Raw genomic sequence first — 72,089 nt, 5'->3', positions numbered from 1 at the left:
CATTCGCATTTATAATATTACTAAGATTAATAAGGTTTCATCGGCTTTTTTTAAAGAAGATATGGGTTTACTTATATTGAGTTTACTTTGTTAGTAGTTTTGACTATTAAAAGGAAATAAAACAGACTGATTAAATAATTTTTATCGATAAAATACGTATCTCTATAAATTCCAGAATAGTGTAATTTGAACACAAGCAGCGCGAACTTTCGCCGTAAAATAAGTTAACCATGCCCAGGGAGATCACTTCAACTTGCTCAAGGAATTTATTATTATGAGGAAAAATTGCGAAAACGTGCCTCAAGTCTAGCACCTAATAAAAAACTTCTAATATTTTTTTGTAAAAAATCGAATTAAAATCTTTTTCGAAAGGCCTCTGAAAAATGATAACCAGCCAGTTTCATTATACATTAAAAAGTTTGTATACAATTTTAGTTATTGTCTTTTAAATTGATTCTCGCTGAATCTTTATTTAATATTGCACCAATAAAGAACTATACAAATGCCTTGTACATCAACAAAGCTTACATATCCCTTTTACGTGTACTTGAAACTAAAATCGGTTAAATAAAAGTATACGAGTAACAGCGTTCGTACACGTTCGGGACTCTATCCAACAAAGAGATTCGTTTCGTTTTAAAACGATTGACAGCTCCATCCAAACCATCGAGTCTATAAAGAACTATGTGTGTCAGATTAAAAATATTTCAATAACGCTTTTTAATATTTTGTTTAAAATCGATACTTTTTATTAACGAACACGAATTGATAAGTATCAAAGATGGGCAACATTTTAAGGACATAATATTACCCACAGATTGGGATTTACAAAGAAGATAAGAATGGAATGGTAATGGATGGAAGGGGAAGGTTTTTAACGTTTATTATCTAAGTGGTGGACACTTATGTTTTATTTGATTCTATTTCTTACAGTGTAAAAATTTTAAATTTCAATATTTTTCACTAGCTCTAGCGTGAAAAGTAAAACAAAATTTTCACTCAAGTTTCGTAAGTGGTGGTACAAGCATTCAACGGTTCGACGGAACATGTAGCGACACAGCGCTGGAAATCACTTAGCGAATGACAAATAGTGTCGCCAGTGACATGCTTTTAAGGAATATTGCGAGAAAACCCTTTGAGTTTATTTGAGTGAATTATGAAAAATATTTTCCTTACGTAAACCTGAGTTATTTCGTATGAGATTTACGTAACCTTTTCAGAAATGTTTAATCAAATAAGTAGACCAAAATTTTTAATTTAAATGTTACTATCTATACTATTATAATAAAGCGTAAACACACAATTCTTTGTTGCCTAAGATGTCAGCAATTACAGCATCTTTTTGAATAATTCTTTTTTTAATAAAAAGCCCTACACTTACATCACGCTTTAGGCTATATATTTTCACGCCACTAAACTTAGGGGGTAAATATTTTGGATAAAAACCCTAATGTGGGAAAGAGACCAAAAGTTGCTGCTACCGCCAAGGAAACAAGATTCATTTCATGCGGATGAAGCCGCACGGGAACAGTTAGTGTATGTATAAAAATTGATTTATTAATACCACTCGTAAAAACAAATAAGTCATTCTTTGTTATTCTCTGTGTCAAAATTAAATTCTGTTTATCGCAAGCTTTTACTCTTATTCTATGATTGATCAGAGCTGCAAATAAACATCTGCCATCAGAGTTGAAGATGCGGTGCATCTGATGCATTTTGAGATAGGAATATCTTAGTACCAAATATACGTAGTTATTAGTATGAAAAATCAATACAGCACAACTGTCGTATTCCGCAGACGGGAGCGACTATCGGCCTCATTGTCATTGAATTTCAACAAGCGGATTATACTGAAATTTGCATCGGCGTAGACAATCCTATTTCCATGTCAAAACGTTTGCATTAACTAGGGGACAAGAATATAGAACAAGGTAAAAACCCGGGGTTATTTTAAATAGCAATGTTGGATTGAAACCTACAACATTGATATCGATGTAAATATGTAATTTGAAGTATTAAGAATCGAAGATAACTAATATAGCGATATACCTGGCAAGGTAAATATTTAAACCATAAAATAACTTGTCTCATCATCATCCTCTTGCCCTTATCCCTTACGGAGGGTCGGCACAGTATGTGCTTCTCTTCCATACATCTCTATGATCCGTCAAATCTGAATACACTCCCTTCATAAGCATATCTTCAATAGGAGAGTGAACAGCTACCTATAATGCTAGCGCGTACCATCTTTCGACTGCATCGTCACCTCTTTCAGGTGGGATCGTGCTCAAGCGCTAACTTAACAAATAATAAAAAAAAAATATCCTGTTTCACACAATCCATCGTTACTTTCTTCGGTCTTCCTCTACCTTTGTAGCCTAATAAAATAACTTGTCTATAAGTAAATAATGCAGTTTATTTAGCTTATGATTTAAACGTTAGTAACATGAATAATTTCTTTAAGCTGTTGCTAAAAATTCACCAATTCCTTTTGATATTTCTTGAATACCGTCTAATACGGTTTTACCACCAAGAACTCCTTCATTTAATCCGTTCAGGACTTTTTGCTTTCCACCTAGAAAGATTAACAGCACGTAAATCAAAAAATCATGTAAATTTAACACTCGTCTCGAAAATTTTATGTGAAATTTAGGATTTTAAAAATAGTTAGTAGTAGTTAAAAGATAAAAGAATTGTAGTTAATATAAATATTTTTTTTTTAAATATCTGCAGCTATTCCAACTAAGCTTGTCCTAGGAAATAACAGTAGTCGAATGGCGGGATTAGAACCTTCGAACACGTGATAGAAAATCCACACCCTTAGCCGTTATGCTTGGCTCTTGGCCATTTTATATACGTACTAAGAAAGTGTCCCAGCAGTTCTAATGGTGAAGCCATTCTCACTGTCGGTTCTTCTAATATATTATAATCATAATCTAGAATATCTAGATTTTCTTCAGGATAACCATTTCGATCTGATCTGGATTTTATACGATAATTAGAAATTTCTTTAGAGTAACTAGAGGAATCATCTCCGGTGTCGATATTAGACTGTGATTGTTTCATTCTGTACCCAGGCCAAGGATAATTGGGACTACTATAATCTTCCATTTCATAAGATATATCTGCCTTATTATCGGGTACGTCATTTGGATATGAATGTGTTTCTTGTGCTGTTGTAAATGTCTGAAAATATTTAGTTACTGAATTTTATAAGAAATATTAATAAGTTAATTTAAATTGTCGTGATAGTTGCAATGCTTTATCAGCATAAATAAAAACAAAGAGAAATAAATGAGGTTTTAATCTGTTTCATATTCGAAATTTAAAATTGAGTTTGATGAATAAAAAGTATTTTTTTTTAATTAAGAATTAATGTCATTTAGGCTTAGAATATTCTGGAATAAATAACTATTTATTTTTTACTCACCACTAAAAGTATAAATAAAACAATCATATTTAATAGTGCACTGATTTGTGTCTTGTTCGTTAATGACACAAAAGAATGTGTTCACAGTAATTATTTTTAATAATTACAACCTTCATCGCTAATTGATTTAACGAAGTTTACATTACAATAATTAATTTTTACGGTTCCAATACAAGTTTTGTTTCGGTCTGATTAGAGGATAATCTTTCAAGGTATAGACTTGTATAACATATTTTGCACGCGACTCCGTCTTCGCGGAATTAAAAAAAAAAACAAAATAATGTAGCCTAAGTGTTATATGTTCTACATCTGTGCTAATTTTCATCGAGATCCTTTTCTTTTCTTACAGAATTAACCAGGAGCAACGGCTCTCACCGGGCTTAACATTTTAGTTTGACAGGTATTGACATGTGTCTTTGTTCTTTTCGTAGAGAATGAGAGAGGTGACAATATATGCACTGTAGTCAAAACCCGCAATTAATTTAAAATAGGAAATAAAAACTAATCTTACTATTGATTGGTTTGAAGAACCTTCGCGATACTACATCGTCGCCATTTCCATGTGCGTTTGCTAGTTCAAGGTCGTCCAAATTACTAGATAATTCATCACATCACCAGCTCACTATACGTCCCAACCGAGGGGCTCGAAGCCTATCCTAATAAGGGGTAACTAGGCCATAGTCAACCACGCTGGCCCAGTGCGGGTTAGTTGACTTCACATATATCTTTGAATTTCTTCGCCGATATGTGCAGGTTGCATCACGATGTTTTCCTTCACCGTAAGAACGTCGGGTAAATTATGTACATATGAAAATTCGAAAAATCGAAAATCACATTGGTACATGGCGGGGATTCGAACCCAAGACCTGTAGATTACAAGACAAGTGTTTGAACCACTGAGCCACCGACGCTTATCTATCTAACGTTGTAAGAATTTCTAAAATCGGCCCAGTAATTTTTGAGTTCTTTTAAAATTTTCCTCTTTATAATACGAGTATTAGCAAAGATTAGGACAATGTGGTTTAAAAATTTAAAAAAGCAATAAATCCTTACCAAATGTCAGTAACAAAAAAAGTTAAAGTCTATATTTCAAATCTCTTTATGTACACATGTACATGCCGATTGTATACCTTTTCTTTCTTTAATAAACGGATTTCTTTAGTTCTTTCTTGTAATATAAGGATTAAGTTGTTATACAAGTGTTTAGACAATGTAAACGTACAGTATAGTGCTCAATTATTGTCGTAGCAGTGAGTTAGCAATCGATCATCACTAAGCATTAATTATTTTGACAGCTCACACTAGTTTATACATAGTTTTGATTGATAAACCGATGACTTTGCAAATGCCTGAATTAGATTACAAAGCAAGGGCAATACCAAGATTTAGATTTGAAATAGGGGTTTTGTAGTACAAAATTTAATGAAAACCCATAAATTTTACTATGCAGACTTATAATAATTGCAAGCATCTTGGTATTTCAAAGTAGTTTATATCTATTTTACATTTTTTTAATTCTATAGACTAGGACAGAAAGACAGCTACCTTCAATGCCCTTCTTGTTCTATACTATCTATACTAATATTATAAAGAGGAAAGATTTGTATTTTTGTATGTATTGAAATAACTCAAAAACTACTGGGCCGATTGCAAAAGTTCTTTCACCATTAAAAAACTCTTATTAGTCAGTAAAATAGGCTGTATTTTTATTTTATTTAATAATTTCACGCGGATGAAGACGCGAGTTGTTTCTTTAAAAACACTTCCAGAAATGTACATAGTATATTTTTTAATAGAATGACTTAGTTAAAGTTATTTAAGTACCGAATTTTCTAGCATAACAATATACAAAAACATTTCCAAATAGATCAAGTGAATTGAAAACGTGATATTGAAACGAAAAACATTGTTACGTAGCAAAAAACTTACAAGGAGTATGTAAAATCATTTTTTTACCGGCCCATATAACTTATGCATGAGGCTTCTTGTAGAAAGTTTCCATTACAACTTTTATTATAGTTTTATTAACTAGTTGGTGCGCTACCTTTGTGATTCTTAATAGATACCTGTAAAAAGTTTAATTTTTTCTTGACAATGTCATCATCATCATCATCATCATCATTATCATTGATAGTCTTCTGTTGAAAATAGACCTTCTCCTATGTATTACAATGTCTTCAGCTTTGCTAAATTCTTTTTACTTAATTGGCATTTAAAAATAAAAAAAACTATAACGGAAAGATATAAAGCAATTGGCACAGGAGCGTTGTACGTTTTTAATTTTATTCCAGATGAAAATTGTGTAAACAAATATAGAATATCGTAACATACGTAACAATGTAACCGTGCCGCAATAATGCGAATATATCTGTAATATTCACTTTTTGCTTGTCTATCTTATCCCTGGAGGGCCACTTTCAGTGACATATGCTTGGGACGGAATCTGAAATGGGACCCTTGAATACATTTGCTCATACGACATGATATGTTAGCTTTTTGTCGCCATATTGGCCAGTCAAGCGTTATTGCCACTTTGACCTATTGTCTTTGATAGCTAAAACAACTATATATATCAGAAAGTTGATACAATTATAATAGCGAAGTGACAAAGTGCTTAATTTCTTCGTTAAACGAACTTCGGCGGGGTTTTCGCGTGACTTTTTAACTTGGACAACTGCTTTGTAGGATACTCTGTCTTCAGCAGTATTTCCAAATAATAACGACTTAAGGGTCTCCAAGAAAAGACCGTACTCCTTCCTTAAACCAAGGCATTTGCGGTTTCTCTGGATGCAGACGTCTGGGCGTCGGATTTAATAGCATTAAGCGATCCGCTGCTAGTTTGTTTCCTTCTATTATAAACAAGTGAGCGTTGTTTATAGAATCCGGCAATTGTTTAAAAATTCGCAGTCTTTCATTGTTAGTTGAATGTTCATGAGTTTCCAGTGTTCTAAACCTCAAAAGTAGAATCTTGTAATCGATCGCTGTATCATGATTGTCAGCTAATCCATCTGAAATGTGATATCACCACATCCATTAGTGTTGCAATCAATCTAATATCGATAGCCGCTCTTGGTTTGTTATAGGAAAGAAACGATATCATCTATACTATTATAATAAAGCGTAAACACACACTTCTTTGTTGCGTAAGATGTCAGCAATTTACAGCATATTTTTGAATAATTCCTTTTTTAATGAAAAGCCCTACACTTACATCACGCTTTAGGCTATAAATTTTTACGCCATTAAACTTAGGGGGTAAATATTTTGGATAAAAAGCATAAAGTGGGAAAGAGACCATAAGTCACTGCCAACATCAAGGAAGCAAGATTGTCATGTCATGTCATTTTGACATTTGCTATTGATAATTTGACAAATGTGAACAATAAAATAAAAATTTCATAATTTAATGCGGATGACGCCGAACGGGAACAGCTAGTATGACATAAAAAACAGCCAAGTCTCGCTTAGCAGACAATGCCCGTACAAACATTCGTTAGATGTTTTGTAAAACTTAGTTGAATACACTAAGACCACGCACACACCTTTGACTAAAGTATCGCGTAACTGTTTAGTCACGCTTTGATCCCTATGAGCTTATATGGGGGTGCGCAAACTACTCAATTTTTAGTTGTGCAACTAAACAGTTGAATTGGCTGCGAAACAATCGACAATCGCACAACAATTGTGCGATAGTTTAGTTAAAGGTATGCGCACGATCTAAGGGTTGTAAAATTGATTTAATTATTGTTAATGATACTTAGATATTGTAATTAAAAAAAACCTTTAATCCTTATTTTGGTGCCTGTGAATGTTTTTTTCTTGCGGTTAACTTATAAAAGTTGTTTTAATAATCTAAACCTAATTCCACCGTATTTAAAACTACGTAATACTTTTCATAATACAAAAATACCTACATTCCTCACAGCGTACGAATACATTTAGTGCACTGAGATTACATAAAGAATGTAATATTCAGAAACCTCCATCTGTAGAGAAATTTCACAACATATTAAAGTTACTAGATGTCTTGAATATGCCTTATGCGGATAATTTTATTATGGCAGAAAAACTATTATTTAGCTTTGTTCTTATGTTTTTTTAAGATTTCAACGATGTTTATAGACTGCAGTTCTTATTCAAGACCTAGAATCTAGAATGATAAGGCATTGTTGCTTAATATATACGTTTTGTTTGGTTTGAATGTCCTGCAGATTGATTTAGTGTTCGTGATATCGCATATAATCAATTAATTTGAGTCGACGGTTGTTTCGACAGCTATCAGATAACGTAATGTGCTTGAATTTATTCAAAAGGTATGTAGGAAACTACTAGAAAATACCTAGAAAAAATTCAATAAGACCCCTTTTAAAGTCCATTAAAATATTAAATTATTTAAACTTTCGTGAGACATTTTATAATTAATTATTTAACGGCTTACTCAGATCATACTTTTTTCCGGTGACGGCACCGACTAGTGTCAGACCCTGCTGGGGTCCTTCTTCAGAGCGAGGGTTAAAGATGTTGTATCGCGGTCGTGTTGCGCCTCGCAGCTGCGAGAACCGGAAATAAGTATGACGTAAGTAAGCCGTTAAATAATTAATCCATTAAAATAGTCTTATGGTACAATCTACGAAATGATTTCATTGTATCTAATTTAACATTAGCAGGTATTCAAAAAAATTAAACCTGAAAATTAATAAATCTTCATATTCATATTAAAATAACGGACAAAAATAGTTCATATTAATAGTGTAGAAGCAATCATGTGGTATCCCAGTAAAATTCCGCGCTGCGGAAAAATATGTAATATTGCAACACGGGAATGCGTGTTATTTGAAAGTTATATTCTCATGCATTTATGTTATAATTTACTCGCATAGTTCCTACAGAATATTGCCAACTATTTAGCCATGACTTACGTTACAGATTTATGTATGAGCCCTTGAATGTTCCGAGCGGAAAGCTTCACATTATTTCATAGTTGAATTCATAAAGTATTACAACAATGAACAAAGTTTGAACGACAATAGATTATTGAAGACATAGGATGAACCAATGCTATATGATACAAGGGAAAACCCGACTGACAAAAAGAAAAACATTTTTCAAGCGTATATTTGTTTTGATATTACTAATATTATAAATGCAAAAGTTAAGATGATGAAGATGGATGGATGGATAGTTTGTTAGTGTTTATAGCCTAAACGGCTGAACGGATTTGGATGAAATTTGGCATAGCTGTAGAGGATAGTCTAAAAGAACACATAGGCTACTCATAATCGTTTTTATATTTCCAAGCGGGCAGAGTCTCGGGCAAAAGCTAGTATCTATATTATTATGAACATCCTGCAATTATGTAGTTTAGATAATTACAACATTCGGAGAATGAGGATATGCTAATTGTAATTAAATTTAGCATATCTTCATAGCAATTAGAAACGTGCAGATGTCAATTGTGTTATATTTGTTCAGATATCATTATTATACAATGCAATTAAAGTGAACGATCTTATGGATAATATCTACACTATTGAGGACTATATTTAGTTGAGTAAATATGAGAGTACTGTCTTCCACGAGACGAAAATATTATGGAGTAGACGCCATCATCTCTACGGAACATAGTTGAACAAAAGATGGAACGATGACCTAAAGTCGCAAAAGAAACTTTATAAATTGTTTCGATTTGAACTCGCTTGTTGATGATAGTGGCAGTTAATTCTATCTCTGTTATGGCCGGATTCCCAGCTGCATTTACCATTCTTTAGTGTTTTTGGTACGATAACTTCAAGAAATCCGTTTCTGAACTACGTAACTTGAATTTACTTCGTTGAAATTTAGGTAAACTTAACACTATTAATCACTTGGATAAAATAAATGGAAACTGCAGAAACTCAGCATTATTATTTCGAATTTTTACCACTGACCGTAACCGTCAGCATCAAAATGGCGACAATCAAATAGGCACATACCACATCTTATAACCCTTTGTAGAGGTCAATGAACTGAACGACGAGGGTGTCAGAAAACCAATCAGAAACACAATACAAGTCCATTAAATAAATGCACGTTAATTGTATAGCGTTTAAAGGATCTGCATCGTGTCCTGAAACCGAAATTGGTGAAACATGACTTTCGTAGATTGATTTAATTACATTCGGTGCGCGGCGAGCACTTAGAGCTTGTTAGGGACTGCTTGCACTTCAAGTTGGACGTGGGCCAAGCGTTAACAATGTAGGCACGTATGCTCACAATCATGGTACTAAATGATGTCGTTGACAACGAACAAAAAATGGAGAGATTAATAAAGATAAAAATGTTGCGATTTATTTAATTAAAATGCAGTTCGATTTATATTTTAACTAGCTTCCGCCTGCGACTCCGTCCGCGCGGAATTAAAAAAAAAACAAAGTGAGTAACCTATGTGTTCTTCCAGACTATCCTCTACATCTATGCCAAATTTCATTGAAATCCGTTAAGCCGTGTAGGCTACAAACTCTAACAAACATCCGTCCATCCATCTGAACTTTCATATTTATAATATTAGTATGATTGTCCCTCGTATCTTCATACTAACATAATAAAGCGCAAACACGCCCTACTTTGTGGCGTAAGATGTCAGCAATCACAGCATATATTTGAATAATGCTTTCTTTAATAAAAAGACCTACAATTACCACACGCTTTAGGCTATATGTTCTCACGTTATTCAACTAAATTCTCACTGATAGTTTTAACTGAATATTTCCACTGTCCAGTTAAAACTGTAATTTAGAACTGAACACCTAAGAAGTGTTCGGATTTTGTTTAATTGATTGAAATAAAATGTAAATGGAAACGTTTAAAATCTCACATTTATTGCAAAATAATGGGAAAATAGTAATTTTAACTAATGTTATATGTGTAAGTGTTGCTAGTTTACATTTCATTATTTAAAATGTCTACACTAGAGAAGTAACTTGAAGTACAGCTACAGCTTAATATTTCCACGCGTTATCAGCAATTTGTACAAATTTTAATGAAGCGGCGAAGTTTGTTTCACTGCAGAATAATTAAGTTGGTAACTTAGACGCGAACATTAAATTTTAATTTCAATATGTGTATGTTGCTTACGACTTTGTACATTTTAATTATTAAAGGAGAATTATATAGGATATCTTGATGTAATTTCTGCCTTTATTTTCTTTAATGGAAGAAAATCTAATTAAACAGACGAAATAAAAACATGTAAACGAGTATTTTAAAGTAGCCTTTTTAGTGTGTTTGAATTTTTAAGAATGTCTCAAGACAAAACAAACTGTCTTGTTTATTTTCTTACCGACAACCAAACATAAATTTGTACAAGTTAAAAGAAACGTCCTTATTAAAAATATCAATACAGCAGATATATAAAATAAATAGAAGTAATATGTTAAAATATATCTCGTGTCGTATACGTCAATGGTAAGTAAGTGGCTAATTGATGGATGGTCCGCGTAGCACGGATTGAGTGATCGCTCTTCCAACAGACAACTTAGTCCTACTTTTAAAAGCTCGACAGTATAGCCAATGTATACGATATGTATTTTAGGGTAAGGTTTTACAACAATCATTGTGTGAAAAATATAATTATAATTCCTCCGAAAAAAGGTTAATGTAATTAATTTTGAAAGAGATGGAAAGGTTTTCATTAACCTAACATCTTTATAATAACAATATCGCGGTTCTTTTCTTATAAAAACTGAGATAACAAATTTAATGCTGGCTACACATTTTCAGTTTTAACTATATTAAACTACTAGCCGTTCCCGTGCGATTTCATCAGTATAAAATTATTTTATTGTTTACATGTGTCAAATTGCCAAAGCAAATGTCAAAATGACATGACAGAACTTGGCAATCTTGCTTCCATGGTGTTGGCAGCAACTTATGGTCTCTTTCCCACATTAGGGTTTTTATCCAAAATATTTACCCCCTAAGTTTAATGGCGTAAAAATATATAGCCTAAAGCATAACGTAAGTGTAGGGCTTTTTATTAAAAAAGGATTATTCAAAAATATGCTGTAAATACTTTTACGCTTTATTATAATAGTATAGAAAAGTAAAACTGAAGGTGTGTGTCTAGAGTGCTTTATACACGTGTTAAAATTGTTTACGGTAAAAATTAGGGGAAAAAACAATGGAAAGGCGCATCTCTCCGGGACGCGAGATGAAGACAAATAGGGCGTCTCGCACGGTCACGTTGTCCTCGCTCTGTCGAACTGTTTTAATGAAGTGATAGATGCTACTTGAGACTTCTATCTTATCTATTTTACATTTTAAAGTAAATCTAATATAAGCATTTTTTTTTGTTCTTTAAAAATATGCAACGATTTTGTTAAAGTTTTTTTTTAATAGATAACGATGAATAGGATTATTGGTATTACATGGTAGAGTAACATTGTTAATTTTAAATCTAATGTGATGTACATAGACTGGGCGCGTTACTAGTTAATTATATATATAGTTAAATATGTTTTCTTGACGCAGCAATATTTGCTTTTATTATGAATCAACGACAATAAGTATTTTGTAAAAAACAAATGAACTAAAAACGTTAAAAATTAAACAATAAATAATTCGTTTTGAAGTCTAAATTGAAGGTATTTTTAAATGACTTCGAACTGTGAAAATTTTCCCAAATAAAAATGACCTTTCGCTTAATTAATAATATAAAAAAGATCTAATCAAATTAAGTTAATTCGCCAGAAAAACTTCTGTTACGCTCCGATTGCTTCAATTAATATTCATTCTGATTTTTAAGAGCTTTTAAAACCAACTGCTATTTTAATATTTAATTAAAAGTATGATTGGGAAGTTAAAAACTCACGGCCATTTTTTGATTGTGAGACATTAATTAACAAGACTTTATTTCAATATTAAAAATCATTTATTACATTTGCTTACGGTAAACTAGGTCTGACTTAGTTTTATGTTGCTCTACTAGCTTTCGCCCGCGACTCCGTTCGCGTGGAAAAAAAACAAAAATGAGTGGCCTATGTGTTCTTCCAGGCTATGCTCTACATATATGCCAAATTTTAGCAAAATCCATTCCGCCGTTTAGGCCACAAACTGTAACAAACATCCATCTAACTTTTCCATCATGCTAATATGATAAATGCGAAAGTTTGGATGCATGGATGGATGGATGGATGTTTGTAAGAGTTTGTAGCCTAAATAGCTGAAAGGATTTCTACAAAATTTGGTGAAGATGTAGAGGACATATGGTACATACTTTTGTTTTTTATTAATTCCACACGGACGGAGTCCCTGGCGAAAGCAAGTTTATAATATCAGTAAAATTGTCGGAACACCTTTACATAAAAATGTTAGTCATCCCTCTCTTGGAGCGTGTACTTTAACTAAACAATCGTACAACGGTTGTGCGATTGTCGATTGTTTCGCAGCCAATTCAACTGATTAGTTGCACAACTAAAAATATGTAATGGCGCACCACTATATAAGCTCATAGCAATTAAAGCAAGACTAAACAGTTGTGCGATAGTTTATTTGTGCGGATGCTCTTACTCGTTGGGAAAATAGAGACAACAATGTATTTGACGTGCAGCTCGACGTAAACTCACTGTTTGTTATAGCATTTTTTCCTAAACATAATGTCGACGTCTGCACAATTCGTACTCCTATCTGTCTTCATCCTTCATGCTCGTATGACGCACGCTTCTATTGTCCATCGATGATATACGACGCCCTCTGCTCAGAAAAATGCACCTGAATATTAAATAATATTGACAAATACCATATATTTTGTTCATCGTCTGTATCTTTTCTAAAAAAACTTTATTCTTATTACTTATTACGCCCTATAGTTCTATGAGAAATACATATTAATAAATTAAAAATACCTCAGACGTAGAGTTAGAAAATGCATGTAACGACGTTTTCAAATGGACACTCTATAATTTAAAATCGGCTTAAACTCTTTCAGCTACAATAGATCACATGTGTACTGAGTGCACCTGACGTCTACTCCCATCAGTGGTTCGGATAGAACTGAGCAAGTATACTAGAATGGAAGTAACTACCCACCCTAATATACGAAAATATCACGCTCCTATCAGTCTCAGACAGAATTAAAGACCTTATCCAGATTTTATGCGTCTTTTCAAAATAGCGTATTCTGTGGACCAAAAATTTGAAATATAATTTACAAACGAGAATGATATTCGCTCTGTTAACCCAAAACCCTAATTGAATGATTAATTAAACGGGCGCTTTGTGGTCATAACACACCAATGATTGATCAGCTATCGTTTTCACTTATTTTACTTTAATTATTTTACTTTGCATGGAATAGAATATGTTTATATTTTTTAGATATTAAAAATTTTGAATCACCAATAGCAATTATTTATCCATTTTAATCTATTTTATCTTTATCCAAAACAAACATCGCATCACCTATACTTCCATACTATTATAATAAAGCATAAACTCACACTTCTTTGTTGTCTAAGATGTCAGCTATGACAGCATGTTTTTGAATAATTTCTTTTCAATAAAAAGCCCTACACTTGCGTCACGCTTTTGGCTATATATGTATACAAATGCCATTAAACTTAGGGGGTATATATTTTGGGTAAAAACCCTAATGTGGGAAAAAGACCATAAGTTGCTACCAACATCAAGGAAGCAAGATTGCAATAGTAAGGTAATTGGTATTTTGACATTTGCAATTGACAATTGTAAACAATAAAATAAAATTTTCATAACTTTATGCGAACGAAGTCGCACGGGAACAGCTAGTTATTGTAATAAAAATGTTAGAAACATAAAAGAACTACTTTTTATTTTATAAATATTTCGGTATTAACGGTTCGCTGGGTTGTTTTTGTTGCGTTTCCACAGAACGCACTCGTATCAATTCATCGTTTAATTTACATTTGGCCGGATGGCGGGAAGCCTCGCTACGTAAAAACCTATCAAATACACGACTTTTGTTTTGAAAGACAATTAAAAAAAATGTATGAAGTTGTCAATGGATTCTAGGCATTATGGAAATGTGACTTTTTAAAATGATAAAAGACAATAAAACAAAAAACTTTCTATTATTATGAGTTCTGAAAATATTGTAATGCTAATTTTTATCGCTGGTTAACTTGACTGTAGGATCTTGTTACCAATTTTTATATTAAAAATAATATTTACTGTCTTGTATAAAGGGTGGATGATTTGATTAAATGAACTGCCGACAATAGAGGCTCAAGTCACAACTGTAATGATGCACTCAGAGAGCTGTTAACTAAATCGTGTTTCTCGTAGATTGCACTAATTATACTTGACATGACGGCCGAACGTGTAGGCTTGACTAGAGGGCTCGCAAAATTGATTCAAATACACAACTATATGGTAAAAGCCAAGTTTTTTCTTTTATAAAACTAAAAGTAAAATCGTCTTCTTTTGTAAACGAATTTAGCAAATATTTTCATTCAAAAATTAACGTTTAATATAATCGGAGAAAAAAAGCATAATTTATTTTATAAAATTGTTTTTACCGATTCAATTAATTTGAAATTCGGTAATTTTAAATCTTTCCAAATTGACAAAGATTAGAGGAAGTAACACTGACGTGTATAAATGGACAGGTTGTAAAGAGTAGAGGTAGTAACACTGATCTGCATAAATGGACAGGTTACCACAGAACTTGTGGTATTGTGTCGCGGTGGAAAGGTATTCGACTTAAAATATTGATAGGCTTTACTATCGAAAACGAATTAAAAGCGTAGTTTCTAAACAATCGCCTTTCTAATTACATATATCTATGGAACAACTGTTTATCATTTGTTAGTTTGTGTTATATTTTTTCACAATAATAGTTTCCACGTTTATTTTAATTACGTTATGTAACATTAAAGTTTGTAACAATTCAATTTATTCCCGTGTATTGTTGAACGAAACATTTTTAAAAACATAAATACTGGTCGCAGGACGTCGACTACATGTAAATTGAATAATGAATTGATGTTCGCGCGAGTGCATTCCGTGGAAATGGTACGATAGTGTCCGCTCAGCCGTTTATTTTGCACATTTTGTTATTGTTGTTCTCAAATTTTATTTGTTGTTACAGATTTGTTTGGCTGACTGCACGATGTTGAAGTTAATAGGTTCGTTTTTGATTTTACGATTACTTTTATCATTGCAGTTTTCGCTCGCAATTTCGTCCTCATGGAATTAATAAAAACTATAAGTAGTAGACTGTGTTATTGTAGACTTTGTTCTACATCTGTGCCAAATTTCATCGAGATCCGTTCAGCAGTTTAGGCTACAAACTCTAACAAATATCCATCCATCTAAACTTTCAGATTTACAATATTAGTAAAATCTTATTGTCTTGTAACCATAAATTGTGCATAAAATTTTAATATCGTAAACCATCTATTTTACCCATATTAATTACTAATTGTATATTTTCTTATTTATGCTGCTTTAATACATTGAAATCTATCTGTAAATAAAAAATAACACAGAATATAAATTAATTATTTTAAACCTGAAATAACTTGCTTTAAGGACAAAGGTAAATTACGTAATAATCAATTTTAATTTAAACAAAAGATTTCATTTAAAATTTTAATTCTTGTAAGCAATATGCGGCTGTGTAAATCCGATATCGGCTCTGCGGAGTGCACTGAGCTTGTATCAATCTGGTGTTCAATTTAAATTAGCCCACACGGATGGAAACTGCGGCGCGTTTTGTACATCAATATTTTAAATTTCAACGTTTTTATTGCTATGCCCGCGACTCCGTCCGCGTGGAATTTATTTAAAAAGTAGTCTATGTTTTCTTACAGTCTTTGCTTTACATGTATACCAAATTTCAATAAAATCTGCTCAGTCGTTTAGGACGTAAACACGAAATAAATGCGAAAGTTTAGATAGATTTAGTTAGAGTTTATAACCTAAACCGGTTAAGGGAACTGTATAAAATTTGGCATAAATGTAGAGAATAATCCGGAAATACACATGATATTAACCACTTATTAATACCAGGCGAACGAAGTCGCAGGTGACAGCTAGTAGGTAATATATTTATGTAGTTCCGAATGATATGGAAAAGTCGAATGTTAGTCGTTGAGTTAGTTACATGAAAAAGGCGGATCGAAAAGAACGATGACTCTATGAGATTCGAGCGATCGAAAGCCGCTGAAAATAAAATGACTTTTATATTTAGAGGTCTGTTTTCGAAACAATTTGAACATATCTGTTTGTAGGACGAGATTTAAAATTTTAAAAATTGACCAGTCTGAAATTGTTGTTGTATATAAAAAAAATACTATTATTTATACTTGTTGTTCATGTATTACGTTCTTGTTATATTTCAACATAATATTTTAACAGGTATTATGAGTTTATAGGCATTTTCCAGTTCAAAAATATAAAATTATGTTTGTTTTCTAAGTTTGTGTGTCGAGTAGAGAAGTGATTTCGTATATCATATTCCTTTTTACTTTAAATAACACTTAGTCTAGAAGCAATATAACTAAATCATATGAGAAAATTTATTCATAGGTCCTGTTTTGAATTCAGTCCCAAACGTATGTCACATTGAAAATAGATAGGAGATATAAATTCAATTTTATTGTTATATTTTACCATTCACAGACCGTCACTATTTCGCCTTGTATTATCGGTCTCTACCAATGTACATATTTGTCAAAGTTAAAATCGATATTATAGGGAATATTTGTAATACATATTTAATTGCGAATTTTGAATAAATCCGCATTGCTATCCTTTCTGTATCTCGGAAGCATTTATTTTAACATTAGCAGAAAAGAGGGTCTAACACGAATGTTTTCGAGACAGTTGCGAGAACGTATTCGTAACGTCGACTTTGTAAGAGATTTGTTAGTGCACTTTACGCCCGATATGGGGCGCTGCAAATCTAATACTGTTGATGACGTCACGAAAATGTTTTAATAATCCCGAAGTATTTAATAGTGATTTTTTCTTATATTATAAGTTTTTTAGTAGACAAAAATTGTAAGTCTCTAGTTAGATTTGTGTTCATTTTTATAGAAAAAAAATGAGGTTTCATTTAAATTATTAGTTTGAAGTGATAATTCAGAAAAATGTATCTACACAAAATTATATGAATTAAATATTAAAACTGAAGACCTAAAAGTCCCTTTGAAAAGTCGGACTTGAGACTTAAAGTTATAAAAGTTCATTAATTTAACGCTTGCTCGCCTACGGGGTGGGCAGTGACAGGAATTTGAATAACTTTGCATTTTAAGGCATTCTTTAGCAATGGTTAGCTTAGTTATGGGTTTCTTATAAAACGTAGATAAGAAATTTATTTATTAGCTAAATTAAGTAAAACTTGCACCATTTAGAAATGTTTAATTGTCACTTAAGAAGTCATTAAGTAAATTAGTAATTGTGAGTGCGAAGTTACTTATAATATCTGTAGTTACTTTTACATTTGTAATTTTTAAGGTTGACGCTCCCCAAGTTCAAAACATATTTAAATGTTTCAACGCTCACTTGAGGTTTGTCGCTGGCATGAGTTTAACTCGTTATTTTTAATGAAAATATGATTTGATGTTGCTAGCTGGTTTGATATTATTGAATAGCAATAACACCAAAATATGATGTTATTGCTATTAAATTTACGTAGGCGTTACAACATCTTACTGAGTTAAATATATTTTATAATTGAAACATGCGATTTATTCTCTGATTTAAAAGAGATTTTCAATACTACTTATATTATAATAAAAATCATGTATATTTATTAATGAAAATGGTTAATATATAAAGCTAAAACGTATCGATTCGTCCTTTTATAAAGGTGAAGTTTCAAATATTGCCAAAAGTAATTTAAAGTAACGACACGGTTTATCAAAAGCGAAGAAAGTTCAAAGCCCATATTAAAGAGCTAACTTTGTCAGAGCCCTAACTCATAAAAGTTCATTTATTTAACGGTAGCACGCGTTCCGAGTGGCCGATGGAAGAAATTATCTCTCAAGTCGTCGTATTTATCAAAAAGTAAGATTAATTAATGTACATCGATAAAAGAAACATTTTTTGTAATAAATGTAAAGTTATTTTTTCCCGTTTTGCGATATAAAATGTACACATACAAAACGAGATTATTGTTTTATGATGACAAATCTTTATCTTACTAATATTATAAATGCGAACGTTTAGAAGTACGGATGTTTATTAGAGTTTACGCTTAAACGGCTGAACGGATCTCGATAAAACTAGGCATAGATGTAAAGCATAGTCTGGACGAGCATGTAGGCGGATTCACGGGCGAGGAAATAAACATAATTTCACCAAGAATCTAATTTTAGTCAGAATATCATTATCAAACGTAATTAATTACCATGTATTAAAATATCTTTGTACAATACTAGCTGTTGCTTGTGACTTCGTCAACGTAGAATCGGAAAATATTAAAAAACATAGCCTACGTTATTCACTGGTAACGTAACTTTTTAGTAGTGAAAGAATGTTTGAGATTGGTCTAGTAGTTTTTAAGTTCTTTCAATGCATACAAAAATACAAATCTTTCCACTTTATAATATTAGTAAAGATGTAAGGTCATTGTACCTTCGTCATTGTAAAATATTTCGTTAAATTCGTTGTCAATTGTAATATTGATTTGCGATACCTAGACAGTTAGACGTAATGGAATTATTTACGTCTGACCCTTAACTTGGAGGACGAGGTTCCTAAGCCAAAGCGATTTACGACTGGACTCTAATTAACCTCAACCGAGGACTTCGTTACGACGGACTCCGATGGTGAAGGTTACAGATTAATCCGCAAAATACTAATTACAAGCTCTGTAATTCATTTTATAGCTTCATTTGTTTTAAAATATGACATCTGTTTGATCTTAAAATATTTAACAGTTTTAAAGCTTTACTCAGATAGTGATTTCAGTGTTGATTTCTCAACTTCTATCTATTCTATCTATCTATCTAAACATATAATCAAATTAGATCGTCTGTTTGTAATATCAAAAGGAAATTCCAGATTTCGGGAACATGATATATGTCCGTTGCTGATAATAAAAATCGCATTTAAAAATTTTGTCTGTCTTTCTGCAAGGCGCATTTTTTCCGGGTAATCTCCGAAACGGCTGGTCCGATTTATAGGATACATAGACATTATAGGCTACTTTTTTTTTAAATTCCGCGCTGTCAAAATGGCGTAACGGGTGGTTCAAATTTGCGCTATCGAAGTTTACAGGCGACAGCTCGTTCAGAATACATACTGAGGGTTTAATACTGTAAGGGTACACTTAGTGAACAATTAGTTATGGGTTTCCCACCCCACTATACATAGATTAGATTATCAGACATCTTTGTGAATACAAGAAAATATGGTCTGCGTAATTTAATTTGCAATAACAACTATCATTTCAATTTAATGGACTTCCTTTGTAGATCCGAAACGAGTAAACTGTTATTAACATTTTAATGTAACGAAACGAAAGTTATTGGCGCAAGTTGGAAACTTAAATTTATTTTCCCATTTGCGAGAAATGTTTAAGTTTAAATTCAAAGTAAAACATGCGAGTCCTCTAAGAGCATACATCATTAGTCGCAAACATATGCGTTTGTGAACAGAAAACTTCATTTAACTTTACATAACTTGACTTGCGTTGCGATCTAGACATACGTTATAATCATATGGACATTCCACATAAAAAAATAAAGATACAGTTATGTTATAGTAAAACATCGATGTTAAAAAATTAAAATTTTATGAAAACGAATTTATTTTCAAATAAATTTGTGCATCATAGCTTATAAAAATTTATATATCTGTTTCGCCACATAACAAACAAAAAGTAATTCTCCAAGACGGCTTGTATAAGGTAAAAATATTGGAGACATATTATGTTTTATTTAAGGCTTGGGTATGTCCACACTATTGTTGTGTTACCTTGAAAACTGCAGGATCTTCCAATCAAAACTTGAACATACAGCGCTGCAGCTAGCAAAATAAACAGTCCGCCATTAAACATGCTGCGAGCTCACCTGAACTTTTAATTTGCATAATAATCTAGCGTACGTGTATTACAGGCTCTTTATATTACCGGAATTATTCATATATACTAATAAGACTTCATTTAGTTCAATACAGAAAGTCATCACCAACCTGCCCTTGTCTCTACGTAGCGTCGGAGCAGTATGCAGGCAGAGTAGCTCTTCCATAAATGTCTATTAGCCGCAATATCTGCAACCACACCCTTCTTAAGAATATCTTCTTTCTCACAATCTATCCATACTTCGGTCTCCCACTATCTTTGTAGCAATCCACATACAATTTCACAGGATTTCCTAGTGAAGGAGCCAAAGCGATATTGATCCTGTAATCAATGATTTTCAATAAAGAATTTTATCTTATCTTTAAAAAAATACTTTGTTTTCAATTCAGAAAGTGCAATCAATAATTATGACATTTATAAGTTGAATAAATAAAAAAAAAAAACATTCATTTTCTCTCTTTAACAGTTGTACTAATAAATCGTTAGCGTAAAAGCCGACTTCCCTTAGATTCCGGCAAAAAATTGTCACCTCCTGTCCCTGAGTCAGCGGATTTAACTTCATTTTAATAAAATGAACGAGAGGGGAAAAAATTACGCTCCATTCGCCAAGTCTCTAGCTTTAACAAACGCATAATTGCAAGATCATTTGGATTGATGTTTTTGTGACGTAGTGATTTCGTCGGCAGATTTTAACTCGATTACGATTTTATCGAATCTGTCGATTGGAAACCTTCGTGTCAGATTTTCTGGACATGAAGATTGAAAATATTTTTAAACAATTCGAAATGTTGATTGCATTTCTTTGTACATTTGATTTATTTAGAAGTGAGTCTGCGACAATCTTACACGATACTGTAAACGTCGCTTAAAAAACTTTTTATGAATACAGTCTCATGCAAAGATTATAGGAAGTCTACGTCTACGTTTTTTTTTTATAAACTGCAACAGAGTCCAGTATGTTTTCTCTTAGAGGCTCATAGCCCTCCACAAGTTAAGGGTGATTAAGCCACTAACCATGGAACAGATTCAAAAATCGCAAATGCCAAAATGACATGACATGATAAACCTCAGCAATCTTGCTTTCTTGATATTGGCAGCAACTTATGGTCTCTTTCCCACATTAGGGTTTTTATCCAAAACATTTACCACCTAAGTTTAATGGCGTGAAAATATATAGGCTAAAGCGTGACGTAAGTAGGTCTTTTTATTAAATAAAGGATTATTCAAGAATATGCTGCAATAGTTGACATCTTAGGCAACAAAGAAATGTGTTTATGCTTTATTATAATAGTGTAGATTAGATTTAATACCGTATTCCTTCGCAACACTAAGGCATCACATTTCGTAACCTGATACGATACCTTTTATTATAGAACAAAACATTATTGTGTTGAGTTAAATAAGATTGAATTACAACATTCGAGTACATAGAATTAGTTTAATGTCAAATTATTTTATATCAAAATTGACGTGGGTACAGAACAAAACGCAGCTTGTGGTTTTAATTATGAAAGCTTTGAGCGCGATTGTGTTGAAGTTATCATAGAAGCTTAAAGTTAAATACATTTTAAGATATCAATTATATACTAGATCATTAGATTTATAATTTTGCATAAAATTACTCGCTAACTGGTGATTTTGTTTTTCAGCCAATTTCAAAATTATTATCATTTTATTAAAAAAAACTATCTGTTCCCCTGCGACTTCATCCGCATAAAAGTATGAAAGTTTTTTTTTATTGTTTACATGTCATCAATTGCATATGTCAAAATACCAATTACCTTACTATGGCAATTTTACTTTCTTGATGTTGGCAGCAAATTATGGTGTCTTTTCCATATTAGGGCTTTTATCCAAACTATTAACCACTTATGTTTAATGGCATGAAAATATATAGCCTAAAGCATGACGTAAGTGTAGGCCTTTTTATTAAAAAAAAGAGTTTTTCGAAAAACGCTGTGATTGCTGACATCTTAGGCAACAAAGAAGTGTGTGTTTACGCTTTATTATAATAGTATAGATATAGTAATAACAGCTTTGTCCGTGTATTCCCGCAGTGGAAACTCACCTTTCTTCCAATATTATAGCACTGATCTAAGGTATGTTTCATTACAAAACACGAACACACAAAGTTTTCATATTTCTATATTATATTTTCATACGTACTTCGTACAAATATGCCTAAAGTACATTTAAAATGAACGCTCCGGTAGATGGCATGCTAAATCTTATTTACCTCTAAATAAAAGGAAGTCGAGACAACCACGGAGGGTGTTTCTCCATTAACGTGTTTCCATTGTTTTTATATTTCCGGAATCTCACGGAAGGAAAATCATACTTCATACTAATATTATTAATTCGAGTTTGGATGGATGAACGTTTTGTTAATACATATCTACAAAAAGTCACAGTCTAGAACAATGCAGTTAACTTGCTAAGTATTTTTTTTTATTTCGCAGACCAAGTCGTGTGTTAAAGCTAGTAAATAAACTGCAAAATCAAAACAGCGTTTTAGTTATATTTTTCAAGACTTCTATGCACTGAATTATAAAGTGTCATTTAGGTAGGAAATTGACTTTTTACTTTTTTCTCTAGTATGATATTTCAAAGGAACATTAAATAAAATATGACTGAAATTATTTTATTCGTGAGCAATGCCTACAGACGTTCCCTCACTATTTGAGTCAACCGTCTCCCTAGAGGTGGAGATAGGCTACATTCGTGAAATTTCAATTGAATACACTTGACGCCTTTTTTTACGTGGAGGCCTGGCATAACAAATTTGATAAGGGAGGTATATGAAAGGCGAGAGATTTCAATGTATTTATTTGCGCCAAAATTAGTGTAGCACTTGTGAATTTTATTTCGCTTCTTTTTACGCACTCAAGCAATATTACATTTTCTAAAGCGTACTTTTGCTACATGAGTTTTATATAAAAGAGAATGTATGAATATTTTGAATGGTAGACTAATTGATAAAAAAAATAACTACTTAAGCATTTTTTTAAATCATTCTTTTAAACCAACGCTGGTTGATAATATGTGCTTACAAATATTATGAATACGAAAGTTTAGATGGATGGATGTTTGAGTTTGCCACCTAAACGATTAAACGGATTTTGATGTAATTTGGCATAGATATAGAGGATAGAACACAGAGGCTACTTTATTTAATTCCATGAGAACTGAGTCGCAGGCGAAAGCTAGTGTAATAATCATGATTTGACAAAGATTGTCGCGACTTCGTCCATGCGGAATTAACAATTATGAAAAACCTATGTTACTCAGCGATAACGTAGCTCTTTAATGGTGAAAGAATTTTTTAATTCGCCAAGTTGTTTTTAAGTTATTTAAATACATACAAAAATACAAATCTATCCTCTTTTTAATATTAGTAAAGATTAAAAGGGGTTATTCTCCTAAGGAATTCCCCAATCTGGTTGTGTACAGTAAGCCATACAATCGTGTCAACACAGCCGGCCAGTCCGGAACAATGAACGGCCGTGCAATAGCTTTAGTTAGATTTAGGTAATCTACAAGACACCTTTGTTTGGTGAGCGCGTTGCGTCGATTCACAGCGTATAATGGAGGCCATGCATCACGACGATAGCTTGTTCTAATCCGAAGGGTGCTTAGGTAAATTACATACCAATGCCACACATAGTATCGTGTTTGGGAGTAGGATAACTTATAAGAGATGTGACATATTTATCTTTTATCTATACAAATAATAAAATTGGAGTGTCTGTATGTAATATTAAAAGTAAAATTCTACATTTCGTAAAGACGATAGTTGCGTTGTTGATAACATTAAAAATGTTTTGTCTGTCCGTAAATAGCGATTGAAATGGCTGGACCGATTTTGATGGGACTTTGCAAGGTATTTGGTAGAAGGTAGATACATCATCTCCCCTGCCTTATCCTACTCCCGTAGGGTCGGCGCACTGATTTTTCGCCCTCCAAAGCACTCTATCATCCGTCATCTCAGTCATCACTCCCTTGAAGGTAGATACATGCGGGAGCGGAAATAAATGTGGATGAGCGGAGTAATGGACTTTACTAAATGTTGATCTATAATCTCTGCCTGCCTCTTTTAAGTAGAGTATAGTAGTTGTGTTGTTGGTTTACTAAATATTTTTATATCAACTATTGCGTATAAAAATTAACCCTTTTGATATTAACTGAGATAACTCGCTCTGCTACTAAAGGTGATTATTTTTACAGATGCTTAAATCATATTAATTACTGTAAAAGTAATTAACGCTTTCACGGCATTCGTTAAAAACTACACTCGGCTGTAGCAATGCCAGCAGTGGGGACCGCGTTATGCAAAAGAAACTATTGAAAAAATTTAATTTTTAATTTGTGTTACCTTTTTTTAAGAAAGTATTTTTTTCCTTCCTATCAAATACTTGGTATAGTCATCCCAGTAATGTAATCCTAAAGCATGTTGATAGACTGATTTAAAAATTATTCAATTATAATTAGAGTAGTAAAAGGCTCGAGTCTCCCGAGTCTTCGACTCATTCAAGGTTCGAGTCTTTTATAAAGGCTCGAGCCTTATTGTGAGGTTCGAGCTTCGACTCGAGCCCCGGAATTTTGATTGGCCCTTTGACACTCCTACGAAAAATGTATTCGAATTAAAGGCATATATTATTTAGGTAAAAACAATTTATATCAAAATAAAACTATTGTAAAAATATCAGTCGACAGTTTTGATAAATAATTTCCAAGCTTAGTATGTAATTAAAGTATGGATTCTAAATATTAGAATAATCGATTAAATAGCAAACAAGGATAACAATACTAAACTATGAATGTTAATGTACTCTGATATTAATTGACTAACTTTAAATAGCTCTTGCATAACACCATCCGGACAGGTCTACGGCGCCATCTTGTACTAATTGGTCCACGGCTCGAAGATGTTCAGACGATTTATGGCACGCCTCGCCACTTACACCTTACACATTGTGCGCTCAGTGATTTTTGCTCAGTTTAATAGTAATTATTTCCTCTTATATTTTACTGAAGAACCTCTTTCAATTTGTTGGGTATTTCTGCACTTTTATAGAGATTTTATCATAGTTGTGAAAGTATCAAATTGTTTTTTACTCAACTAAATACGAAAAATCACAATACTTGAGACTTTTTCACTTTAAGATAGTTATAGATTAATTATCATTATATTGCCTATGTCTTAGTGTAGATTAAGTTAAAAAAATAAAATTAGTGTCTCTCTTAGTCACTAATTAATGACTGTGAGGTCAATAGGATGATAAGATTTTATTGCTTTTTAGTGCAAGTAATATTCCTACCGCCATCTTGTGGTGATGAATGAAAATGAATGTACGTTAATATCGTTTGTAGACGTAATGAAAATCGTGTAAATGGAAATTAGAGTATCTAAATTTCCACAAGGAGATGCTTTTGACTACTGTTTTAATCTTTCTCAGCGGGAAATGCATCGTATGAAACGGCGTAGCAATATTGCTTTGAGCTCGGAATTTAAATCATTATATGACTAATATTATACAACCTCGTTGAAAACAAATTGAAAACTGTTCTTGAAACGGGAATTAAATGAACAAACTCTTTTGACAATATCACTTTGTTATAAAATTATCTTTTACGATAGTGAATTATTTAAGAATTTTGCATTTTATGTCAAATTTCAAGGCAATTTTGTTATTTTGTATTTAAGGTTATGATGTAATTTTCACATTTCAAAGTTCCGTGAATAGATGAAATGTATAGACGGGAAATTTTGTCTCATCGAATAGCATTGGCTAACCATCGGCACGCGAATACTGGCTGTCGAATGCCGTCGAGATAATCGAGGTGCTTCGGATGCCGGAGAGACCGCGTACCGAGAGTATCCGCCATGTTTTGATGATTAGAACCTAATCATAGTTATCGTTAAATTTAAAAATGTTTAAGAAAAACTATCGGGAAAAACTGGCAACTAAAATCACTAGATACAGATAATAAAATTGGAGTGTCTGTATGTATTTATTTTATTCATTTATTTTATGACTACCTAGTTAACTAGTGAGGTTAACCTAAATTTTAAAGGAGTAAAACTCAAGTTACCTAGTTCGGAACCTCATTTTAAGAATTTATCGAACCATTAGAACTATCGAAAGGTTAAAAGTAGGTCGGAAACCGGCCATAAAACCTGGTACACCGTATGACGTAATGACGGGGAGATGATAATGACGAGGGTGAGAGTTTGTGCAATTCTGAAAAAAATGTTTAGGTACTTATTACGTCATTTATTTCTAACGTTCATTTGCTTAACTTGTAGTAAATGTAATCACAATGACTACCCTACCGTCACGAATTTAGTCAAACCATTGAGCAATTTCGATAGGCTTTGATATCATTCGTACAACCTAATTGGACATCAGATAGCAATTTCAGATTTGATAGAGAATTAATCAACAATAACAAATGTAATCTGACGATTGTTGATATCTAAACGTATTTAATTTTCACTTAACTTAAAGTATTAATTACTTAACTCAATAAGTATTGTATGGTTCTGAATGTTGGGCCACTAAAGTTGCGGATGAAAGGTGATTGCATGTGGCTGAGATGCGTATGTAAAGATGGATGTGTGGTTTGACAAGAATGGATAAAGTTAAAAATGTATACATTAGAGGACGTTTGAAAGTAGCGCCAGTAGTGGAGAAATTGAGAAGCAAAAGGTTAGCGTGGTATGGACATGTTATGCGACGAGACGATGGGGACATAAACCAGAAAGTGTTAAGATTGAATGTGGATGGCTACAAAGGTAGAGGAAAACCGAAGAAAGTATGGATGGATTGTGTGAAAGAGGATGTGCTTAAGGATGTAAGCAAATTGTTAAACAATGTTAAGCAAATTTAAAGAATGAATTATAATCGATTTTACTATAGTTATTTTATTGATATAATTCAGAAATGTTCTATATAAAAGTAAAATGTTTTATTATATTAATTGGTTTTAATATTACTCTATTTTAAGTTACATTGCAAGTTACATACTTGTATAGATTCAAGTTTCACACTCTTTAGTTTTATATCGTTGGCTGCTTGCCTTTGGCACCTTTGCAAGTCGTGTGCGAGGAAATTAAACTTTTTAAACTGGCCCGAGAATTCCACTTGACCTCAATTGTAACTCTGTAAGTATTTTTCAAGTGAATGTTATTTTTTCCCTTTCTTCTTAATTGTGTCTTAATGAATGAATCTATTTTATTCTTTTAAAATATGCAATGTTAAATTTAAAATCACTAGGAATAAGGTTTCAAAAGTGATGTTTGTTTGCCAATTTTGGGATCTTCCTTAATTAATAAAGCGTTAATTTCTCCATTTAGAGCGGGCGCATCACTAACTAAACTATCGCACAACTGTTGTGGGTTTGTCGATTGTTTTGCAGCCAATTCAAGTGTTTGGTTGCACAACTAAAAATCGAGTAGTGATACCTCTATATCAGTTTATAGGAATCAAAGCGAGACTAAACAGTTGTGCGATATAATTACACTATTCAACAGTTTAGTTGCTTACGTGCGTGTAAGTAACACAAGTGAATACATTAGGACGGTATTAAACGGATTAACACAAATCTTCCTTTGGACAGATTAAGTCGGTGCAGGTGCTATCTGGTGTCTAATTATCTTAGTTGATGAATGGATATCTTGTATACATTTTCATTTGTATTACGTTGTTTTGTCGACAGTAATAAATGCGAAAGTAAAAAAAAATTAAATGTATGTTTGTTAGAGTTTGTAGTCTAAACTGCTGAATCTCGATTCAGACCATGTCGAGGATAGTCTGGAAGAACACATAGGCTGCTTACTGTTTTTTTTTGATACCACGCGAACGGAGACGCAGACGAAAACTAGTGTACAATAAAAATATTGGGTTGTTATTAATCTATTAATCTTTAACTATGATGTTTTTTTTACATCTCTTGTAAAATTTGTTAACTTTTTAACGATGTTTTTATTTTTTTTTATGCTACTCAAGAATTATTTGTTCGTTATAACTTTCGTAACCTATCTCGACCGCTTTCCCTCGTCTATCTTAAGTTAATAAAAACTATAAGTGCAAGGTTATATAAATATATAAAAAGACATAATGTATGAAATGTCTTCACCCGGCAGTCATCACGTACTTCTTGTCACGTGCACTGTGAGGGTATATTTTTATGGAATACGTAATTTTGTTTGACTTCATACGCGATGTCCATATTTGCCGAAGTCTCAACGTCCTACATGCAAAGAGCTCGCCGCGTTTCCATTGTACGAGACGATGTACACAGACTGCTCGAAGTTACAGCTGTTACCCTTATGTCTATTATTTATGGTAAATAATTTATCTAAAATAACACTGAAATTTATATTTAAAGTGAAGTATAAGTAATTTGAAGCATATAATAATTTGGAAAAATTCATCTCAAATATTGTCTATAATATAAATTTCTCCAAAAGTGTAATTTTATCCCAAGGATACCGCGTATTTACTACCTAGGTAGGAAGTAACTATGGGAACTTTATTACAATAACGTGCATAAAAATGTATATATTTGTAATATTATTTTGTTTTATATGCTATTAAATGATCGGCAATGGAAACACACGCTGCCTTTAACGAAACAGGTCTAAGCAAATAGACGGAGACATCGAATGATAGAAAAATTTTATATAAAACTTCTGATAGTGAAAGAAAGGTCACTCTTTGAATTTACACAAATATAAAATAACTAGTTTTCAAATATAAAAATGTAAAATATAAAAAATATAAAAAAAGCAAATGTAAGTAGCCTATGTGTTCTTCCACACTATCCTCTACATCTATTCCAAATTTCATCAGAATCCGTTAAGCCGTTTAGGCTACAAACTCTAACAAACATCCATCCGTCTAAACATTTGCATTTATAACATTAGTATGATTTAAATATATTTACTTGGAACATTTATTTGTACAGTATTTAAACTGTTAAAATTTGTATTTAAACTCATGTTTTTATTCTCTTATCTATCAACATCCTGAGCATTTTTATCTCAAATTTCTTAATTTGAATCCACAGAAATACCGCGAATTGTAAACACGCAAATTATGTCCACTCTCAATGTTTGTTGATCAACAAACGTTGTTTGTTTAATGTTGTTGTTCAATACAATATCTGTTGGGCATTCGTTGATATTTATTGTCTGACCAAACGTTGCACAAACCATAACTTACCGAACCTATAAAGTGAAGTGTGTAGTGAAAATGCTAAAGACAGAAACGTTTGCGAAACTGTTCTTTCTCCTCAGCTGTACTGGTCTTCTGATGTATGTTGTTCTCGCCTTTTACACATTCCATACAGCGTATACTTCGATATCTCAAGTACAAAAGTATCGTGAACGTATACAAAATAATTCAACCGCTGATGCGTTATTAGAGGACAGATTTACTAACGATTTAAAATACATTCTTCTATGGCCGATACCTAATGTAACGAACAAAATAATCGAAGACGGGCAAAGTGTGTTCATTAACTACAATTGCACATACATTAATTGTTACTTAGCAAGTAATAAGTACCTTTTGAACGGTGATTATAGAAATTTCGATGCAATTATACTAAATGCGAGTATTTTCACATCGTGGGATGTAAAAAATATACCAGATAGAAGATCAACGAGACAGAAATTTGTTTTTTATAGCGAACTACCCTCAGATTCCGCTCCGATGTGTAATATATGCGCTGAAAATTATTTCAACTGGACATGGACATATAAATTGAGTTCCGATATACTAAGACCTTTGATCGAAGTGCGTAATATGAATAACGAAATAGTAGCACCGAGAGAAAATGTGAAATGGATTAATAATGTAATGCCAAGTAAATTGAATACCTTCGAAATGGGACGTGTTAAAAAAGATGTGGTTTGTATTATTAATAATTGCCAGAAAAGAAACGAGACTATTGAATACGCGAAGAGATTAAAAGCAATCTTAGATCGGAAAGCACTTGTCCTTGATTTATTTGGATGTCAATTTCTGAAATGTTCTGAAGATTGTTTAAATGAAATTAAAAATAAATACCATTTTTATTTAGTTTATGAAGATAGTTTTGCGGTTGATTATGTTAGTGCTGAAGTTATTAAGGCGTATGATTCTGGTGCTATTCCTATTATGATTGGTGGCGCCGATTACCAAAAGTAAGTATAATAATTACTTATTAAAACTTTTGTATTTCAAAAATTTTTATTCACGCTTTTAAGATCAATAAATAATAGTATATTCTCAATATTAGCAATATCTTCAATATTAGTATTTTGTTAATGTTTTTAGTAAGATATTGATTTTTAGTAATTTTATTAAAAATTTTATCATATTGTTTTAAAATTCAGAAAAATAATATGCAAATGTCAACGCATCTGTAGTTCCTGTGGTGTTGCGGATGTCCATGGGCGTTCGTTGACCACTTCGGTGTTCTCGCTGCTCGTTTGCCCCGTTATTTATAAAAAAAAACTCAAATGCTTAAATGACAACGAAGGGATTTGCCATTGGATAACAATTACCGTACCCATGGAAATCTTGGTTCTTTACTCCTATTGGAAAAAGCTACAAAACTTTTGTTCCTTTCTCGCATGGGAATTATTTTCCAATGTATTCACCCTTTGAATTAAATAGCGTGTAAATATATAGTTTATAGAATGTGGTAATTGTATTTTGCTTTTAAAAAAAAAACATACTGTGATTGCTGAATCATGAACAGAGAAGAGTTTACGTTTTATTATATTAGTATACTCGTAGATATAGATTGAATACTTCATTCTTTTTCAGATTTCTGCCAGAAGGATCATATGTAAAAGCCCGAAATGTAACTGTACATAAATTAGCTGAAACGATTGAACAAATAGTCGAAAACCCATCCATTTACAACAGTTTCCATAACTGGAGGCAACATTATGTTATCAAACGTACAAGACAATTGGAAGGAATCTGTGATTTATGCAGCAATCTTAACAATAAGAGAATATTTAAGAGGAAGACTGCTGTTCGGAATTTCAGACATTGGTGGTATTATGGATCTAAATATGAAAATTGTAACATAGATCCTGATCCCTCCGTACATACACGAGCTGGTTTAAAAGAATCAGATCTTAAGTCTTATTATTATGGTTTAAAAAATAAGTATCGCTTAGAATCATTAGAGGATTAAAATGTTAATAAACTTGCTTTATAATAAAGGTTTATATACAAATGTTTTCATTCAAAGTATACTTTAACCTTTTTATTTTTACCCTTTTCTTTGTTCTAAAGGTTACATATTGTCTGGAGCTTAACATTTCAGTTTGCGAACAAATAATGACATTTCTTAAATATTCCAAAGACTGATAGTATTTTACAATTATAGAAAGAATATTCATAGTTGTATATAAAAGCAAAAGTATAAAAAAATATCTGATAACAAGATAATTTTATTAAGAAATTGTTTATCTAAGGAAATCACTAACTTCCTTAAGTTAGTGAAGTTTGAAAGTAGCGCCAGTGGTGGAGAAATTGAGAAGGAAAGGGTTAGCGTGGTATGGGCATGTTATGTTAGTGTTAATAATGAATGTGGATGGCTACAAAGGAAGCGGAAGACCAAAGAAAGTAAGGATGGATTGTGTGAAAGAGGATATGCTTAAGAAAGGAGTGGTTTCAGATAGAAATGTATGGAAGAGCAGCAGATACTGTTCCGACCAACCATAAGGGATAAGACTAAGTTGATGATGAAGGAAATCACTAACTTCATAAATTAATTAGAACAATTCCTAAGTAGGATAAAGGAAATTATTAATGGGAGAACTTTATGAGTGTAGAGGAATACAGTAATAGAGGTAGGCGAAGGAAGAGGCGGATGGATTGTGTGAAAGATAAATCAAAAGGTATTAATGACTGCGACGACAAATGGAATATGGAGGAAGAAAAGTAGATGTATCTACGTAAGTGGAAAAAGGATTGGGAGATGATGATATCATTACTTTATCTAGATTGTTAAGTCTCTACACGTAACAATATCAAATGGAATTTGCGAACCAATCGAAGTGTGCCAAACAAGTGACGTAATTGATTTGCATAGTGAAGGAGCGAATAAGTAGGGTCAGAAACAAAGAGCTGTTGAATATGCGAGCAGCAGGCGACGAACTCGGCGATATGCTAACCAGTTGGGGCGGGCCACTCGACTCGCCTTATACTCCTGCACGAAATTTACTACTCAAGCCTGGCATATTTCAAATATGTTTATGCGCTCTTGCCCTATTTACTTTTGTGTTACTGCATTGTTTGCATTTTAATCTATTGCAAATAAACTCTATGGAGTCACTATTGAATAAATAAACTTTCTACTTCTGCATTTTATATACCAATAGAGTTAAATCAATATATATCATATATATGAATCAAAAATAATTATTTAAGTTTCATTATTTTTCTTCATAACTCTTGACTAGACTCTTATTTGATATAGTAGATGCAATAGGTTTGGCATATTCTGTGCCGAACTATAGATTTTTAATTCATGTTCCTACTATACAGGATAAAGTAGGTAGCCCGACTCATTTTAATTCTCTCACTATAGAGGGTACTTTAAAATTTCTTCCCCAGTATGGTCGGGCGCGAGCGGGATAGTATGTTGCCAGAGTCCGCGCTTGAAGGTCATCGAAAGTGGTTTTCGGACATCATGAAAGACACATCGGGCGTGTCTGTTAGCGAAAAGGGTCTCTTGTTATTGCTGTTTCACGTTCGGACTGATAAGGATGCGGTCGATAAGTGTAAAGTAAGGTGTATTCAAGTGCATCAGTAGGGCTGGATTGCAGGCGCGTCTAGACTTTTGACAGGGACTCGATTGACGCCGACAGGTATCTGCAGAGGGTGAACACAGCATCGAGTTGGTAAATACCACTTCATCTTATTTACAATATTTTGCTCTCCGGTGCAAACGTAGTTTTAGAGGAAGGTTGTATACTACACAACTATTCTGTCGAAAATATTTGTTTACCTTTATTTCAGAATGAATTTTACGAAGGCATATCTTTGTTGAAGCGGAGGTATACCGTTGACTAAACTATCGCACAACTATTGTGCAATCTATTGATCCGCAACTAAAATCAACTAGTGTGGCGCACCTCCATATATCTAAGTTCATAGGATATATCCAAGCTCATAGGAATCAAAGCCAGGCTAAACTGTGGGCGACAGTTTAGTCTCAGGTGTGCGCACGCTTGCGGGTGGTCAGGTTTAGGACCCTGATGTCTCCTTAGTGCATCCCCGAGAAGTGGCTGGTAGTTATGGTAGGAGATCAACTATTAATTGCAAAGCGTCATTAGGGGCGGCGGTAGTGTTCCATTTGGAGATCCCGCGGTTCCTTATTATGGCAGTTGGAGGCCACCGTGGAGTTTAAGTCGGCGCAAATCCGACATAACCTCCCTTGTCCCTGCAGGGGTGGTATGCGTTAGGCCTTTCCCCACGTAAAAAAAAGGTGTGCGCACGCTAATACTTATTGTACAATCAACTCATTAATATATTTTAATACAGACTAGACAAGCATCTAGGTAACTAGGTATGTAATCTAGCTTGCCTGATGAATATTCTAAGAGGCGCGACGACACTTCCAGTGCCATTGAGAGCAAAGTGTGCCACTGAACTGGCGGTGATTTGAATTATGTTCCGTCAGCACCTAAACGACTTCGTTACATTTTACCACCATAGATATACAGTTAGGTTCTTGTTGTAATTATTTGATGATGTTAAAAAAATTATTAAAAAGGTAACTCAGATTTGACATATTTATCGCATGACTAATATTCTGATACCAATAAGTGATTAAATAATGTTTGTATTATTAAGAATAAATCGCTTAAGTAAATAAAAACTAGAATACAGTTTATTATTTTATAACACGTAGAATCATGATATTTGTTAGAGTTTGTAGCCTAAACGGCTGAACGAATTTCGATGAAATTTGGTATAAATGTAGAGGATAATTTTGAAGAACACATTTGTTTTTTCAATTTGACACTAACGGAGTCGCGGGCGAAAGCTAGTTTGTCATAAATATTTAGAAACACATTTAACAGACTGAAGATTTAAATAATATGCGTTTCTTTTTATTACCTATTTATTAATGGAACTAACATTGATATACAAGCATATAGCAATCGAATAGGCTTTCACAGCCATTAAACGTAAACTGTACACACAATCAGCCGTTGGAATTGTATTCAGATGCAGGCCGTGCGATATATCTAAGTCGATTGGTGTTAACGAAGCTCAAAGCACCTGATGCACCCGTACAATGTTCTTTAAAAACCCTTACCATTTGCTTAACTCGAACGAAGTGAGATATACAAAATTTCTTAGTCGATTCTTTTTTACGAATACAAGATTGCATTTGCGATATGTTTCCATTATCCCTAACTAATGAGTGCGTGTAACTATATAAAATTATAAATAAAAAATAAGAGATTATACCTTACAATTAAAAAAATAATAAAGCAAATCTTTAAAATACCAAGTATACATGTATGTTTTCGTAGTAGGGGTTCTACATAAATAGCATTTACTGTGACCAACACGCACCTGGTGCTGCAGTTTCGGGTGTTTAAACTTCGCAAACTATTTAAATTGCACCCATTTACTTGCGAAGGTAATATACACTTAATTAGTTTGTACTAAGAGACAGATTTAACTTAGAAATAACTAAGTTTATAGTTCCTTTTTATTTATTTAAACGATACAAAAATCATCAAATTGCCTTATCCCTACTGAGTGTCGGAACATTATGTGCTGATCTTCCATATATTTTTATTATCCGTCATATCTGATCCACTTCCTTCTTTACCTCCTCTTTCACAATCCATCCTTCATTCTTCGGTCTATCCCTACCTTTGTAGCCATTTAATCGATACGAAAACAAACATTGAAAATCGAGTTTAAAATGAATAATGGTGGGACCGCCGCTGACAGAGTTAAATAATGAATCAAATCCCCGACGTGCTATTCCATGATAGATTCACAAAGGTCAATAAACTTTGGTGAGAGGGCACAAAGCGGGTAATAAAATAAAACACCTTTATAAATAATAATATTATTATTCTATAGAAAATAATTTTATCATGACTAATTATTGTTGATTAATGTCTATTAAATTAAATAAATATTTATATGAGATGCCAAGTAACTAGTCATCAGATAAGAAAATACTAGTGCTAAACAAATAAACCTGGTTTCTAAACGTTTAAAAAAATATTATTAAATTGTTCATGATAATTTTATTTACCTTTAGTTGCTAGATTATTTGCAACTAAATATCGATTACAAATTATCAGATTACTAGTACTTTTAGAAATCAAGTGGTATTACCTACTATAAGTAGAATGGAAAAATTTGTATTTTTGTATGTAATAAGTAAACTCAAAAATTATTAGACTGGTTTCAATAATTCTTTTGCCAATCGGAAGCTACATTATCACTAAGAATCATAAGCTATATGTTTTATTAGTTACATATTTTTAATTCAGAATTCGGGTGTTATCGGTAATGTTTTCTGTATGGGAATATATGAGCAAGCTATTGCTATAAAAAATCAATGAAACACAAACTCAAATCCAAGTGTAACTTTCTATACAACGAAGATAGACGAGTCCCTATTCAATTGACAGGAAGATGAGATAAAAAGCATTCAATAAATCTGCTTCAAGATCCGTCGATCACAGATGTTATTCGGCGATCGACACCCCTTTATAGAAAGTCAAATATATCTTTAATAAATTACAATAGCAACTGTATTTAAATTAGAATGCGGTGACAAGTGATTAATTACATATATAGATATATACTTATATTATAAAGTGGAAACATTTGTAATTTCGTATGAGATGTATGTATGTATGTATTGAGATAAAAAACGGTCCGAGTTCACCATTATAAAGCTACGTTATCAGTTATCACACGGGCGAAGTCGCAAGCAACAGCTAGTCTTTGATGACAACTAATTAATTATTTGCAATCACAATTAGTGTAAAAGTAGGGTTGGGCAGGTTGTAGATGTAACAGATTGAATCATCGCATTGCGACGCCCGTGGTACACACACGACAATTTTTGCAGGACAAAAAAATGGTCAAAATTAAAAATATTCAAATACTTTATTCAATCAAAACTAATTTAAAAAACCTTAATTGTAACTCTAATCATAATTTATATTAAACATATCAAACATTTTCTTCTGATGACATTCAACAAAGTAAAAGGGATTCCACCACACTCTTAAACCTCCAATCTTATGTTTAGCTTTATTTGTATTCAGATACTCACATAAGTTACAAACACTATCTTTAGGTTTCACTTTATAAGAATAATATTGTTTCCAATCAAAGAAATATTCGTAAACTTCAGGATGTCGTATAAGGTAGTCTATAATAGCACCCAACTCTTTCAAAGTTTGATTTCTAATTTTGATGTAGGAACCGGGAGGTAGATAACTGAAACAAATTATTGAAAATTAATATATAGATAAAATGAAATGTCGAAAGATATTTTTAAATAGAAAGGTGGTATCGATACTTAAAAAGTGTTCTCTTGAAAAAATCACTTTTTTCGCTTACAGCAGTTTACGTAGGAATCATCGATGTATACATTGACCGAGGGCCAGACAATTGTGTAAGTTTTTGGTTTCAAAAATATTTTTAACAGCAAGATGTTTGATCCTTCTTTAAAGTAAATTGTACAAGTAACTTAAAAATACTGGAGTGATTTTAAAAATTCTTTTATTATCAGAAAGCTACATTAGCACTGAGTAAAAAAGGCTTTATTTATTACTAGACATTTTTAATAAAATATTTATATATGGACTGTACCTTTCGTATTCCTTTCCACCGTCGACAAGAGGTATAGAATAGTGCATCATGGCGAGCGCCATTCTCTCTGTGATATGTCCTGTTGCTACAGAATCTTCTAACACCAGGTTAAAATAATAATCTCTTTCAATTATTTTATAACAATTTAATGTATCATTGTTTGGACATTTAGTAGCACCGCAATGACCGAAAATATCAAGACTATGATTGTAAGCGGCCAGCTCTTCTACAAGGTCCATTATAAGTTGGTTATGCTTCTTTATTGATCTGCATTTATTTACAATCCAAGCGACTGCTTTCGTCTTCTTGCGGGTGATATTTCTATATTCCTTTGTATGTTTGATATTATCAAGCCAGTCCATTTTACTTTTCGGACCTATTAACGTTTTATTCGTATCATATATATCAAAAAATGCATTAGGTATATCAGAATCTAATCTATAAGTCCATGTCAAGTTAAAGAAATTATCATAAACAGGTAAACAGACGGGGAATAATTCAGCAGAATCCATAGAATTGAATATGTATAGCTGGTGATTAGATCTCGGTAGGTTTAGATATTTTTGTTTGACGTTGTCTATTTCTTTAACATTAAAAACTACGGCATCAAAGTTTTTAGGGTTGTGACGAAGTAAATTTTTATCGTAAGTTATATAACAATTAATATATTTGCACTTTTGATTGATAAATAAAGTCTGTCCTTCTGATAATTTATATCGATACTTTGAATAAATTTCGTTAACTAAATCTTTATCTTTCCTCCAGAAGAGAATGTATTTTAAGTCCGTTGGTAATCTCATCACGGGATCTCCGAAAACTTCTTCGCTTTCTTTAATCATCATGTTCAGAAAGAAACACATCGTTATCATGAATACTATAAAAGTAACGTAGACACAATTTTTTATAATTATAACATCGCAAAATTTAATTAATCGTTTGCTTTGACACATTTTTGATTTACTTCGAATGATCTTCATTAAGGCTTGATTCAATCACTTGGATCTTCAAACGTTCGTGCTAAACAGAGAAGTGATACTAAACTATTATGGAAAGCTGTACCCAGGACAGTACTTATGTGTTCCTTAGGAAGTTTACAAATATCTCATGTGGAATGTCTTTTGTTACTCGAGAGTCATACTATCACGTTATCTGTTTTACAAACAACTTCTCGATAATCATGAGATAATAACAAGCCGTTTAATCCCACATTTCTATCCTTTTGATACCTTCATATTCATAATTTTCAATCGGAAATAAGATTCGACATGTAAAGGCGTACTGTTACGCGGAGTAATGTAACATGTTACATGGTGAGCATTAATGCAGTTGGCACGTAGTGAAAACCATCGAGCAAGAAGCCTTTCGATGGAAATGTTACATTGAGTTACGTTATAGTGTGTCTAAATAATTTAGATTAGTTTGACAATTCATTTCAAATTTAGTAGGGATGGCTTGTGATTACACAGATAGTCAGGAATCTTATCGATTTTCGATTTTTATTCTTATAGCAGTTGGAATCCATAGATTTATAGTTATAACTTATGAAATAAAAGAAAAACACTGTTTTCTCAAATTAATAATGACCATAACAAATAATGAGAGTAAATAAATATTTTTTACTACTACAGCCTTACGAAATCGAATTGGATTTCGCTATTATTTCTGTCATCGCTAAATCTACATATAATCAATATTAGAATAGTCCTCTAAGTAAATAAGAAAATGATAATTTTAGTTCAGTTTGATAATTATTTAAACCGAATATCGATAGTTCAAAATTGTTCACTATGTGTGTATGTTTCATCACTATAATACCTGTCTATTAAGTATAGCATTTGCCTTCATACAAATTGAATTCGATACTTCATATGGGTCATTTATCAAACTAATCTATCTTATTTAGACAAACTATAGTCAGGCCGCGCCTTAGAACATAGTCTGCTGTTGAACTTTACATATCGCAAACTAATACAGTAAAAACTTTTTCGGTGGGCGTATACTGTTGTAATTTATGTGTTTAATTTCACGTAATAAAGTCTCGAATTTAACCGACTGTCGCGGAAAATGTATTTTCATATTCAAGTGTAAATTTATAGCTAAAATACTTTCTTTGAAATTGAATAATGGTACATATGCTACGTATTGCTGTTTTGTCTTACAAATATTTTATCCTGCTAGTAAGTAAAATTAATAGATAAAATATTTGACATTCATAAAATAATTTTAGACGAGAGCTCTTTACTATATTTTAATATGAATACTAAAGTTAATTCAAAAAGAAAGTTTACTGGCATTGAACATCTCAGATTACTTAGTCTAAGATTTTCTTTCAAAAGCCGATATTTCCCTCATCTACTTAATATAAATAGCAAGAGAAAATAGTAAGCGATGTTTAAAATACGTTTTAGAAAGGCATAAACAAAGCGGGATCATTATACGGAGTCTAAGTCCATTTGTATTGTGGAATAAGCGAAACATAAGGCGGTTAAGTCTTGCTTATTTTCTGTTGTTACGCCTCAAATTGTCGACACTTGAGCACAGATTAACTTCGTTACCGAGCAAAGAAGCGCATACCTGGAATAGGGGTGGACAAATAAATATCGATAATTCGTTTCTAAACAATCAAATTTCGATGATTATTGTAGCTACAAGAAAAAAAGCATGTATTAAAAATATTTTAGTATCATTCAAACCATAATGAAAACAAATGTTTTGAAAATGTTAGAAAATAAAATGTAAGAAGAATATTTTGTAGCAACTAAAATGTACATTTAAAAAAAAACAATTAAATATATGTAATTGATTAATTTTAATTATTTCATTTAATATTATTTCATGTAGTAAACAAACAGCACATTGTAAGTAAAATAAAAACAATGTTTTTGGAATATGATTAATCGCTTTAGGAACATATCGATATATCGACGCCCAACACTATTTTTCCAAGTGGTCGCGCGAGGAAGCTCGTGGAATAATGATTTCTTTGAATCCCCTCACTGTTTGAAGTACTCGCCATTACTGCCTCAGATACGTTTGTGTTCTGTACTTAATAGCGGCTCTCTATGTCAGTTCTAATTGTTTTCTTTACCTCCGTCTTGTTCTCTTGTCTAATCCAAATCTGACATCACTTGTGGGTCCGGACTGCTATTGTGGAAAAAAATTACGATGAAGTACAGGGATTTTATCTTAAGCGATTTTTTTAATTCTTTCTTCACAACGTTTTAGTAAATGATTGGTAATATACTCGTATGTTATGATCTTAGCTTTTCCCCTTCTGTTTTTTTTAAAGAAAATCTTGTGTTTTTTGACTTTCAAATAAAATACTAAAAACTTGAGTATCCACATTAATTTAGGTTAAATAATAAAACAAAATCTAATTGTACAATACTCTTAATTAAGGTAATGCCTCATCCAACAAATAAATGTTAAAACCGTAGCATAAAGTAAACGAAAAATAAGGCAGATTTTCTCGCAAAGCGTCAGTAAATTGCGGATGGACTCAATCAATTTGAGTTGGGTGTAAAAGAAAAATTGCACGCCGCAAACTGGATTGTCACAGCTTCAATTCCATTTGGTCGGCGCACGACCGCGGCCCGGACTAACACCCTGACTATAGTAAACGATTAAAGCGGATTTCAATTTTAATTTAACTTACAAAGAATAGTCTTACTAATATTTTACATGCAAAAGTTTAGATGAATGTTTGTTAGAGTTTGTAGTATAAACGTCTGAACGGATTTCTTATAAATGAAATTCTTGAAATTTGTTATAAATGTAAAGGTTAGTCTGGTAGAACACATAGGCTAATCACTTTTTTTTTAATACAACGCGGATGGAGTTGCGGGGGAAAGCTAGTATCCCATAACGTAATAAGTGTAGAAGAATACAATAAGTGTATTCAAGATTATCCACAAACAGAATTGACTTGAATTTACGTACTGGTAGCCTATTTTATAATTAACAATGTTTTTAGATAGGCATTATCTTAGAAAAAATTATTAATAGTTACATTAACAGATTATTACCAACAAACGGGATAAACCATACGGCCTTTTCAATTACTAAATGACATAAAATATGTTACAAAGCTTCTGTAAAAATGAAACAATAATCTAGTGAGATTTAGTTACAAGCAAAATGTTTCTAACTCCAAAATGTCTCCCTAAACTGGTGCAGAGTATTCACAAGTGTAAATCACTGTTAGCTGAGAGTCGTTGTTCCCACTGTTACGTCTGGGCTCAGTCGTTGCCAGTGATTTAACACCTAATTAGTGGAGTATGCGGCGAGACGACGCAATGAGCTAAGACTTGGGATCGCGGTTTCTTAATGCGACTGTATAGCTAGGGATACGATGGTAACCATAGGGTAGTTAAGGTTAGAGATAACGGTTTATTAAATTAATGTGATGGTTTAATCTTGAGATAACCTGGATTAAGCCTGACTGAACAGTTCAGCTGTCAGAACTGAACGTATGTGGGCTTGACAAGAATTATACCTGAGTAGTAGTATGTGGTTTGTAATGTAAATGTCTACCGTAATTTAATGCGGGGTTTTTTGTATCATGGAAAACATATATATTCATGTAAGTAACTTTGAACTTGTCCCTTTAAGATCTTCGTAATATTATGTTTTTATATCGTTGGACTACAACTATAATTCTTTTGTCTAGTTATTTCTGTATTACGTTGTAACTATTTAAAAATAATAGTACCAATTTTAGTGACGTACTCCACAGAATATAAAGTACCTTCACAGAATACACTTTATAGGCTTCGTTGTATATCAGGCTTCATATTGTAGAAGGTACGCGATCGCTACTTCGGTACAAAGTGAGTTGTTTGGGAGCAAGTGGTGCGCGCCGTGCATTACGCTGTCAATGAACACTAACTTAGTTCCTGACGGGGAATGTAGCGTTGGAAAATAAGATCGACTTTTTTTTAATATACTAACTATGAGTTTAGATTTCCGAAATATGTGTAAAAAATATTGTCTATTTCATTGTCTATGAGAAAATAAAACAATAAAAATGTGTTTGTACGTTTAGTCGATTATCAAATAATTTAAGGGAAATCATGTGCTTATTGCTCTGACTAAGAGTGGAATACAGCACTAGGGATTAATATTGTATAAATTTGTAACCCCGTTTTTCGCTTTCTTGTAAATGAAATACGTATTTGACCTATAATTTTTTACTCAAGAAATATCTATTTTGCTAACGCTACTTTATTACTTCCTCGCTGAAACGAGATTAAATTATAGACATTTTTAGAATTTCGTATCGGTCTTGATATTTTAAGATCACAGACGATTTGTTGTGGAACTTCTCTTCAAAATGATCACATTTTTTTTTCGAACTTTACTGAACTAATCGATGAAAGGAACAATTAAACAATTTAAATTTCAAAGTTGTTTAAATCAGAACATAATCTTTTTTGTACTTTCTTATTTTGTATATTTTGTATTAAAACGATTTATTGCTGCAGTCTGTACGAATTGTGACAAAGTGAATATTTGCGTTTATATTTCGCAAGGCTTTTATGTTTAGAAGAAAAATGTTTCAGTGTTCATAAGTAGCTGAAAGCTGAAACTTTCAAGAAAGACAACCGGCTGTTACGGAAACGGAAGTTGAACCGCAGACAACATGGCCGCCGGCCACTTCCTCCTGCGGAATTTCCTGTTACGGAGAGCTTTCAAAGGAACATTAGTAACATACTAAGATATATTCTAATGGTTTATATCTTTTATATTTATTTAATTACTCCTAAATTGTTTTTTACACTATTATGGTATCTATTTTCTTGTTAAAAATACTTTTACACTTTTAAAGCTAAATATACTTAAATGTATTTACGCTATGTATTATGCAAAATCGAGGTATCACCGTGACAAAGTTGCAGAGTTATGTGTGCTAGATAAGCAATAAAACAAGAAAGTGGGAAAGTTTTAAACACAGCCTACCCAGGAGGAAGTGACACCGGATGTGTCCGACGGTGGCGCAGTAGCGACCCCGGTTTCCGCCGGAGGTAGCACTTCCTTGCACGTGGAGATCTACGCCGTAGCATACGCCTACGCAATATGCTACTTATTTGTAGCAAGCGGAAGTTTCGTAGCATTTTATCTTTTATGTAAGATCGGATAGTAAAAATAAAAATGCATATTTCTATGATTAATGCTTTATTTATTATTTATTATAACATTGGCGTCTAATCTAAAATGTTAAATTCCTTAGGTACATTACAGTTACGTTAACAATGCTATATTTGAAAACTTTTATATTTTATGATAACATACGTAATCGCTATATAAATACTTAACTATATAAACATACGGTTATAACAACATCTAATATTACGTTTTACAATATGGAAAATACACGCCATGAAATTATATTTTTAAATGACGTTAAAATAACATTTTAAGCAAATAAAGTACTACATCATTGGTATATTTAATTCTCTAATCATAAGGTTTTTTTACATACACTTTATATTATATAGACATTTGTAATCCTATATGGAATTTAGATAAATATTAATTAAACATATTATATCAACTTTTTGACTAAATCGTAATGTGCTTTATTTTGGATAACAAAAGCTTTCTTTTTAAATAATATCAACGAGTTACATTTAATACACTTAGGTATGCGTTATGGAGATATAATTAAGTTTTATCCAAGCCAACAATTACATAGTATTATTGAATTAATCATAAAAGCTTGATTCACACAAACGCGTAAGGTAATATCATATCTTAAAATTGCATGTTTTACTATTATGATAAAATATCGCTCGCCGCCGCTTCGCTGTTGATATATTTGTGCCTTAACTAAACATTACTTCTTAGCAAAAAAGTATAGCAATATATAAGTATAGCTTTTGCAATTGCTTTGTTTAATTTAATATATCGGTATATAATAACACCGTGGACGTATTACGATATTCCGTTTAAATATTTTTAATGTTTATATACAAATTTACATCTATGCTTCTATTAGTACATGTATCATTTTAGCGAAGATTTTTTTTATATCAAATATGTTTGTATAAGCTTATAATTATTTTGCTTAAAAAGATTATATCAAGGGAGATATTGTCTACACAATTGACGGTTTATAAACACTATAAAGGAAAGCACATCTAAATATAAATCTAAAGTAACTCGCTACCTTTGGTTAGATTATACATTTTGTTACGATTAAAAATTAAAAAAAGTCTCAAGTAACTTAAAGCATATTTCTAAAAAAACAATGAATCCAAGAATTTAATTTAAAAAACCGATTCAATATAAATTTAAGACGTGAAATATAAATTTACAAATACCAATATAAAGAATAGATAATTAACTTATCAAAGTTACAAGTTTAAGTAAGTGATAACATAGACATATCATCGGCGCTTCGATATCGCATGCTGTGTTCACGAGGCCATTGTGTTGCTGAAAAAATACAGACTAGTTAACCATTAAACAAATCTATGACCATTCAATATGAAATGAAGATATCTCTTCAATTTTTAGTGTGTTCAAATGTTTTTATACGTGTATGTTCACCACAACGCTTACTAGTCATCACTTTTATCGATATTCTTATTTAATTTAGAAAACACTATAAACTAATATATAATGCTAATTTGTTTAATGTTTTCAATATAATGAAATACTAAACAAATACTACAACTAACATAACAATAAAACAAAGCGCACTTACACAAACATACATATGACAGCTGCTATATTTAAATTGTAAAGCCTTGCCAAAAATAATAGCAAATACCACATTAAAAAATTGTAAGAAACAGCTTACAGTTAAAAGTATCATATATAAATACTGAAAGCGATAGAAGAAGAAACTTGTGCAACAAACTATACCTATTTTTTGTGACATTTCTTTGTAATATTCTTTCGATTGCATGCAAGACTTTTTTTCGAACGTGCCTTGCGAGAAAAACGTGCTGAAATTACATTAAACTTAGTTTAGTATTATTACATGTATAATTTGAAACTTTCAATGGACTTTAAAGATAGAACTTTGTGTAGAGTTTTTTCACTAGAGATTCTTAAATGATACCAGAGGGTCTACGACAAAAATTTGCATGTCAGTTACGAGAACGTGTCAATAACGCCATCGATAAAATTCGTGTGATATATTGGTGCACTTTACCAATATAAATTTTGTCGAGGACGTTACGAACACATTCTGACGACAATTCGTAAATAAGCCCTCTGATGTTAGGCGCCTACAGTTTAAGAACAGCAAAGTTGGCGGAATAGCATTTGTAGTCAGATGTTCTCAGTCTTTTATTCAGGGGCCAGAAATATATGTCTAGTAGAAAACAGGAACATTAATAGTTTCTTAATAAATATAACGCTATTGTAAGAAACTGCTAAGGAATGCAAAAGTCATTTACATGCATGTTTCTAATTCAGTGCAAATAATTAAAATATAATTTTACCAGTGTAGTGCATATTTCGGTACATGTCAGGACAATTGCTCGATACCTGTTGAAATTAAAAATATTAACAGTTAAATCTGAACCTGAAAGATTTTATTACACATTTTTAGTTTGTCCATTAATATTTACACATGCAATAGCGTTTTAAAGTTATTTAAATAGTACTTCTAATGTATTTGTTTACTGATAAATATTAATACGGATTAATATGAAAATTATAAAGCGAAGTTTAAAAAAGTTGGTATGGTATATTTCATTGTAAATGTCCTGAAGCTTTTATTACATCATAATAAGATAACTAGCTGTGGTCCGCGACTATGTCTGTGCGGAATAAAAAGAAAATTAGTAGCTAGTGTGTTCACGCAGAGTACTCGTATATTCTATATCTTTTTCGAATTTCAGCGAGATCCGTTCTTCAATTCTAGAGATACATAGTAATAAATATCCATCCATCTAAACGTTCATTTATAATATGTGTTGTCTTTGTTACCATCACTGTATATATATAGTTTGTCGTTCAGTCGCTTAGTCTTTAGACCGCATAGCTCGGTTAGCATTAATTTAGCTAATGGAGGTGTTGTGTAAATAAATAATCTAACAGCTTGTCTATGCAAGCCTAGTGGACACTAAGATCCGGTAGCGATTTATCGTGCCTCGATGCAACTGCAACGACATCACGTTTAATCTTGTTTAAGCAGCCGTAACTTGGATGGGTTTTAAGATGAATTGAGTATTAAATGTGCCATCTTTACTAACGATGAAGAGGTAAGATTTGTATTTTTGTATGTATTGAAAGAACTCTAAAACTACTGGGCCTATTTCAAAAATTCTTTTACCATTAAAAAGCTACGTTATCGGCGAGTAACATAGGTTAAAAATTATCTAATTTCACGTGGACGAAGTCGCGAGCAAGAGCTATTTGATAAAATATATTTATGACTTTGGAGTCTCAAGTTTTTTTTTATAATTCAAGGTGACAAAATAAATTAAAAGCATGCGCGATAAATTCACGAATTGATGAAACATTTCCCCTTTTAGTATAGAGTTTTCAGTGTTGAAATGTTATGTAAGTATTTCCTTATTCTATCAGAGTGCACGAATTTTCGAAAATTTCATCTAAGAAGACTTTTACTACGTTGAAATTAAAAACATGTTAATATTTAAGCAAATTTCTAAAAGCCAGTGAACGTCGGCTGTGCAATATAAATATCTTGCTGCACCCAGTTTAATGTCCAACGCTTATCTTTAAAATGAACGGCTCAAAAACTAAAAGCGGTAAATTTATGAAAGTGCATCCTGTAAGTATAAACTTCAGTGCTTTCCGCTCTACCTAACGATATTTACTTGAAACTTTATAAACTTGTTTATCACTAATTAACGTATGCATTTATATTAGTATAGCTTTCGCCAGTGACTCCGTCCGCGTGGAATTAAAAGTAAGTAGACTTATGCTCTACGCAATTTGGACGTCAAACTCTAACAAACATCCATCCAAATTGTTTATTTAAAATATATTTATAAGCAAATTATGTAAAACAAAATATTAATTGCCACTCTATTACTCGTTTCTAAATCTCTTACGTTGCAAGTAGTACTCAAAGTAATGACGTCACATTCTGTGCTACATATTCAACGGCATGATTTTTTTGTTGGAAACAAAACTGTCCTTGGTCACAAACCCAATCAAAAAGAGACGATGTCAAAAGTAACACGCATTAGAAACTTATCACTTTTCTCTCTTGATTATATAGTTTTATTGTTATATTAATTTTTACTTACGGGTACTCCTTGTTTGTTGAAGTTAATGTTGGTCCTGACAGTGCGATGGTGTAGAGGCTGTACAGGACGCGCGTTGTTGCCTAGCGGAGCCTTTGGTGATATCTGGGAGCCTTGCATTAGACGACGGATGGCGTACATCTGTTGACAGTTTAGATTACTGAGGAAATTTTTAGTAAAGTTATAGAATTTTATTATATGGACTGTTTCCATTCACTAATATGTGACGAATTTATAGTTGTTAATAGTTACTTTAGCTTTTTAATGTTCATTTCTTTACTAAAACAACAGTAAGATGCAAGCAACTCTGTGTATGACAGTAGGTGTGGCAGTTGTTATTATTGTTATTTTACTAGTTGCCCGCGTCTTTGCTTGCATGTAATTAAAAAAAAATTACCTATATTACTCACAGATAAATTGCCTTTCTAACGGTGTTAGAAAGGCAATTTATCTTTTTATCTTATTTTATCTTTTTATCTAATTGTTTAGTTTTTGAAATACATACATAAATACAAATCTATCCTCTTTATAATAGTATAGATTAATATACGTTTCATTTGAGTAATACCATACATTAGTTAGAATTTCTCTTAGGATCAGCATTATGGAGTCAACTTACTTCTTGTTTAGAAATATAAATCGGTTTGTTGAATATTATCCAGACAGCCGTCTCCCAGCAGCCAGGGTGTGTGGTAGAGCCTTCATAAGTGAGGTACTGCTGAGTGTCAGGCAGTAGAGAACTGAGCGGCAAATGCTTGATAGGGAACGAGCTTCCTAAACAAATGAAGACACTCAAAACATACGATATAGTCAAACCAAAAAGATACAAAACCGTAATTTAATTATTTTCTTTGATAAATCTTACTAATATTATAAATGCGAATGTTTAAATGGATTGATGGATGTTTGTTAGAGTTTGTAGCCTAAACTACTAAACGGATCTCGATGAAATTTGACATAGATTTACAGGATAGTCTGGAAGAATATATATGCTACTTACTTTTGTTTTTTACAATTTCACGCGAACAGAGTAGCGGGCGAAAGCTAGTAGAATATATTATCTATGTAAGTATTTTTAGCGAACAGTTGATTTATATTAAAATTGTTGAATTTCGTCTTTTGAGACGTTATTTCTTGTTACGGTGCACTGATATTAATTTGTAAAGAACTTTTTATTTAAGAAAAATATCTGTTAAGGTTTTATGGAATATGTGAGTTTTAATTAATTACCATCCAACGTATATTTATTTTCACTTGATATGATAAAGCTAGAAATACGTAGATTCTCGGGAGTCCGGGACGTAGTTTTGGTCCAGTGCACTCTTTGATTTGATTTATTTACTGAAATATGCATTAATGCACATTGAATTTGCATTCTGCATTTCAAACAAGATATTCCTAAAGAAAATATGAGTGGTTCTAAAAGTACCGTTTACATATAAATAATTTATGTGAACAAAAACTATAAATTAGCTATGTTTTCTTACCTCTGAATCGTACATTACTGAAGGCGCTTGTAATCAATCTTAGGTCTTTGTTTATTGGCTCGCCGATCTGTAACACATTACAAATATTAAAGCTTTTATTTAATAAAAAAATTTTCAACACTTTGAAGAGAAGAAACGACCAGAATCAAATACATGTTTTGGCATAGATATAAAATAAAGTCTGGATTAACACTTTTAATCCCGAAAAACGTCAGGTTTCCGGCGATTACGTAGTTTCTTGTGTTTTCGTATTTTTTTAATACTGCGTATTTATTAATCGTGGAAAACGGCTATTAGACAATAAAAACTGAGGGATAAATAGATGCTAGGCTGCTTTAAACCTATTACAATTTTAATACTTACTTGAACCATAAGCGATATTCCAACTACTCCTTGCGACTTGTGTTGGGCTTCGGACATGTTATGATATAGCTCCTTGTTGAATCCATAAAGTTGAATCTAAAAGAAAAAAAAATGTTCTTCAAACTTTCGTGAGATTAACTAACTAACTAATTGATCTGAAATAAGTCTTCACGCCTATATAAGGTTTCTTATTAATAAATGACACTTTTTAAACCCTTTTGTTAAAATCTTTTATTGTCTTTATAACAGAAACGATAGTGTGTTTAAAATAAAGTATTTCGATTTGAAAACCTATAGTTAAGAATGATATAAAACAAAAGAAGAATAAGGTAAAAGGAGACGAGAATACAGTGTTATTTTAAGACAATTGCACTGTCATTTACTGGAATAACCCAATTAAGATAAATTAAGAAACCGCAAACGCCGCAACAATTGTTTGCTAATAATTAACTAATTGGATTGGTTTCGTATCACAAGGTACATCATTAAAGAAAGTTGTCAAAGAACAAGAAAGAAATATAATGTATTATTATTCAAAAATAAGAAATAGTATAATGTATTTGTATTTAAAATTAAGATATTTTAAACAAAACGAATTCAAATTATACAAAACATGCATAATACAAAGAGCCCTATTGAAATAATTGCTACAAACGTCGACTTCCAATGTTAACCATTGAACAATCGTATCCAAACAGAAGAGGTTAAAATAGCTAAAGTTGGAAAGTTTATTTCTCGAGGGACTAATAACGACTTTCCCGATAATGACAAGAACTTTGAGGTGTTAATTTGTAATGTAGGAGATTGTAAGAAACTTTGTGACTCTAATATAATATAATGTTTAAGAAATAACGAGAAGGTAAAAGTAATAAAGGATGAATTTTTATCAATAGAAATTTTACTTTTAACGTGTATTTAATGTTAAAAATCATAATTCTTAATACAATCGTATTGGGACGAAATATTCCGAAATTAATTATCAGCTTATTAACTAAGAATATAATTTTAATCTTCTAAATTAACATAGCTGCTGCTCGCGACTTCGTCGACGTGAACTTTAAGATATTGTTACTCAACGATAATGTAGCTTTTTAATAGTAAAAGAATTATTAAAATCGACCGAGTAGTTTTCGAGTCATTTCAATATGTATAAAATACAAGATACAAAAAGTATAGATAACATGGTAACAAACTAGAAAAGATATATTTTAAAGAGTAGATAAAGTAAATAAATTTCTATGTGAATAGTGTTGAATGCATAATTTTAAATACATTTAAAATGTAAGATGTTATCAGGCGAGTGCGGATTGCGAGCGAGGCGGCATAGTTAGCGAGATCGCCAGACTGTCTGCATTGTTCACATTGTTGTGGTCAGGTTTAATTAATTGTTTAATAATAATTTTGATGGAAATTCACTGGATCTATAATAAGATATTTATACTCACTAAGAAAAGTTAAAGCTTTATGCAAAGTTTACACTACGAAAGCTGTATTTCTTAACTGTCCCAAAGAAAGTATTTGCTAATAATTTTAGTTCATAAATGTATTACAAATTTTACAACAGCGATCAGTAAGGTTTCCCTGAAGAGGAAACTAAGTAATTTGTTGTGGTAATTAAAAATAAACTTTCATAGATCTTTTGTTAATAGTTAATTTATTTAAGTTAAGACTTTTTGTTGTAATTATTTTTAAATTTCATCTGGTTTTCAAAAATGTTTATTTATTTCAAAGTTATTTTGCATTTTATTTTGTTTGTAAAACGTGTTAAAAGATGCAACGCAATGTGTGATGAATTAAAAATGTAAAAAAAACTATTATATAAACGCACCTCTCCAGGAAACGTATGATGGTCTATCTGATGCTCTGATCCACGATGATCCTCAAGGCCGTAGTGGAAGTAGATCTCCTCGAACTGGTAGCGATAGGAAAGCGGGCCCCCACTTATGTTCACCTGGTGTTTGGAGTCCTTGTCGACACGGAACACTAAAGACTGGCCCGTGTTTTGGAGAACACCACTCACCTGCACAAGACCAACTAGATTACACTTTGTACAAAAGTCGTATAAATAAGAAACCTTACGCTTTATATATTATAGTCAAAAATGGTTTATTTGTAAAAAAAACGATTTTAAAGCCAACGTGGATTTGTTTGTATGGTGCGGTTTTGTTCCACAATATCTTATTAATCGATTCTTACTGATTTTAATTTATTTATGTATCGATGAAACAGTATGAAGTCTCTTAAATTCTGATCGTAAATATAGAATAATTAATTAGAAATCTATTCCTTGTATTGTGCGTGTTATCCTGTAATAGATTCAACAGATTTTTAACGTTGATCAAAATAGATTAAGGCGTGTAACATGGAATGAATCAGGGTGTGAAACGAGTGGTTTCCCCGCTGCGAGGCGATCCTATCAATCAATGGGCCCACCTTGATTACAACCTTGAAACTTACTGCGCTTTGAGTACAGATGACGGATTACCGCTACACACGCGAATGGAACAAGGGAAATTTTTATACATACAATTTTGATAATAGAAATTTTAAAAAGAAACCAATAATAAACATTTAATCAGCTCAAAAACACACTGCGAGGTACACATACGTTTGAACAAAAAATACAAACAAGAAAAAGTAAAGTTTAACTATTAATAATCATAAATAATGAAATGAAAAATTGCAGAGAAAAAACATGGACTTAATAAATAAATGATGTAAAAAAAGGTTGAAATTAAAAAAAAAACAGTGTAAGATATCGATCATAAAAATAGATATTAACGCCATCTATTATTACTAGTCAAAGTTTCCTAAATTGCCAGTGTTTATTGCCAAAACTCGATGTATTTTTGTAATTAGAATAATATCGTTTAATAAATTTACTTATACAGCCACAATATTAAATCTATCCTTATCTTACGAGGTCAAGTGGAATATTACACGGTCAATTTGGTAATGTAATTAGAATTGCAAAGGACAAAGCGTAGTGTAATGCGGCAAAAACTAAAGCACCCTCACTCCAGTCTAGAACGGGACCGGCAATGTATGTTGCAAAAAGTTTGCGATAGTCGCCGGTGATAGTCTATCGCTTCGCATACATTACCATGACATTACCGGACTGTAATTCAGTCTAAATGAATAATTACGCACGGACCCACTTGGAATATTCATTGGGCTGCGTGTTTGGTAAGGTGATACGTTGATTTTAAATAAAGGAACCGTACATTCAAGAAATCTAAACTATTACCTTATAGTAAATATTACTTCTTACTAATAAAATAAATGCGGAAGTTTAGATGGATGTATGGTAAAAGGTATTTCCAGAACGGCTTAATGGATCTGGATATAATTTTGGTAAAAATGTCTGGAAGAAAGTATAAGCTACTTACAAATGTTTTTATTTCGGCGCAGACGGAGTCCTGTGCAAAAGCTTGTCGTAGATTAATACTGTTAAATTTTTTGCACTTTTTCGATAATTTATTTGAAAAGATGGAATAAGAAAATATTGCTTTAAAGCTAAACTACGCGAACATTGCAAGGATTTTTCTGTCTTTTTAAATGTAACTTTTTTTAGTTTTAAAATCCATTAGATTCCAACAGAAAATTTCTTACGATTTAATCAAGTTTTAAATACCGTATATTTTGTTATTTAAAAAATCAAGTGCTTTTAAATACTTCAGTGAACATTTTAAAATTAAACTCAGGTCTTAGCTACTTACAAACATTTGCAAGGTGGTAATTAAAAATACTGTTATTGAAATCTTTCCCAACCATTTAAATAAAACTCGAGTCGCGTCTCTTTCAATGAGAGTAAACGCGTCTATCACGGCTAGCTTAGCATGTTTTAGCGCGGGATTACACGCCTGTAGCAATGTTAATTCGCACATTTTGCCGGCTTTACACAGATTTTCAAACCGACGCGTGTGAAAATTTAAATTTTAATTTGTTTCGTATCGCGTGTATCAACGGGAATGGGAATGATTCAAATATGAATAAACAATGTGATAGTATGCGAGATGATCTATAAATAAACTGTTTTGTAATTAGTTAGCAATAGTTTCTATTGCCGGAGGCCAGATGCAAATCATTCCCACTCATTTAAAATAAAAGAGTAAACAAGAAGGGAAGATAATCATTTATCACTTCATCCCTTATCCTACTCCTGTAGGGTCGGCACGACCATACGTCGTCTCAGTCATCACTCCCTTTTCAATAGTCTCTCCTTTCACACAAACAATCCATCTTTTTCTAGGTCTACCTCTACCGGTGTGCCCTTCCACATTCAAACTAACGTTCTCCTTGTAACATTCGATTCAGCCCTCCTCATAACATGCCTATAACCACTGCTAACCATGCTAGAAAAGATGGGGAGATAATGCATTATCGGAACTCGATTGAACGATCGGAAAGATGTCAGATGCGAAAGGCTGGGGCCGCATTCTGTTAATAGGTGAAGGTAGACAAAGGCTGATGATGATGATGAACGCCAAGCCAAGTTGAACAAAGGCTGATAGGGACCTACTATCAGTCATGGTATACCTTGTGCTTGTCGAATTGTATGTCCCTCAGCCAGGGGTCAAAGAGTAGCTTCTCTGGCTCGACATTGACGGGGCTTTGGCGGCGCCCCTTGTTGCACATGCTCCATTGCGGGTTAATCAGCCCCCAGAATCCTGGACCTGTGGTGGAAAACAGTCATTAACTTCACATATTTATAACTAGCTGCCGATTTCTAAGTCGTTTATCCCTGGGAATAGATTTAGCATGAAGAAACTACACTAAAATACTTCTTAAGTATTACATAAAGTTAAGGATAAGATACACACAAGAGTGTGTGTGTTATGCTTTATGAGTATACGACCTATGTGTAATCTCCCTTATTTAGATTAACAAGAACACAATGACGAATCAAAATTCATTACACATAACGTTACTCAAACATAAAGCGCCCTATTCATTGCCATTAAATAGTTCCGTAGAATTGAATAGAAATTCGGGACGCCGCAAAATTTGGTCATCGCAGTGCACTGGTTCGTGAGTAATGTTACATTATGATGTAATCACGTCCGGTGAGACGTAGCCTATGTCCCTTAACATTAAAATTTTATGTAAATTGTACACTATATTTGTATCGTAAGTTATCCTTACGTCATAGAGTAACAAATACAAGATGCCAAAGATTTTTTTATTTGTGATTTTTGATTATTTACCTACTGTTTTTATTTCAATTGACAATTTGTATCCTTTGTTATTAAAATACGGCTTAATCATTTAAGTTAGAAAATATTGCTGTTAATAAATTTATGTTATGTTATGTTATGTTTTCGTGTATTAAATAAATGCAATATAATTTTGCGTTAATAGTCTATACTAATATTATGAAGAGGAAAACTTTCTTTGTTTGTAATAAATAGGCTCAAAAACTACTGGGCCGATTTAAAAAATTCTTACACCGTTAGAATGGTAATTTATCTGTGAGTACCATAGACTACATTTTTTCATTTCTTTATCATCCTTATTAAATTTAACGCGGACGAATTCGCGGGAAAAGCTAGTGTTAAATATGACAGCTCAGAATAGTCTTAAAACAGTTTTCATGTAAAATCACAAAAACAAAAACAACATGTTTGTTTCAAAATAATTGTCAATTGTGTTTTATAAACTATACACTGCCGGCCAAAAGTTTGAGACCACTTCGAAAAAATTACAATATTAAATAAAACTCCATAAGTCAGTGCTCTACAGATTATTTATTTACCTCATTAAATAGGGAACTTTTTATGTAAATTGTCTCTTTGCCTATGATCTTCATTTTATTGTATTCATGTAAGAATATCTAACATGTTAAAGGGAAGTCGGAGAACCGAAAATAGATAGCTAAGTACGGTCGGATCGTAGACTACAATGTAATGACACAAGTGAGCGCGCACTATCATTAAGATTGTATCTACGATCATTACCCGGTATCATTACCCGGATATGTGGCGCACGCTCTACTTTCGAGTGACGGATAAAAACATATTATCGATATAATAAGATATCTTTTTGGAGGGCTTATTTTGAGAATAGTTGTTAAGTACATTTTTTTATATCCTAAGGTGGCAAACGAGCAAGCGGCTACCTGAATCCGCCAAAATGGCGAAGCGACCGCTGCCCATAGTTATTCGCAATAGCGAATGCGTTGCCTACCCTTGATCGACGGAGGAGGAGACGCATATAAAGAGGTTATTACCCCTTCCTACGCGTCTCCTGCACCGTCAAATCCACGTTCCCTTCCCATCCTTTTCGTATAAGAAAAAGGGTGGGAAGAAGAAGAGACTGAAGTTGGGCTACCGGTACCACACTCATCAGAAGAAACGCGGAATTGCTTCCACTTCACGCCTGTCTTCTGTGTGGTCTTATTTCACCGGACGAGTCAACCCATTCGTGCGAAGATGTTATATTTCTAACTTTAAATATTTACGAACATACCTGATATTCCATCATATGTCCACCATTCCTCCCAACTGCCTGTTATATCTGAAAATTAAGCCATAGTTAATTACATGATTATATTGTTATTTTAAATATTTTGTAGAAGTTTTCATATATAAAGGAGTTATTGGAAAACAGTAAAATGGAGTAGTAATTGACAAGAAGGGTACTGACGAAATGCGTATACACATGCTAATATAGTTCACGACATCGTACGACTCGAGTTAGTATCAGCCCCTTTAGACAAAGTAACATTTGATTATCGCCATCGCTGATCGAAAAGTCAAAAATCTATGGAACTGAAAATAACAATTGATAAATAACGCATTCATTACCATATATTTTGACACACTTTGTCGATTCTACAGGCGACATTGCTAATCGAAAGTAGCTTTGTCTGGAGGGGCAGGACACTTTTGTAACCCTCGACTGCTTAATTGAGTAATATGTCCGCCCCTCGTAAGTCAAATATCGTGACTACTTGCATGCTAATACCAGACAGGTTAGTTATTATGGATGCAACTGCCACATGCCAGTTGCTTGATAGCTAGTATGCCAGTAACTGTCATGTCAATTCACGTCCTTACATTGCTCGTGTCCTTAATTTACCCAGTGTAATGAATCCTAAAAAGTTAATAATAAGTACCTTTAACTGAGAGACATAGCAGAGTGAGGAACAGCAACGACCACTGGAGCATCGTGAATCAGTTCACTACGGGCCCCGCATCTGGTCTGTAGAGTAACAAATGTTTTAGAACAAACAAACTAATAAAAAAATAATATTACAGACTATATAATGCTTAATAGTTGTAAAAAATGTTCTCCTTTCCTTTCAAACCCCTTCAAAAATTTAAGTCTTCAGGTCACAAATAGTATTGTGACGAATTAGTTACAATATACTAACGTATTACATAGTAACATTACGATACAGCTAACATTATTATATGACCGTTAACTAAAACCCCTTGCATCCCCGTTGGCCCAGTAGGACTAACTTTTAAAATAATTAGTTTTTTTTTTATAAAACAACAGCGTAGTCAACATAAGCACTTTCCACATTAACTGGAAACGCAACTTTCAGATACACCCACATCCGGCGAGCAACGAGCTTTGTCTACCAACCGCTGTTCGCTTCCTGTTTGGCTCCGTATACTTTTAACGACTAGACTAAATACCATACAAATATCAACTCTAATACCTTAGAATAAGTACCATATTCGAATAGATCTGTTCGAAGCCAGTTTAGATTTATGCATTTCGCAAATGTATTTTTCACAATACTTCTTTTTCGTTGGGGAAAAGTTCATATTTAATGAACCATTCATTTTGTTGTTATTGTTTGCTTACGCTAAAACATTACATAAATCATGTTTTACAGGATTTTTAGGTTGTAATTAACGTAATATTTTAAGCAATCATTACTTATGCTATGAAGTGTATCTGTTTATTTCCCGCCGTCGGTAAAATTATCAAGGTCGTAAAATTTAAGTTTTTCAGTCAGTGTCTTCTATTGGAGTTTATAAGAGTTGGCAGCCCTGAATAACAAAAGCTCCCCATAGTTATCAATAACATTTGGCGTCGCCCCTCCGACGCCAGTCTGTCCGGCGCCACGGAGTCTGCGTCTTCCGAACTAAATTGTAGCCGTAAAGTCTACACATTTATGCTATTGAAATATAAAAGCTACTAGTAAACAGTTTTATGATTTTTGACTGTATAACTCGATGATAAATTCAATTAACATTTAAAAGGAAGTTAAACTAATATTTAATTTTTAGAACATAAGTAATTTACGTAAGAAACACGTAACCCCGTAGCCAGAGCTCGTAGCTGTTAGCTTGTAGGTCGTAGCTCGTAGGTCGTAGCTCGCAGCGGAATGATAGCTTTTTAGCTTTGAAACTCTGTTATTTCGATTTTAAAAAGAATGAAAGGGATGATTTTATGTTTTGAAAAATAGAAGAGAATATGAATTTCACACTAAGGGTCTCCCTAAGCGACCAATTAACGACGGTGCGGTAGTCAAAGTGAGAAATCACTTCGGGACTTCTAGTAAGCATTAAAAGACTGCTTGTAATAGGCATAAAACTCAATGATAATTAACAAAAGTAAAGCTCACAAGCGTACAATTGGGTCGACATTAGCGTTATCTTCAGCAGATTGCGGTCACTGGCTTAAGATAAGAATGTAATTTCCTCCTACGAGTTGTATCCTTTTTTAAGGATGCCGAAACAACCCTCTTATATAGCTAAATGTAGTATAAGATTTATGCAGACAAATGGAATATGGTAAACAAATTATTTTTGTTCTTGTTCAAACAGAAGGTTTGTAAACTGTACTTACATTTAGACTATTGGAGTGAAATTTATGTAGATTAGTTTTTTGATGTGCAAACCATAGATAATACTAGCTTTTCCCAGCGTGGAATTAAAAGAAAAACAAACATCATAAAGTAGCATACATGTTCTTCCAGAATATCATCTACGAGTACATCTATACAAAATTGAATCGACATGCGTTCCGCAGTATAGACAACAAACTATCATCCATCCATCGAAACTTTGGCATTTATAATATTAGTAAGAAGTAAGATTAAAGTAGTTATAGTAAATCATCAGACTAAACGTAATTATGTACTATTAGACTACATTTTTATGAATTAAGAAATTCTTTGTCAAGTTACCAAAACTATTCCTAGTACACAAAGTGAACACAGACATACCAAAACAGTTAAAACTAGCTCATTATTTACATTTCACTATAACACTGTGAATCAGTGAAGTGTAGCAATTACTTGGTGCTAGCTTTCAACGAAGACAAATATGAATTAGTCGTGTTAATCGCTGCGGGGCATGCGAATGGGAATTTATTCTTTAGGGTGGTCTGTTAAGCTTACAACGCAATAGAGCAAGCACCAGTTTTTATAAACAACAGCTTATCGTTGTAAAATCATAGCTTGGACGCTGTTTATATTATTACACTTTAAAACTGCATTAACATTTGAGTCCCTAAATCTTTTTTCTACTCAGTGTATAGGTATATAGTCTTTTGTTTTTAATCAAGATGGATGGATGTTTGTTAGAGTTTGTAGCCTAAACGGTTTAACGGATCTGTATGAAATTTAACATAGATGTAGAACATAGTCTGGAAGAACACGCAGGATACCTAATATAATTTTTTTTTAAATTTACACGGACAGAGTCGCGGACAAAACCTAGTTTAAAGCCAGGATAAAAACTTGTCCGAAAAAATCAAATCGTAACCTCGACAGTGGTACAAAGTTGTTGCTAGTTGTTACAAGTTAAAACTTGTTTTCTATATAAAATACGTTTTTATTGTTACATTACGATAAGCTTGAATTTCCATTCTGTTTGCGATAAACATCTGATTTATTAAAAATTGGATTACCCTCGCGAATAGGAAGCAACAATACAACTCGTGTATTTTTATTCAAAAATTTCGCGGTAAGATTTTCAAACCAATCCAATCAAACAAATTTATCAGAATGTATTGGAGGGATAACGTATCGAATTCACCCCCAAACGAAATACAAATAAAACATTTCGTCGCCCTACACACCGTAATGTAATGGCATTTTTTATTTTTTTAAAAAAGGAAGAATGTTACTATGTTGAATCGTGGTATTAATTTTATTAATAGTAGCGCTAATTATTTAATATCAATAGTTGGTCGCGATTTCATCCACGTGAAAGTAAAAAAGAATATAGCCTATGCTACTTAGTGATAACACAGCTTTTTAATGGTGCAAGAATTTTTAATATTGGGCCAGTAGTTATTAGTTATTTCAATACGTAAAAAAATACAAATCTTTTCACTTTTTAACATAAGTATAGATTAAAATCATCACTCAAAGGTGATCACATATAGCTTTATCACCCGACCACTTATGCATATAACTTATTATAAGTTGACATTAAAATCGATTTCTTGCTTATCAGACTACGACACTTTGACCGAATTACATTCGTACATCATTTATAAACAATTTTATGTATGGAAAATTATAAAGTGAATAAATCTTGATTAAAGATTAAAATAAATCGATATTCAAACTGTCTTTTATTCAATCTGTTATAGGTGTATTATCAGACAAGTTTGTGTTTGAAGAATATATTACACTACGATGTACTTGTAATGCAAGTAACAAGTATAGGTTGGTGAGTTAATTTAGTAGAGTGGGTTTGCTCGTGCATTGTCATCGCTTGTTTATCGCCGACCGAGCGTGCCGGCTTAATGGTATTAAACTTGAAGAATAACTGTTCTTTGAACTAAAGATTTGTTTCAACTCCATAAATAAACTTAGTCACAGTGATATGGGTACTGAGTAATTTATCCTCAAATTAATAAAATAGTCAAATTTAATTTACTCTAAAAAAGATTGTTTACTTTTGTAATAACAGTTTTAATGCTAGTAAAAATGATGTGCGATTGTCAATTGTTTCGAAGCCAATTCAACTGTTTATTCGCACAACTAAAAATCGAGTAGTGTAATCTATAAGCTTAAAGCACTTCATGCGAATGTTACATCTCATAACGTCAGTTATTACGCACCCTAAGAAATTTATAATAATACTACTAAGATATAAGCGATATATTAATTTGTTTTAAAACGTAAAATACGAGTCTATTGAGACAGAATTATCAGTTAACGTTACTGGGTCGATTTCAAAAAATCTTTACCATTAGAATGCTACGCTGAGTAACATAGGCTATATTTTTTAGTATTTCATAACTTCCCTCAGACGAATTCGTCAGCAAAAGCTAGGCTCCAATTAATATACTCGTTACAATAGTTCGTAGATATCTTTAAAGTAAGCTTCAAGTAGAGATCATAACTGTAAATGTATAACGTTTCATGTTTGGAGCGTTACGGTTAAGTTTGCGTTTTATAGTTTCCTAACTGCGGATACTTTAGCACGTAAAGCGATATCCAAGTACGCTCATAGTCATTCCACAAGCTTAGAAATAAATAAATAGAAAATTCAATTGGATATTTATGGCACTTACCATAGATGAGTTAGGTTTATCTGAGTGTCGTTAAGCAAATGTTTTCTACCAAAAGTGAATAGTTTTAAAAAACATTACTTTTACTAGTACACTAACGGTATTACTTTAAAAATAAAAATGGTACTGTTTAGTAAAATGTGACGTTTAACTCTTTGTGATGACTGAGATGACGGATGATAGAGTTATTTGGAGGACGAAAACCCGGCGCGTTCGACACGCTACGGTAGTAGGGAATAAGAGATGACAAAGTAATAAAGTTGAACTTTGTTTTGAATACTTCATTCATTAACAAAATAAAGGAATTTTTTGGGTGCCTTCAAGAGCAGTGTGAATCAGTACTTACTAAACTAGCGCGTACCATTCTTCGACTACATCTTCACCTTGGTCTAGGTGGGATAGTGGTTAAGCACTGGTTTATAAACGATAAAAAAATTAAATGAATTATGTAAACAATACTTTAAAAATGTACAAAGTTCAGTCAATCTTTTGTGATTGCAACATGACGTAGCAATTTTAGTATTTGTAATTATGCGTTCACAGGTCTGATGTGATTGCCCTCAGTACGCGCGGGGATGCGCAGTAAAATTTAATATTTATACCACAAGCGCGGCGGAATAGCGTTGCAACTAGATTGTTTCGTTGCTTATTTAACAAATTGTTTACACGCTTTTCTTTCCGAGGTTGAAATTGGGTAAAGCTCTGTATGACTGAGGCTACGTAAAGTATAATAAATTGCCTAAAACCATGATCTTTTGAGAAGTTTGTTTATGAAAGTTTAGTTAGTAATTTCTACAATTTTAAACAAAATAACACTCAACCGTGCTCATATAACTTAAAAATCGTTTAAAACCCATCGATCGTTCTAAAAATAGACAATGGAAGGCTTAAAGCTTTCATAGTATACAATTAAATATTTCTAATTACTACTTAACCCATAATTTTTATTGTTTTTGTACACATACTTTTAAATTTGTAAACGTATTTGACCAGTAATTAACTTTTAAAATACTTTAAGAGCACGCGCACACTTTTGACGAAACTATCGCACAACTGTTTAGTCGCGCTTTGATTCATATAAGCATATATGGAGGTACACACGATTTTTAGTTGTGCAACTAAACAGTTGAATTGGCTGCGTACCAATCGATATCGACAATCGATATAGTTGAGCGATAATTTAGTCGAAAGTGTTCGACCGGTCTAAAGATATTTAAAATTATTTAAAGTAACTAATAATATATGTTTTGTTTTTAAATATACGCTACACTGTGATTTATACGAAAAGACTTTCCTTGTAACAGTATTTTTAATGTTTATAATATAATCCTTGAGTATATTTTTTTCTTAATAAGTTTTAATACACAATCATGTGCTTTACTTTTTAGTTTAATGACTGAGACTTGACCTCTGCATGCCGTATTTTGTTTTTTTAATAAAAAAAAATCTGCCGTTCTTTGGCTGTTTCGAATGGCCGTCTTGGTGTTCCCTTGAATAATACAGAGTCGGTAAGACTGTTCTTGTTAATATTGCACACTCTAATTATCCGAGATTAGTTGGGTGATGTTAGACGCAGCGTTACTACGGCATTAACATCTCGAAACATCCAACTTGATAAGATTAACTGTACATTAAGCTTGGGGAAATCATGTTAACTAGTTGAGAAAACATTCCTTTGCGTTATAATAATAACTAGCTACCCTATGTGTTCATCCAGACTATCTACATCTACATCTGTACTAAATTTCATCGAAATCCGTTCAGCCGTTTAGGCTACAAACTCTAACAAACATCCATCCATCCATCTAAACTTTCGCATTTATAATATTACTAGATTTCGCCTGCGACTCCGTCTCCGTGGAGTTCAAAAAGACAAAAGTTAGTAGCCTATGTGTTCTTCCATACTATCCTCAACGTCTGTGACAAATTTCATCGAGATCCGTTCAGCCGTTTAGGCTACAAACTCCAACAAACATCTACCCACCCATCTAAACTTTCGCATTTATAATATTACTAGATTTCGCCCGCGACTCCGTCTCCGTGGAGTTCAAAAAGACAAAAGTTAGTAACCTATGTGTTCTTCCAGACTATCCTCAATGTCTGTGCCAAATTTCATTGAGATCCGTTCAGCCGTTTAGGCTACAAACTCTAACAAACATCCATCCATCCATCTAAACTTTCGCATTTATAATATTAGTATGATTAGCGTAAACAAATCACGCACTGATAACAGGAATACACTAAAGATAAACATTCTAGTTTAGTTGATAGTTATTTAAAATGTATTGTTATTTTTTTGTACTACTGTTCTGTTGCTGTTCCTATGCGACTTCATCCGCATGAAATTATAAAAAAATCATTTTATTGTTCACATTTGTCAAATAATCAATTGCGAATGTCAAAATGACATGACATGATGTCAAACCATGCCTTTCTTCCTTGATGTTGGCAGTAACTTATGGTCTCTTTCCCACATTAGAGTTTTTACCTAAAATATTTACCCCTAAGTTTAACGGCGTGAAAATATATGGCATAAAGCGTGACGTAAGTGTAGGGCTTTTTATTAAAAAAAAGAGTTATTCGAAAATATGCTGTGATTGCTGACTATTAGGCAACAAAGAAGTGTGTGTTTATGCTTTATTATATTAGTATAGATTTAAACACTTTCTTTTACATTGTTCTATAACAAAAATCTCAAACATTTACAGTCTCGATGCTTTTAAAAATTAGTCCAAATAATTCTTAGAGTAATTCGTTATTTTACTTTTTAAAAAATTAAAACAAAAACATTCAATTAATATTCGCGTGTAAGTATTGATAGAGATTAATTCAGTTTCAATGACTTAGCAAATTATTATACATTGTTCAGTAAATAATAAGATAATTAAAATGGTAGATGATTAATTTTAATTACACTTAACGGTCTCCGAATGACTTGTGTATTCTTTACACATATTTGTCTGACTTGATATGGTTATTAATGACTAGCTTTCACCCGCGAATCCGTCCGCATAGTAATTAAAAAAGTAGGTAGCCTATGTTTTCTTCCAGACTATACTGTTTTACACGCCAAAATTCATCCATTTAGCCGTTTAGGCTACAAACTTTAAAAAAACATCCATCTAAATTTTCGGATCTAAAAAACTTTGCATTTATAATATTAAGAAAGAAGTAAAATTATTCAACAAAAAAATCTTAATTTATTGTAACAACGCTTATTTAAGTTATAAAGACATGAAACTCGTAATTTTATCAATTAAAAATCCTCATTTTTACCTGACTTTAATTAAAACCTTACAAAATTTTTAGAACAGTTTTGTGGAGTTCACTCAATGTCTATGACTGTTCTACGGTAAACGATATATTTTTTTAACTGAACTATGAAAAGGTTTTGTAGGTTTTTATTATTTTTTTATTACTTCTTGTATGTTTCTATTTACTATCTATGGTTCACTATAATCAGGAATCGACAGATTAAACTATTCGGCTTCTGGCGCTATAAAAATGTTTTGACTATAATTATTACCTGTATTGTTTCTCCATATCTCAAACTAGCTGTTCCCGTGCGAGTTCATCCGCATAAAATTATGAAAATTTTATTTTATTGTTCACATGCGTCAAATAACCAAATGTCAAAATGACATGATGATAAACCATGGCAACTTTGCTTCCTTGATGTTGGCAGCAACTTATGGTCTCTTTCCCACGTTAGGGTTTTTATCCAAAATATTTACCCCCTAAGTTTAATGTCGTAAAAACATATAGCCTAAAGCGTGACGTAAGTGAAGGGCTTTTTATTAAAACAAGAGTTATTCGAAAATATGCTGTTATTGCTGACATCTTAGGCAACAAAGAAGTGTGTGTTTACGCTTTATTATAATAGTATAGAAGTATAGATTACGTTCCCATTCAACTATTTCGTGTATAATAACATTAAAATACTTTGTTAATTACTTTCAAATGTAAGCGTGGATGGCGAAGCACAAAGGCCACGTAAACGGATACCCTTTGTTGGTTCACCTCATTTCCTTGATTAGTACGCGGTTATAACATTAACGTGCAGACCGGAGCTACTTGTTTGTGTGTTTATCGGTGTTTATAACTAGTTTTTACCCGTGACAGTCCGCCCGAAGTTATAATGTTACTAAAGAAAATGGTGCTTTCTAATGGAGAAATAATTTTTGATATCGGTGCATTAGTTTTGGAGACTATTCAAATAATTAAATGTTTTCTCTTAATAACATTAGGCTGAGTAGTTAATAAGAATTGTATGATGTACAGCTTAACAAAAGTAAAAACCTAAAATTAAATTATATGTAGTAAAAGTTGATGGCACGGAAAATAACTATAGATAAATCATGTTGAAACACGTGTAAAAGCGCACTTTATTTCATGCCTTCCAGTTTGTAAGACGTCGGAGTATTAAAGCAAGAAGAAGAAAATTTAATCCATAAGCCATAACTTTCTTTCAAAAAGAACACTCTTTTACAAAGAGCCTCTTTGCCGTGACTGCGTCGGAAAGTTACTCGTTCCTTAACAAGGATCTTAGAAAAAATGGATGCGTACTTTATTTATATTACGTTAAATGGAAAAATAAAAAAAAATGTGCACATGTTGAAGTAATTAAATAAATATTTTAAGAAGCATTTACAGTCTAGTTAAAAATATAACCAGCGGTTTTGCAAAGTAAGAAGAAGCTTACAAAGAAAGCGTATCGTTATCATACAAACTCAGTTAATTACGTTGAATAAATATATTATCTATACAATAATTTTAAATTAAAAATAATTCCTTTTCGTTATTAAAACATTTAACAAAAGTTTTAAGGATATGAAATTTTAGAACAACATTTCGAATTGTTACAAATGTTTACCTCCTTAAAATTGTGAGAGCAGCAAATATAATGCCGCATCCATTATTTTGTACATCTATTAAAAAAAGGCGTTTATAAGTTCGCTATGAAATGAAGTGCGGGCACCCCGCTGTTTAATATAACGGCTCATCTGTTCACCTCAGACTGGCGCGGAATATGCCAAACTTTCACACGTCAACTTTTTGCAGGTCGGCCGTTTTATGGAACAACCCGCGGCTGGAATGAGGGTACGTAAATTTTGTAATATCTCCTAAGTTTAAATACTTTTTCTTACAATACGCAACGTCAGTATAACTTAAAATTATAATACGACTAACTAACTTCAATTACTTTTTTTACATTTGCTTAAAATGTTTTAATCTCTGTTTAATTAGTAAAATTAATAAAAAAGGGTACGGCCTTAATATAGACACTAGTCTCCTGTCCAAAGGGGAAAATTAATAAAGTTTTTTTTTAAATTTAAATGCTATGCTATATTTAAAACTAATGTTGTACACATATAGTCCCATCTCAATAAAATATAAAACATATTCTGTTTGCTTAAATATTATTAAACTTTAATTAATAACGCAATCAGGTCGTTGAGAGATCTTAATTAAATATTATTCGGAACTCAATCTGTGAACAGAAGTAAAACTTCCGGTATTAACACTTGAAGCGCCACGCCGCCGCAGCGACGGGACAACTTTGCAACGAAGCAGGTGCGAATCGCTTCTAAAATATGTTAATCCGACCTAGTCTCTTTAACGTGTTTGAAATTCAAAAATTAGACGACTTTTCTCGAAGTTTTCAATCCGGTATTAACCGTATCATGCGGATGATCCGATAATTTACATCACAGGGTCGTGGTTACCAAGTTTTTTACGTTAACGAAATATCTAAGTTGAGAAAAAGTCATAAAACATTAAAACATTGCTTTTAACTTCTTCATCGTAAAACAACTTAGAAGTACGTGACACATTAGTGACGTAGCACCATGTACTTCAGATTTTTGTTGATTTTTTCTTAAATTATGAAAGTGGCAAACGGGCAACAAGCCGCCTGATGCATTGAAATGGCAAAGCGACATCCCGTAGACATCTGCAATTGCATGTATTGCCTTTAATCGACGGAGGAATATTTTGCCTTTCTATGTCGTTATCTCCTCCTCCGAAAAATCCACTTCTGACAGTTTCCTTGGAAGAAAAAGGTGGGAAAGGGAAGTGGACATTCATGCAAAAGATGCTATGGGCTCTACCATGATTTTCATATGGAAGCCGTTGCATGTCAAATCACTTTCTATTTTTTTCCCTAAAATACTATTCAACGTAATCCATTAATTCAAATGATGGAAGCGTAGTACAGTGATAATAAATTAATTTAACAAAATAGCATTTCGTGGTTCGTGGTTCGATGAATAGGTGACATCGGTGTATGTCGGAATAATGCTCGAAAAGTTTTAAGTAATCAAGGAATATTGATTGGTGTAGGGTAATTCCACGTTGTAATACAGACATATCGAAGTTGATACGAGTACTTAATGAAACAATCGATCATCAGACCACTATACTCACTGAGGGTCCTGGGCTTATACTAAGTTCGGGAAACTTAGGCCTTAGTGTCACACTGGCCTAGTAAATGTCATTGTACATATTGTGAAATTTAAGTATTGAAATTTTAACACCTCATTAAAACGTTTACTGCATCAGGTAAAATCTGGTGCAGCGGCGGGCCCAAATGGGCCCCCTATGGTATTTCTGCCAGTGCGTGACAGGTCTTTCTAGACCCACCAGCACTAGAATAGATTAAATTGCTATAATAATTGTGGAAACGTAATGTATACATTTTATGTAATGTAACATGTATAACTGAGATAATCGTTTCGCATTAACGAGAGGGACGTAGTTTTCTTTGTCTGTATAAGCTTAAATACCGCGTCAGGCCGATATCGACCTGTTACGCAGTGAAAATGTTAAGGAACTGAATTCTTCCTCAATTATTGTTTGACTGTCCTTAGGCTAGAGTGACCCTGTTAGAGAAATTGATTAAAGAAATTTATTCGCACATAATTAAAGCTTACTAAAGTTACTAAACTCAGATATTATTTTTATTTTCAATTCTCAAAATTCCTTAACGGATCTAGTATGAAAGTCCACATAAAGAACTTTTAATTTCACAAACTCGAAGTCGCGTGCAAAAGCTAGTATGTAATAAACTGATAATAAAACGATTATTAATCCAATAAATGTATTAGATATTTAAAGTAAACTTGTTTTAATTGTATGTTTATTGCAATAATATTTTTACTAACGCAGCTTGTTATTGAGGAAAACGTTTGCATTATGGATGCCCTTAGATAACTTTAATATGATAAATATTATCACTACAGAGGTCTCTTGTGGGTCGAAAATATTCAATAATACATGTAATTAAACAATTAAAAATATTTAGATGTTAATAAGTTTCTCGTATTATTAATAGTATTTTTTTTATTTTACAATAATGAAACTTACAAGACGAAAAACTTACAAAAATAGAAATGACGTATCGTGTTTATTTGTAAGCCCTAAAAAACAAAAGAATTCTACTTATTGACTAGTTTTCACCCGCGACTCCGTCCGCGTGGAATTAAAAAAAAAAACGAAATTAGGTAGCCTAAGTGGTTTTCCAGACTATCCTCTACATCTACACCAAATTTCATCAAAATCCGTTCAGCCGTTTAGGCTACAAACTCTAACAAACATCCATCCATCTAAACCTTCACATTTATAATATTACTGTGATATCTGATAAAATACTCTATGGTGTTTTTAAAATTAAGAGAAACATAGTAACTATTTGTAAAAAAAAACTAAGAAATAATGTCCTTTCTTTTGAATAATATCCACTTTACATTTATAGTAATCTAACCAACATACTATGTTGTTTTGTAATACTAGAATTATTTTAATGGAACAAGTCTTCCATCAGACGTGATTGTAGACTATTATAAGACTAATAACATTTGATAGCGATTCATTGTAATAGCCCTCTATTTATGTCAGCGTACATACTATGTGTATTTTTATCACATTTATAACAGTCTTCGTTTTAATTTTGTTTAAAAATTTTTTTACCAAACGTCGACAGAGTTTCGAATTTTAAATTTTTTTAATTTTTATTAATAATAACAATTTGTAACTTATTAGTTGTACAAGCTATGAACATAAATAAAATAATTTAAATATGTCATAGAAAGTAATTAATTAAGTAAATTTAATATTCATTTTAAAATGTTATAATTACGTACCTTCAAAAATCTATTATAACTTCTTGAGTTACGAAATTAAACTGAACAAATTTACAATGAATTAAAATTAAATTAAAGTCAATTGTAAATAATACGTAAAGTTTTTCGCGTTAATTCATCGGGAGAGCAAATCATTCCCAAGCACGTCCGTTCCGCGCGAAAATCCGCGGGCAACTGAACGTATCTTGACTGCTTGTCTCCTCTTTCATGAAATGAACTGAATGCTGTATCACAATTCAATAAAGAATTAAGAAATTAAACTACTCACGCGAATCTGGACCTTATACCTTATACAAATAAAGATCATAATAAGTCCAGCATGGTATTGTTTTTAAAGTACTTAGCTGTTTGTTTGGGAGGGTCACAGAGGCGGGAATGAGTGTACTGAAAAAAAAATAAGCCAACCGCGTCTCAGTGAGTTAAGGCTTCAGGGGCGGGTTTTCAGTGAATATCTTTAATTAAAACAGGAACTTTTCGTAGTTTCAATGTTTAATGAATTGAAGTTGCCAGAAAAAAAGCTAAAAAGACACCTTCACTAGCCGAGGAGTTTGATTAAAGTTTGATGAAAGATGTTACTATGAAAGAGAAAGTTATTCAGGAATATCAAGTATTATAATATATTAGCTTACGCCCGCAACTCCGTACGCGTGGAATTTGAAAAAAAAAAAGAACAAAAGTGAGTAGCCTATGTGTTCTTCCAGACTATCCTCTACGTCTATGCCAAATTTAATGAAGATCCGTTCAGCCGTTTAGGCTACAAACTCCAACAAACATCTACCCACCCATCTAAACTTTCGCATTTATAATATTAGTGTGATTTCGAACAAACTTTTACCTATAAATTTACTAATGGAGATATATTTAAATCCTTTGATATTCTTACATGTGTTTTATGTATATTTGTACATATTTTAATAACATAAAAAAAGAATTATCAAAATCGGTCCACTAGCGGCGGAGTTATGCCGTAACATGCATAAAAAAACATACAGACGAATTGAGTACCTCCTTCTTTTGGGAAGTCGGTCAAAAATAAAGTACAAAGCTGTTACATTATCAAATAATTCGTTTTTATGCGTATCGGGAGTGGAAAATCAAGATTACGCCGTTCAATAGATCTGTTAGATAGTAATGTTTCTATTATTATATTGTAACCTTAAAATTCACATCAAATGTTCATGCTTATTGTCAATAAATCTTTCTTGAAATGACCTTTAACATAAGATTTAATAAAAACAGAATTAAAACACCCGATGGATAGCTCGTTGGGACAATTTCTTTTTCGGATTGGATCTATACATCGATAGACTAAATTAAATTAAAAATATAAAATAAATAACAAGAAGGAGTATTTAGAGACTGCGAAGACTGTGCTAGTCATTATAGGAAGTAAGTTCTTAGAATAATCAACACAGCCCAGGGACAGTTTTTTGTGTATTTTCGTAGGGGCTGTAGTAGCACCTGCTGCTATTGCTGGTACAGGGTGGTTTAACTAGTTTTTGTGCTACCTTTTGTAGTCCTTTACTTTAACTTGAACATAAGTGGATAGTTGCTTTATGACATTTTTAATTGGAACGCAATCTATTCCAGATCTATGAAAATTTTTAGACTCCGATAAACATTTTAAAAATAATGTATTTAGTTGTTAAATGTTGTTTTAATATTGGTACGAATCTTTCATCTTTGACTACTACAGAAAAAAAAATAAGCAGTAATCTTTGGTTTAAAATTGGTCATAGATTAAAAACAGTGACAAAGAAAAAAGTTTTATGCCTTTTAAGCTATGTAATAATCGTAGTTTATTTATCGTGTTTGTTTATCAAATGGTTATCATTCTGATAACAAAAAAAAACTTTATCTTAAATCAATTAAACTTGAAATCAGATAGGAATTGAATGAAAGTAGAGACCAAGCGTTATCTCTTTCGATAGAAGGCGTGGCTTCAGCTAACGCATGCGCGCACTTTGAATCTTAAGAATAAGACGCGATCTTTTTGTTTTCTTAAACTAATCTACTAATATTATAAATGTGAAAGTTTAGACGGATGGATGTTTGTTAGAGTTTGTAGCCTAAACGGCTGAACGATTTTTGACATGGACTTAGAGGAGAGGAAGAACACACAGGCTACTCACTTTTGTCTTTTTTTTTTATTTCACGCGGACGGAGTCGCGGGCGAAAGCTAGTAATAAATAATTATATGCAGATTAATTAATTGAAAAAATTAAGTTACACAAGTTCGTCTTGCACAGGTTGAATGTGTATTCAATTACAAGAAGCAAACTCTAAAATGTTTTAACATGATTTTCCTAACATCATAAATATTAGCAAGCAGTTGTTCTCGACTTTGTCCGTGTAAAATAAAAAAAAATATAGCCTGTATGACTCGAAAATAACCTTCCTAGCGGTGAACTAATTTTTTAAATCGGCTCTGTAGTTTTTGAGTTATTTTTATAACTACAAAAATATAAATGTTTCCTCCTTATAATATTATTTTAGATTAAATGGATGGATGGATGTTTGTTACTGTATACCTCAAGAATGCCTCAACGAAACTTAGGACATAGTTTGGAAGAACATATAAGCTACTAGTTTAGTTTTTTTTTAATTCGAAGTGGACGGAGTTGCGAGCAACAGCTAATAAAAATAAATTAAAACCTAATAAAAAAGCAACGTCCGTACAATATTTGACAATGTCTTTTTACAACATTATAGTCTTATGGTATAGTTCATACAGTTATTGAATAGCTGATTTAAATTATAATAAATAGTTTACATTGCAATAGGAGCATTTTTCTATGATAATTGTCATTAAAAAAAAAAGAAAACGTAAATAAAATTTTTAATTAACATGCAACAACTGTATTTGGTAAAATATCTTGTCATTTATTGGACGCAATTAAACAAATGTATATTTAAACAAAAATAAGTCAGTAAATGTTTTCTACATTCACGGCGTGCATGTCTTAGTGTTCATTTTTAGTATATTTCGTTAGCACGGGACACGTCCGTTCATCGCAAAGTTCGG

General features: G+C 32.4%; 3 protein-coding genes across 4 annotated transcripts; 1 reads left to right on the top strand and 2 right to left on the bottom strand.

The window, feature by feature from the left end:
* The first annotated feature begins 29,710 nt into the window (after positions 1 to 29,710).
* On the top strand, positions 29,711 to 31,676 carry LOC106105342 (alpha-(1,3)-fucosyltransferase C-like). The gene is made up of 2 exons (XM_013285633.1): positions 29,711 to 30,669; positions 31,298 to 31,676. Exons 1-2 carry the CDS (start codon positions 29,735 to 29,737, stop codon positions 31,674 to 31,676), a joined length of 1,314 nt encoding a protein of 437 aa, XP_013141087.1. The 5' UTR covers positions 29,711 to 29,734.
* Positions 31,677 to 36,450: 4,774 nt separating this feature from the next.
* LOC106105416 (alpha-(1,3)-fucosyltransferase C-like) lies at positions 36,451 to 38,387 on the bottom strand. Its single transcript, XM_013285710.1, has 2 exons — positions 37,355 to 38,387; positions 36,451 to 36,979 (listed from the first exon to the last, which is right to left on the bottom strand). Exons 1-2 carry the CDS (start codon positions 38,329 to 38,331, stop codon positions 36,685 to 36,687), a joined length of 1,272 nt encoding a protein of 423 aa, XP_013141164.1. The 5' UTR covers positions 38,332 to 38,387; the 3' UTR covers positions 36,451 to 36,684.
* A 5,172-nt stretch (positions 38,388 to 43,559) lies between these two features.
* Positions 43,560 to 69,226, bottom strand: LOC106105625 (carbonic anhydrase-related protein 10). Of its 2 annotated transcripts, XM_013286047.1 has the most exons (12): positions 69,065 to 69,226; positions 56,551 to 56,636; positions 55,902 to 55,949; positions 53,973 to 54,109; positions 51,262 to 51,453; positions 49,434 to 49,529; positions 49,071 to 49,137; positions 48,203 to 48,357; positions 47,587 to 47,724; positions 45,808 to 45,853; positions 45,224 to 45,306; positions 44,709 to 44,791 (listed from the first exon to the last, which is right to left on the bottom strand). In XM_013286047.1, exons 2-11 carry the CDS (start codon positions 56,600 to 56,602, stop codon positions 45,224 to 45,226), a joined length of 1,014 nt encoding a protein of 337 aa, XP_013141501.1. In that variant the 5' UTR covers positions 56,603 to 56,636; positions 69,065 to 69,226; the 3' UTR covers positions 44,709 to 44,791. The 2 variants fall into 2 exon arrangements, with proteins under 2 accessions (XP_013141502.1, XP_013141501.1); XM_013286048.1 differs by lacking the exon at positions 45,224 to 45,306 and having other exon boundaries at positions 43,560 to 44,791.
* Between the last annotated feature and the right edge of the window lie 2,863 nt (positions 69,227 to 72,089).

The sequence above is a fragment of the Papilio polytes genome, unplaced genomic scaffold (assembly GCF_000836215.1).
Source record: "Papilio polytes unplaced genomic scaffold, Ppol_1.0 DF822845.1, whole genome shotgun sequence".
NCBI classification, from domain to species: Eukaryota; Metazoa; Arthropoda; class Insecta; order Lepidoptera; family Papilionidae; genus Papilio; species Papilio polytes.
This window is presented reverse-complemented; position numbering and strand designations above follow the sequence as displayed.

Bases quoted from the DNA above. Each gene is read 5' to 3' on its own strand.
- LOC106105625 (XM_013286047.1), bottom strand. From the start codon at position 56,602: ATGCTCCAGTGGTCGTTGCTGTTCCTCACTCTGCTATGTCTCTCAGTT. The intron at 51,454-53,972 runs GTATACCATGAC...GGTCTTGTGCAG, and splicing joins TACAATTCGACAAGCACAAG to GTGAGTGGTGTTCTCCAAAA. The intron at 47,725-48,202 runs GTAAGTTGACTC...AACTGTCAACAG, and splicing joins TTTATATTTCTAAACAAGAA to ATGTACGCCATCCGTCGTCT.
- LOC106105342 (XM_013285633.1), top strand. From the start codon at position 29,735: ATGCTAAAGACAGAAACGTTTGCGAAACTGTTCTTTCTCCTCAGCTGT. The intron at 30,670-31,297 runs GTAAGTATAATA...ATTCTTTTTCAG, and splicing joins GGTGGCGCCGATTACCAAAA to ATTTCTGCCAGAAGGATCAT.
- LOC106105416 (XM_013285710.1), bottom strand. From the start codon at position 38,331: ATGAAGATCATTCGAAGTAAATCAAAAATGTGTCAAAGCAAACGATTA. The intron at 36,980-37,354 runs GTACAGTCCATA...AATTTGTTTCAG, and splicing joins GGTGGAAAGGAATACGAAAG to TTATCTACCTCCCGGTTCCT.